We start from the raw sequence: 70093 nt of genomic DNA on the forward strand, positions 1-70093 counted from the left end.
ATCATTAATGATTATCGATGTTCAACCACTCCTGAAATTGTTGAAGTACTAGTTTGCACATGGAGTTGGATTCATGATGAAGATATCTCATGCGAAACGTAAGATGTTCATTGTTTAATGTTAAATTTTAATCATTCTTTTTGTTTTCCATGACATACTAACATCGTAGTTTGCTCGTGGTGATGTGTTTTTTGTAGTTTTGAAGATAAGGAGGAATCTTCTGGTGACGAATTAGCATGATTTATATTTCATTATGGTAAAATGTTATTAACATTTTACATTTTATAAAATTTCCTTGACACACATGCACACACAGGTTGATGTATGGTTAGTGCCTTATGCCTTAGAATTGGTCATTAAGAACTTTCAGGAAACTACTTAAATGGCCAAAAGTTTGATGAAGGTTTATCATTCCGATGCTTTGTTTTGCTTGATTGATGTTTTTTCATCCTCCTATCAGCCTGTCATGTTGTCCAATTAGGGATGATTCATATGTAAAGAAATATAAGTCAACATACAACTGAAATTAGCATACAAAAAACAACTGTCCACCGAAACTAAACTTAAGCATATATACAGTTCATGAAATGAAGGGAAAAACTATAACTGGTTTGTTGAGAATGAAGCCTATAGCCTACCTAGACAAGTTGATTATTTGATTTTAGAGTGTTGAAGTGTGATTTACAACTGTAACTAAAAAAACGAGGAATTAACATGTGATTCATGTTCTAATATATGCACAAGAATTGATGCTAAATGGCCAAAAGAAAATGAGGAAATGTTAATGGTTTCTTATGCCTATGATGCTGTGGGAAAGTTATATGAATCGTCTATCCTATTGTATGCATTCAATTAGGGTTAGTATCCAATTCTCACAGACTTATTGGTTATATTAAGCAACGTAGCGTTTTATATATGTAGGTTTTATTGAATTAATTTTTACTTGTGTTTCTTATTGTTGCTCTTGTAGGTGAAATTCAAGTTTGCCATTGAGCCATTGCAAGTGCAGGAGCAACTGCAATCATGGTGGACGTAGAGGGTTACTCAGATTAGGATGACTTATGTATCTTGTCGGCTTGGTCACTTGAAGTAATAGTGAGAACTTGCTTTCTTGTTATTTTTATGCATCTGTTAGCAAGAACATATGTGGATCTTTCTTAGTTGAAGCTTTTTATTTCTATTACTGCTTGTGAAATCACATTGAAGTATTGAACTGATGAATGATTTTATATCGCGGACTGAGGTGCCATTTTATATTGCTGATGTTTTCAACATATTCAGTTTTTATATAGCTTTCATTGGCTAAATGTAATTAATCCGTTGACATTGACACATTGTATCAGTCCAGAAACAGGTGTGGCCTGACCCAAAAAAGGCCGCCCAGCCCGCTTAAAAGCTCGGCCCAACCCACCCGGTCCGGCCCGCTTAAAAGCTCGGCACAGCCCTCCCGACCCGTTAATAACCGGGCTGGGCCGGGCCTCGGGCATAAGCTGAAGCCTGAGGCCTGATATCACATGGGCCCGGCCCAGCCCGTTTCTAATGTCGGGCTTTGCTTTTTACATTGTTATCCCGCCGAGCCGATGCTCAGCCCTAGTTTTGCAACTTCCATGGACCGATGCCTGTCAAAATTAATAATATTCTTAGAGGGATTGAAAATGAATGTAAAACATCTTTTCTTTCCCTTCTTTCCCCACATCCAAAACACATCTGTTTCCATTTCCTCATCCAAACAATATCATTTCTCTTTTTTCATTTCCTTTCAGGCTATAAGTATTTTCTTGGAGAGACATTATTTATCACTACTTAGATGGGGGTGGGGCAGGTAATTTGGTAGTATGAGATATGTAACCAGCGTGTCTGAGTTAGTTGCGGTTTTGAGATGAACCGAATAATTCTTCCCCTTTGTAACTTGTGATAGTTGAATTGCCATAATTTCAATTCCTGTGTGTTTGTGTGAAAGAAATAAATTGTTTATACGTGTTCTTTTTTTTAATTTTTTCTGTTTCCTTCTTAAATTGTAACTTGTGATAGTTGGATTGCCATAATTTCAATTCCTGTGTGTTTGTGTGAAAGAAATAAATTGCTTACACTTTCATGTTCTTTTTAAAATTTGTTCGGTTTCCTTCTTAAACATTTTCATTTCTGTTTATATTTAATTTAAAAAATTATTTTTCATTAACCCTATTCATAAATAATTCGGATTCCGATTCGATTCAGATTCCAATTTCAATAACATAGAATTTGATTGTATTTTGACAAAAGAAACTTTGGCAGTTTTCTACAAAATTTACTTCGAACCGCAAAAAAAAAAAATGTCAGCAGGGGAGGAGGTGAGGTGTGAATCTGTCAGTCCGTAAAAGCGCTGGAGAATAAAAGCCGCAGCGTTGCTTAACCAGGATTTTCGGCGGCGTGAAAGCCACGCTCTCGCTTGACGAGACGCCGGAACCAGTGTGGCCACGGTTTCCGCTCCGGAACTCAGACCGCCGGGCGGCAAGGCACCAATCTTGACCACCGGCGGCAAGACACTGAGCTCGGAAGTTGGGGCCACCGACCATCACTACAGAAGCTCTCCCCCTCCTTCCCTTTCCCTCTCTCCGTCACGTTCGGTCGCAGAGAGGGTCGAAGATTTCAAGGTGCTTGGGAGCAACGACTATTCTTCTCCTGCTCCACGTATTTCCCCACGAGGGAAGACGAAAAGCACAAGCGCAATGCCTGCAATTTTCGATATGTTCCGTCTTCACTTCATCTTCTCTTCGCTACTCTTCTTCTTCTTCTTCAGCAACGCGTCCGTTCACGAATACGCGGAGTCCGAATTGGTCCTGAAAGGCAACGCCTACGTCCTCCACGGCGGCAGCGAGGGGATTTACTCTTCTGTTTCCAACAAAAACGCGTCCGCGATTGCCAACGGAGAGTCATATATCAGGTGAGACGTCTTTGCATTTTCTGGTTTCTGTTTCGCTATCTTTTGCATTAAGGGAGGATATTTGTCTACGGAGCTCTTCGGTTTGCTATAATTGACGTGTTCTCTTGGGAAGAATAAGAGATGAATGGAACGCTGCTTCCTCGGTTTAAAGGGTCTTGCTACCGGCAATGAATTCCGCGGTCTATGATTTACTCGGAAAGCTGTGTCTCCTCTTGAATGGAACCTGTTGTGCATCTTAATTCGTTATTGTTCTTTGGTGGAAATTTTTATTTTTCCGGGGGACATTTTCGAGTATGAACTCGAAGCATGTGGCTATTTGGATGCTGTTGAGTAGATGGCGAAATATCGGATATTTATTTGATACATTTATTCCTTATGGTCGTGGGTCTTTATTTTATTTTATTTTTTGGTTGAAATCAATGCTTCCGTGTTCGAAAGAAATATGATCTGCTACAAACTTGCAAGTGCTACCGTCCGCTGGTTTTTCGGGCTTAGAGCCTTATGGTGTTTGGAGGTTTTTTTAGTTCTTTGCCGCGGATAGTGGTTGTAGATCTTCAATATCCTGTGTTTTGGAAGATTAAGCGGTCTGTTGCTTGTTTTTCACTCTTATAGATGGGCATAAGGTTCTGTTGTTTCTCATTTCTGGTGCCTATTTGATAGTATGGTTTTCAATCTTTCATTTTCTTTACACTTGCTGACTGCTCCTTTTATAAAAGGATTGCTTCGCTAAATATCTCATACTGTGCTTATGAGAAGTCAGCTGATTTTTAGGGGCCGGAGTTGTTTAGTTGGCCCTCTTATTTCATCTTGGTATATACTAACATTCTTCCTTTTTTGCTTGGGCTTCAACTTCTCCAGATATTTTTATCTGAAAATACTATAGTAATAAATTAATAATCAGCTGATAATTTCAGTTGGTGATCACTTTTTCTTTGCGGTTCACAAATTGGGATGGTTAAGGATAGGATCCAGGGTATAAGTTGTTGCAAGTAACGTACACATAGGCACCGTGGTAATAAAAAGTACTTACACGATTTAATTCCTTTTGCATCCTTCAGATGTTTCATTTCATAATCAGCTGATAGATTCCTCATCAGCTGATAGTTTTCATAGTGTTACAGTGGTGGCGATGGGGCAGTATGACATCTGTGGGCCAACACGTGGATGTGTGTCCTGCTTTGAAGGATGACTTCACTACATCCTTTTTGCTGTCATTCAATAAGTAATTGCTTCAATACCATTGCTTTCTTTTAAATTGCAGTGCAACATTTGTTGTAAGAAAAATGATGGTTAGTTGCAACCAGGAAAAGTGTTTCATAAACCATATTATCCGAGTCCCATCGGGATCGTTCAGTTACTGAGTCACAGGTTAGGTCCCAAGGGATCCACACCAAAACTCAGCTAGGACTCAGTTGACCCGACTGACTCGGTTAGGAATTTGCTGAGTCAAGCACAATATGAGTTTTGGTGATATAAGACTATATTCATGATAAAAACTGATTTTGATCCAGTTTTGTTTTCTCGAATTGGTATGGAGAAACCAAAAAAAGGGAGGGAGAGGCTGAACTAGTTGGTGTTCTCTCTCTCTCTCTCTCTCTCTCTTTGACACCCGGAAGGGGATCAGTCGGGCCATCGGTGATCCCCAATCTGTTGGGGGGTCACCAGAGAGAGATCACAGTCTTTTTTTTTTTTAATACATTTCAATGATTTCATAAGTCTTTAACCATTTAGTAGTTAATTAGATCATTTGGGGAAAAATTAGAAAGAAAGAGAGAGCTACAGTCTGGTAACTCGGTTGCATGTTGATAGTTTGGTTCTTAGTACCTGTCCTGATCAAGTTACTCAGTCAACCCACTAACCCGCTGACCCGGTTGACTGCCTATCCCAGTCCGATTCCCAAGTTTGCCAACTATGTTATAAACCATACTGTATCGTATGACATATTATGATATGTAACATTTTCAGGATATGTGTTATGGTACACCTTTATCTTCCCGAGTTTGCCAACTTTGTTATAAACCATACTATATCATATGACATATTATGAAATGTAACATTTTCAGGATATGTTATCGTACACCTTTATCTATGGAAATTTCGGAAGACCTGAACCCCTTTATTTTGATTGTAGGTTTAAACCCATTCATACAACTTAATACTCTTAGGAGTTATTTTAGAGGGATCTCTTGCCATTTGAAGAGGAAAATCTCCACTTAAGGCTAGATTGGTGTGTGAAAGGTTGATTTTGCATTGAAGTGTGATGGCCTTGCAGTTTAAAGTTTTAAATCATATTGAAATTATAACCCTTTTTTTTTTCTTTTTGATAGAATTGCAGACGCTCCATGTCCAAAGGGGCATCTATAGACAAATAATAGAAGCAGGACCAACAGATTTTTGAAAAACCCTTTTTCATATTGTTCTTTCCATACTCGAAAAGCTATCTGACCTTCCTTCCCTTCGTCACCTCCTCCAAAACAGAAAGTGGTTGGGGTAGTTAGAGATAGTGGGAAAAAGCTAATAGCAAGGTCATGAATGAGATTAGTACTAGCAAAATAGTTACATAGATAGAAAAACACCCAATGGTGGGCATGATGGATTGCGATCAACCATTTGTGTCATCATGAGACACCAGTGCTGCCCTCAGTGTTACCCTTCACACTTCTTGTTGAGGAGGAGTGGAAGTGTGGGCCATGTTTAACGAGTCGCTCCCAGTCATTGCCAGGACCTAGTAGTGGCAAAGAGAGGTAGGAAATGGAAAGGATCAATAGTAGAAAGACATGACTAAAAGACAATGGAAGGAAGGAGGGAAGGCAGCATTGGCTGGTAAGTATGAGTAGGATGATCTAAGTCACATGGGTACTTCAATAAGATCCACGTACCTGTGTTGGGATACCCATACCCAAAGTGGGTATTTTGACATACTTGGTTACTTTGTAGATTCGAACTGATGCAAAATGTTTAATTTTACGTGATTTAATTTTTTCGAACTCGGTTTTCACTTTTCATTCTAGTTTTAGGGTTATTGTTCATTAACATGTAATGTTTTTATTTAAAATCATTTGTCTATTTAAATATTGCTTTCATTTTGATTTTTTTATGTTCTTTTGCATATATACATATATATATCCCGCCGTACCCCTGTACCCACATTTTCTAAAGTTGTTGCGTCCGTACATGTATCTCCATAGTCCATACCCGTACTTAAACCATACCTGTACCCGCGTGACTTAGTTTGGAACACAAAAGAATGGTTCAAGCTCGAGTGTGTTGATCATAGCCTACATGATCAACATTGTGCCTCTCTATCTCCATGGCTGGACCTATGTCTGGCATGTTGACAGGGTGTGTCACCCCAAATCAGGTGTCTGTGTGACATAACAATGTATATATAGATGATATGCTTACATTTCCTTTGTAGCGAACATCACCCATACAACACACACAAACCATTAAGAAAGTATAACCCTAACATCGTGCTATACACTATGGGCTGGGAAGTGGGAGGGTGCGGGTGGTAAGTGCTGTGGTAGCTTTCTTCACAATGTGCATTCTGGTATTTGAGTGTATGTAGCATTCTAGCACCTATTGCATTCTTTCCTTAGCTAGCTAGCTTGCTTGGTGGTGGCTAGTTTGGTATACGACCAAAAAGTTGGTATAACAACCTGTTTCCTGGTTCCCCCTTTATGGAGACTTTCACCACCCCAAGGGCATAGTCATGGTTTGTTCACTCTGCCTATGCATCTGATATGAGTATGATTTGATATTAAGTCAAGTAGCCAATGCAATGACATCAACTCCTTAGCTTATAAAATTTGCATTCTTCCAGCCCAGTTTCCACATTGGAACCACAATTATAAACCAATCTGGAAATCATCGAATTTCCGAGCATATTTCACATTCTCCACCCAAGCATTTGCTTGCTACCTTTGTTTGTACCAAAGGGTCTTTTAAGTTCATGTTGAGATCTGATTAGAAATGTGATTACTTCTGAATGTACTTCACCGTGATAGGCCAGCTTTGCATGTTTAGATATTGAGTGTTTGATACAATCATACCAACTAATTGAGTACTCTTTTTGCCAATGCATTTAAATGAGTTTGGTCGTGTTCAACCTTATGATCTAAAATTTAGTTACACAAACTTTCAAAGGATCACAGTTCATGAATGCGAGAGCTAGTACTTTAAGTGGTCTAACAAATTAAATCATGTCATGCACAAACTTAACACATGAAAACATTTTTATAAACAATTTATTAGTAATCAAACATTAAAATTTCTTTTTGAAGATGAATTTGTAAGTATCAAAGTCAGCATGGTGGTGGTGGGGTGTGTGTGTTGGACTTTTTATTGAAGTGCTGCAAGTAGGAGGCAATGTTGGGTTAACCCAATGAGGAAAACAGGCAATGTCCTTGCTGTCATGACCAGAACAACTAGATTATGCTACACTTGAGTTCACTAAATAAAAAAGAGCATAAGTGTCAAAAAAACAGAGCAATGAAAATCGCCGCATGTCAAAACTAGACCAGCTATTTCTGAACCCCAAATCTCAAAATATTAACATGAATCAAAAACTTGTAAAGGGAGAAAGAGGGAGGGCAGGTCAAAATGGGAGAGATCCTGTTGTTTCCAAAATGACCATTTTGTGTGTGAGATAAGGAAGAGTAAATAAGTAAATGAATATATATATATATATATATATAGAGAGAGAGAGAGAGAGAGAGAGAGAGAATGGTTAGAGAACGTGGAATTAATGGCAGCAAGAAGATGTGTTGACAAAAATGGGGGGACATTGTGCTTGTGGGAAGGAGATGGTAAGTCGATTAAAAAAACATATATTTTGGAGCAAATGGGATGGAAAAACAATGAGCCTTAATGGGATTTGCGTCTTTCTTTAGGCCCCAAGAGTTCCTCTCCTACTGTCAAGGAGAAATTAGTGCTGATGTTGCTACTGCTCCTCCTTTTCTCTCCTTTCAAAGGGCTTGAGAGAAAAAAGCCAATGCAGGCCATCAGCAAGAGAGAGAAAAAGAGAGAAGGAAGGGGTTGGGGGGTGGGGGGTGGGGGGTGGGTTGGGGTTTATACCTGTATGGGAAGGAAATGCCATGCTGCTGTGGCTCTGTATCTCTCTTGTAATGCTGCAGCTGGGGTAAACATCAGGCATGATATGGCTGGCCGCTGGAGTCAAAATTAAGCGGGCTTTGGTGATGGAAGAGATAAGGAGCCCTAACAGGAAGAAAAAATGCCTGACATAAAAATCACACCTGTTTAGGGAGAATTTTAGTGCCGGACTAAAATGTCAGATCCAATCCAAAAGCCTTACATTTTATGCCATGTTTGTTGGGTTGTGGCATTTTTTTGCAAATTTGAACTTTAATTCCACTGCTACAATAGGATTTCTCCCATGCAAACACTACCTAGGTGAATTGTGAATCTTTGTTTGCTATATTTTTGTTAAATTGGTGTTTTATCTTTGTCACCTTTTATTTTTTATATATGACTCGTGCTTACAATTCATGTTTTTTCATAAGGAACATTTACCCTTGTCTGTTTTTTTAGATTTTTGCTTTTATTTTATTCTTTGATATTTAAGTTTCTTTTTTCCCTCTTATTGCATCTCACATCTAACTACTGACCCGACCATGACATGTTATGAAACACACGTTATGACATTGCTCAGGAAATTTGGATGCACCAACTGTTTCTTGAAAGGTCTAGATCCAATAAGCTTGATGCTTATGAAATTTATGGACTATCGCAGATTGGATGCAAGTTGTCATTTGGTTGGATTCTTCTGATATATTAGTCTAAATGAATCTGGAAGACCCACATTTTTGTATCATGTGCAATGATGTATCTGTAGGCTTAGGGTGCTATGTCACAGGGGTGTGCACCTAAGCAGCTGTCATACCCGTGTTGATGCTGGTACTAGTGCTTCTCTGACACAACACATTCGGTGTGGTAAGCCGAACCAGGCAAAATTAACTATTTTTTAAAATGTGTACTTGACTAAATAGCCCTAGTACAAAAAGTCTACAATAATTTAAATGTAAATATAGAGAAACCAATAGTTAATTTAATATATATGTATATATAATATATATATCCTCACCATGTCCGTGCCTAAATTTTTTTGAAAATTGTTGTATCCTTCTTCCAGCACCCGCACCCACACCCTGCACCCATGTGACATAGTTAGGGTGGCATATTTTGTCATCAATTACTATTAGAAATTTATATTTCTTTTTCTTATGAAGCTAATATCTTTTTAATAACTGTAACCTTGATGAGGAAAAAGGTTGTCCAGAGTCTGCTTTTGTCCATTTGGTAGTTCTTAGAGACGAATTTATCAAATGTTGATCAAGTATTCTATTCAACATATTAAAAAATTTTAATTTTGACAGCCTGAATTTTGTCATAATGGCTTGCACCTCTATGAAACACATAAAAATTATCAAGGAAATACACATATAATTTTTTTGTTATGTCCATATGATGAGAAATCGATTGCTTTCAGAATGGTTGTCAATCTGGTAAAATGTCATGTTCTTTGGGCAATGCATTTACTTTTGAAAGGTTCATGATAATCTCATGCAATTTCCAGAATATCTAATGTGTCGCATAGATAATATCTATTGTTAGCCATATATTAGTAGTTTTTATACTCAGGGAACTATATGTTGCTGCAGTCCTTTGACTTGCTTTGCATGTTCCAATGCAGTTTGTGATTGTGGTCGTTCTCATTCTCATTCTCGTTTCAAATAGGTTCGAAAAAATCACATTCAAAAGGACAAAAAATTCAGCTAAGCTTCATTCTAATACTGATGACAACACCGGCCTGGTCCAAGTTGTTGTTTTCGAGGTGGATGACCGAGAATCAATAGGTGGTTCTGTTTATGGTGGCCAAAGAGCTGTGTGCTGCACACCTGATCTTGGTAAGATTGGTGCATGTACTCAAGGTGAGATCATTCACCGCCCATCCATGAAGAATCCTGGCTGGCCAAAAGTGTTCCCTGTATACTTTCAGGGAGACAATATATATACAACCATGGAGTCAAAGTTGATAAAGATCACAAGCACTGGAATGTATAACCTATATTTCATTCAGTGTGATCCAGACCTCAAGGGACTACTTGTGGATGGCAAGACTATATGGAAAAATCCAACTGGTTATCTTCCTGGAAGAATGGCCCCACTTATGAACTTCTATGGTTTTATGTCTCTGGCATATGTGCTGCTTGGGATCATATGGTTTTCTTGGTATGCCAGATTCTGGAGAGAAGTCATGCCTCTCCAAAATTGTATTACATTAGTTATTGCATTGGGAATGTTTGAGATGGCGCTGTGGTACTTTGAATATGCTGCTTTCAACACAACTGGGATCAGACCATCTGGAATTACAATGTGGGCGGTAACATTTGGTAGCATTAAGAGATCAGTTTCACGTGTTCTACTGCTTGTAGTTTCTATGGGCTATGGAGTCGTGAGGCCAACACTTGGGGGTCTCACTTCAAAAGTTCTTCTGCTAGGAGGAACTTTCTTCTTGGCATCGGAAGTTCTTGAATTGGTAGAGAATGTTGGCTCAGTAAGCGATTTCTCTGGAAAGGAAAGATTATTTCTTGTCCTTCCAGTTGCCCTTCTTGATGCTTTCTTCATTGTCTGGATATTCACTTCTCTATCCAAAACCCTTAATAAGCTTCAGGTACATACAGTTGTAACGTCTATGCCTCTTTCTCCTCAATCTTTGGCTTTCTGATTCTTTTCTTCAGCTTTTTGCGCAAGGTCTTATTTGAGTCAAAGTCCGAAAGAATTTATATATTTTAATACTAGCATGTCTCTGACTTCCTTTGAGGAAATCTAGGGATCTTGAAGCAGTTTCCCTGATCTATGTTGAGCACTTTACACAGCTTTAAATTCTCTGAACTTGTCGCGTGACTGGCAAATGGACATTGGACATTTGGCTTCATTTTCTTATTTTGCCTGAAACTGAATTGCTATATCACTTGCTGAAGAATAGTGAGTCAAGTGCACATCTAGGAGCTGGAATTTCTAGAAAATTTAGTATGTAAGTTAGGAAATGAAGAATTAGTCCATTACTAACTTTTTTCTGGATATTCCTGCAGTTAAGAAGAATGACGGCCAAGCTGGACATCTACAGGAAATTCACCAATGCATTGCTGGTGTCTGTTCTTGTATCAATTGGCTGGATTTGTTATGAGGTACATAAAATTTGTTAGAACATGAAATTAAATGCATTTAGTTTCTCTTAGAGAAAACAGCATTCTGTGCCGTTCAGGACTTATTTGTTATAGTCAATGCTAAGATGCTTATGTAGATGGAATTGACTTCTTCTTATAAGGGGTATGTTGAGGAAGTGAATGAGTTAGACAATCATCTTTCTCCTAAATGATCTTTTTTATCAAAAAAGATTTTCAAGTTGAACCTCTTCCGGGGGAAATCTTCATTTGCCATTGTAGAAACAGTAAAAGCGAGAGAATGAGAAACGAGCACAGATGTAACGTGGAAAACCCCTCAACTAGAGGGAAAACAAAAAACCACGGGTGAGGAAGACTGGTGCCTACTAGCAACCAGACACTCTCTCTCATAAACTTTCATTCATACCTAAAAATTAGGGTTACAAAGATACAAGTAGAGCCTCAACAGGCCTAAACATGAGCACACACTGGACCGGGTCCATACCCAGACCCATACATTAAAACACGTCAACACTCCCCCTCAAGTTGGGCATACAGATCAAACATGCCCAACTTGGATACATTTCTCTCAAATGAAGTTGAAGACAAGGCTTTGGTCAGGACATAAGCAGTTTGGTCTTCAAATCTCATATAAGGAAGTACAAGTTCCTTAGCATCAATTCTCTCTCGAATGAAATGCCGGTCAATCTCAACATACTTTGTTCTATCATGAAGCACAGGGTTGTTGGCCAAGTTGATTGCTGACTTGTTATCACAATACATCTTTATTGGTTCTTCAACTTTTATACCAATATCAGTCAACAATACTTTCAGCCACAAAAGCTCAGAAACTCCCATAGCAACAACTCTGTATTCTGCTTTAGCACTAGAACGAGAACAAACGTCTTGCCTCTTACTCCTCCACACTATGAGATTCCCTCCCAACTAGATACAATAGCCAGAGGTAGACCTCCTAGTGTCAATACAGCCTGTCCAGTCTGCATCTGAATAACCTTCAATCCCAAGAGTGTCTTGCTTAACATACAGGAGACCTTTGCCAGGATTCCTCTTCAAGTAGCATAAGATCCTGTCGATAGCCTTCAAGTGAGCATCCGTGGGAGCATGCATGAACTGACTCATCACATTCACAGCGAATGTAATATCAGGTCTAGTGAGAGTAAGATAAATCAATTTCCCCACAAAACGTTGATATCTTCTCTTGGCCTCTTCACAGAGAGTAAGATAAATCAATTTCCCCACAAAACGTTGATATCTTCTCTTGGCCTCTTCACAGAGAGGCTCCCCATCTCTAAGACTCAGCTTATGGCCAGCATCTAGAGGAGTAGAAGCCGGTCTACACCCAAGTTTCCCGGTCTCCTTTAACAAATCTAGAGTGTACTTCCGTTGATTTAGCACAAGGCTAGTACCAGAGCTAGCAATTTCAATGCCAAGGAAATATTTCAACTTACCAAGGTCCTTGAGATCAAACTCGATCGCCAATAGTTTCTTTAACTTACTTATTTCATCTTCATCATCACCTGTGACAATCATATCATCAATATATACCAACAGAATAGTAACGTTTTGCTCATTCCTCTTCACAAAGATTGTATGATCTCCATTCCCTTGATGATATCCATATTGTCTCATTATAAGTCTAAGTCGTTCAAACCATGCTCGAGGAGATTGTTTGAGCCCATATAAAGCTTTCCTTAGCTTGCAACATTTTCCAAGTTCCTCATATCGTGGAGGCATACACATATATACTTCCTCTTCAAGGTCTCCATTGAGAAATGTGTTCTTGACATCAAGTTGTACATCTTTCACTTTTTTATCACAGCTAAGGGTATAATGACTCTAACAGTCTTCATCTTTGCAACGAGAGCAAAGGTCTCCAAGTAGTCGATTCCATATTTCTGACTGAACCTCTTGGCAACAAGTCGAGGATTATATTTGTCTATATTCCCATCTGGCTTATACTTAATGGCATAAACCCACTTGGATCCTACCAGATGAGCGGCTCCAGGAATCTTTACCACATCCCATGTCTTGTTTCTGTTCAAGGCTTCCATCTCTTCTTGCATTGCATAAGTCCACTTGGGATCCCTCTGAGCCTCAGCAACATTCCTATGAATCACAACCAAAGAAAGAGAAGATACAAAACATTTGTAGTCCTTGCTCAGTCTAGAATATGAAACAAAGTTACCAATAGGATGTTGAGTACATGACCTGACACCCTTTCGCAAGGTGATGGGAAGCTCTTCACTTGCAGCAACAGTCTGAATGTCTTCTTCAACTTGTTTCTCCCGAGCATGACTTGGATCATCTAGGGAAGGACTAACTGGATTGGGAGTAGAATTTTCACCACCTGTCACCTCATCTGTACAGACTCTTTGCCTAGAGTAATCTTGCCCAAAACGGTGACAATGTTCCTCCTCAGTCCCAGTAGAACCCCTTTCATCACTACGTTCCTCCTCAGTCCCAGTAGAACCCCTTTCATCAACTGCTTGACTCTCCTCCCGCCTATAGTCTAGGAAATCTGTGAACTGAATATCTTGACTCAGAGAATACTCTTTCCTTGACATAGACTTCTCCCCCTGAAGAGAATTCTCACCAAAATAGGAAGCATGTTCAAGGAAAGTGACATCTTTGGTAACATAGGCACGACCAGTGGAAGGGTCTCGACACTTGTACCCTTTTTGAGTGGGAGAATAACTTAGAAATATGCCCTTAATAGACCTGGGATCAAGCTTTTTAATATGAGGACTATGATTGTGAATAAAGCAGACACAACCAAAAACTCTGGGTGGAAGAGAAAAAGGTTCACGACTCCCTGGTAACATAGGATGAGGCGTCTGCCCATTCAACACCCGACTAGGCAGACAGTTGATAAGATACGCACTGGTCAACACAGCATCCCCCCAATACTTTTTTGGAACATGACGTTGAAAAAGAAGAGCCCGAGTCATATTCAATAACTGGCGATTCTTTCGTTCAGCAACTCCATTTTGAGGAGGAATATAACTACATGAAGTCTCATGAATAATTCCTTTTTTTCGAAAGAAGCTATCAACAGACTGACACGTATATTCACGAGCATTGTTAGACGGAAAGGACGTAACAGATGCTCCATATTGAGTTTCCATATAAGTAATGAAAGTTTCTATGACAATAAGAACTTCACTACGGTCTTTTAGCAAGTAAACAATGGTGTTCCGAGAACAATCATCTATAAATGTGATAAAATACTGAAAACCATGACAAGAAGGAATTCCCGAAGGCCCCCACACATCAGAATGAATCATGGCAAACACCTCATTAGAACAATGGATAGACACAGGATATGAAGCCTTAACATGTTTGGCTAGGTGACATACATCACAAGACACCATAGTCATATCTAACCTGGAACACAGATCAGGAAATAACTGTCTCAGAATTCCAAAAGAAAGGTGTCCCAGGCGCTCATGCCAACGCAGAATCGATTGAAGGGAGTCCTCTCTACTCTTCGCTGCTTTGCTGGCGGCTGTCATGAGGGCAGTAGCGGCACGCATAGGTAAACGATATAACCCTTCAGAAAACAAACCAATCTCAATCCTCTTCCCTGTCACCAAGTCCTGCAGAACACAGCGATCAACAGAAAAAATAAGTTCACAATTCAACTCTTTTGTAATCTTGCTAACCGACAAGAAGTTCAAGGGAAGATGAGGAACATGTAGAGCATTGTGGATTAAGAACTTGTTCAAAAGTGAGAGATTCCATTTTCCAGCCATAGAGATAGAGGAACCATCGGCAAGAGACACACGTTCCTTTCCTGACGAAAGCTTATACCCATGAAAGACCTTAGGATCGCCAGTCATGTGGTGAGTAGCACCACTATCAATAATCCACTCGCCCATACGAGAATCTACCATCACGAAAGCTCACTAAAATAGCAATAAAGGCTGAAAGCGTGAAACAAATGGTGGCCAACTGCTAGAAGGAAGAAGACCGCCCCACATAGAGCAAAAAACGACCAACACGAGCGACGGCAGCAGCGGCAATCGCAACACAGAGGCGATGAAGGCAACACTAGACCACCACTGAAACTTCACAGTGGCAGCGAACAGTCCTGGACTACCAACGGTAATAGGGAACAGCAGAAACACCACCAAAACTCACGGCAGCAGAGGATGAGCAACAACTAATGGGCAGAAATGCTGAAACACGGGAGGGAGACCCGTCAGACGCAAAGCAGACGACACAGGGTGAAGCAGACAGTATCACTGGCGGCGCTGCGCAGAATGAGAGAGGCTGCAGACGCTGGGGACGACAGCCAGACGACGTAGCTGATGATCCAAGGCGTGAGAGCACTGGGACCGTCGGGAGAAGTCCTCAGGCGCAACTCAGCTTCAGGCCTATCGGAGAGGGCTTCACTTGAAAATTTGTATAAAATCGTAGACACCTCCAAAAATTCTGAAATTTGGACCACAGCAAGAGCACGAGCCAAGGAGTGGACGCTCCAAATTTGGGGTGAATCCGAGCCGTCTACACTCAGGTCGTTGAGCCTTGAAGTCGCGGGTTGCCTATCGCCTGCTTTAGGAAGACACCGCCAATTTCCGCCAGATTCTGTCTGTCGCCTCCAGAAACGCCATCTGTGGTCCGATCGACGTCAAACTTGGTGGAGAGGATCATCTGGATGTTGGGAATCGAATGGCACCGGAATCATCAAAATCCAACGGTCCGATCGTCGGAAAAGTCACCGGAAACAGGGACTGATCGGCGGTAAAGCAGAACAGTGTCTGATCAAACTTCTTTAGCTCGAATCTCACTCAATACTGCACCGATTGACACGATTCCACTTCCCTTCGACAGATTGGTTTGTTGGGAAGCGATCAGAATCAAAACCCTCAAAAGTTACAACCGATTGAGCCCACGATTGAAGCTCGGACAGAAACAGGCTTAGTGAGGCCTGTTAAAACTGAGTATACAGAATATGGCACGATCGTCTTCAAACGGCCCTCAAATCGGTTCTCCTTCGATCAAATCTGTTGGTAGGTCATCCACAAGTTGATGGTGAAGGAGCTCACACAGCAAACCGGCAAGAGTCGACGGTGTCCACCGGAACTTCACGGCGGCAGACGATCACCACTCAAACGGTGATCCAATACGAGCACAAACAAGAAACTCAGAACCAACGTGGCTCTGATACCATGTAGAAACAGTAAAAGCGAGAGAACGAGAAACAAACACAGATGTAACGTGGAAAACCCCTCAACTAGAGGGAAAAAACCACAGGTGAGGAGGACTGGTGCCCACTAGCTACCAGACACTCTCTCTTATAAACTTTCATTCATACCCAAAACTTAGGGTTACAAAGATACAAGTAGAGCCTCAACAGGCCTAAACAGGAGCACACACTAGACCGGGTCCATACCCAGACCCGTACATTAAAACACATCAACAGCCATAAAAGAGGCCATGTTGGATTGGCATTGGGGATTGTATGCGTTTGGAGACGTAGGAGCTGCCAAGCCTTGATTTGGTTACTGCTACCTAGCTGTGTAATTGTTAAAGACGAATTTTTACAATAAATACAAGGACAAGATGGCCTTGGCCCAAGTTACTAGCCAGTCTCCTAACTGACCATCATCAACATGGTTTAAGTTGTTAAATCAGAAGTCAGACATGGTACATCAACATGGTCTAAGCTGTCAAAATCGAAAAGATCGGACACAGGTCAGTCAAGGCCCAAGAGGGTGCCTTGTAAGAACATTGTGTTCTTGGAATACATGTTGCGACAACACGTTTGAAGAACACAGTGTTCTCGTTTGAGAAAACATATCATGATCATGTCTAATGCTTGATTGGTGGATCCAAACTGCATCTATAATCATACCGTGTTGTAAAATAAGAACAGTATTACTGAATTGTATGATATAAGAACACAGTGTTCTTCTTATCAAATGGCCTCTAAAAGGACTAGTGGAGACTAGTCAGGCAGTCCAAGTTGGTTAAACTAAAATAAAAGGGATGTCTAGAAAAGATAAAAATTAATAAAAGATTTCCAATGTCATGATCAATCAAGTAAACCACGTAGTTAACCATTTTGTGTAACATTGCACAATGGTAAGCTGAAATTTAAATGCTGCTTACATATATAAAAAGTAATTAGATCTTGACAACTGGCTAATTAGACAACTCAAATGACCATCTCTAAACCAACTACTGGGACAGCTGACATGATTGTCTCCAACTCTCTCATTGTTAAATTCTCAACAGTGAGTATTCATGAGGAAGGAAATTGAGAGTTGTTTGAGTTCTCCCAATGAGTAGTTGTCAAAATTTAATTTCCACACAAATATACGAATATGTGCAGAAATGCATACCCGAAATGTATGTGCCCACATATAACGTATAAATATACAAGAGAGAGTCCATATCCATGAAAGCAAGGAAATGTACATGTCTGACTTTTATAATAGTTTTTCGACTTTATTAAAGTTAACTTTCCTTAAAAAAGAACCAAATGTAAATTGCATCAGCCCAAATCTCCAACTAGTTGGCCAGCAACTAGTGACTTCCATGCAAGAGGCATAGTTGCCCAAGCAATACCTTGTCTGATTACTCGACTGGTCAGTAGTTCGACAACCAAGAAGAAGGTTTGACCAAATTTCTGCTACGTCTAGAATCTCCACCAGTTGAGTGTAAATCAGGTAAACAGAGTTTTGCAGAACCTCTGATACAAGCCTCCTGGATGGCGTAGCCAGGGGTACGTTTGTGATGATGCAACCGGAGGTTGTCCAATCACCACTTCATCCATCCAACAGTTTGGAACTTAAGTACCTAGAACATAGAGTATGTGCAGCTGGAGTTAGTTGGGGTGGTGACCGATCGCCACTGCCAAATAGGTTGGATGTGGCTTATCAAATACAACTTAACTTGTTCTACACCAATCCTGATTTTCTTTTTAATTGTGATATTAATGGATTGTTGTGGTTCGATAGAAATCCATATTAATGTCTGCTAGACAGGGTACAACATTCTATTTGGTGTCCGTGCAGACTTCAATTTATTATGAAGAATGCTAGACTGAATCGAACTTTTCTAGTGTAAGGCATTTTATCATGTTTCTCTGTGCAATTTGAAATGGACATTGTGGCCTAGCTTAGTTCCCATGTTAAAATTTGTGTTATTTCAACGTCTGGATATTGAGAACCATGCAGATGCTTTTCCTGTTCAACCACTAAGTGTACCAGTTACCAATAAAGTTGTTTCTCTAACCAAAGTGTGCCTGAAGTTTAATATTATACTTGCAGCTTTACTTTAAGTCAACAGATAACTATAACCAACGGTGGCAGAACGCCTGGATCGTTCCAGCCGTTTGGCAAGTTCTTTCCTTTTTGCTTCTCTGTGTCATCTGCATGCTCTGGGCGCCCTCACAAAACTCTATGCGGTAATCTTCATCTTTGGAAAATCTACTAGTAATTCCTTTAACTGCCTGGTATTTTATGGTTTGAGATTGCCCCGCGTTTGAAATGCCAGCTATGCATACTCTGCGGAAGCGAGTGAAGACTTTGACAAAGAAGATACGTTGACTCTGATAAAGCCTGCACACACTCCTTCAAAGGATGAACGGAGTGTCGGACAAATGGAGACCAAACAGATGCATGTCAGTGGCAGTACTTTGCAATTTAATGGTGATATTGAAGAGGACAAGAGAGAATAGCCAGTTGTAAAAGCACAATCCACAGACTAGCGTCACCCCTTAAACAAAATGAAGCTCTGGAGAACTCGCTCAGAAAGATTGGCCAAGTTGTTGTATGATGCTCTGTAAATCTCACGCCAAAAGATTGGCTGCGGTGGTGGCAAGGGGTTTTCTTGTGAATTTTCAACGAGAACTACACGTGATCATAGAGCAGTTATTTGCTTGCATTCGTTTGAAGTTTTTGAACCTTAGCATTTTCTTTTATGTGCATAGTTCATCTTTTTGTGCAGGTTTTTATCTTGCGGATCATTATGCTAATACTTTTTTATCTGCCACATATAAAAGGATCTCTCTCTCTTTCTCCTTCCCTCTATCTTTAGATTTTTTTAAAACTTTTTTTTATGTCAATTTTTATATGCAGAACACATTTGCATTAAAAACTTGTATGAATTTATTGCTGAAAATTCAGTCCTAAAATGGCTGAGAAAAAGAGTTGCAAAGTTGCTTGCCGCATAGTGGTTGAGCATTTATGTGCGTACAAACTGATAAATCAACCAATGCTAGTATCCGAGCGAATACATTTACTAGAATTGCAGTCGAAATACGACGTCGAACATATACGCTAACGTTCTGACTGGGGGTTAGAGATTAATGTCTCGACAATGGCTGGCGGCAGCCTTGGGGGTTGCGATGGGGCATGGAGGGCAGGAGTCTGCCGAGGTGGACATGGTTTTTGCTGTTCCCGCCCGTGGCAAAGAAACATGGCATCTATTGTTCGGATGAAAATGAGCTCGATGGAGCAGGATGATAATGAGCATGACTGGTTGACGATATCCCTCCATTGGAGTGAACGGTAGCCTCTTCATTCCCAAAGAATCTGACTGAAAAATAACTCGGCCTTTTCAATTCTCTGCCATATCTACACTTGATGGGGAGTTAGGGAAAGGCAAGTTATAGTATGGGTTCATGTTCTCTTCTCTTAAACAGATGTGGCTGGGTTATCCCAAACATGAGATTCACATCAATGGAGAAAGGATTGTTCAACATCCGGGCATCATCAGAAGAAGATATCAAATTGATAGCCTCTTCGGGACGGTGGTTCTTGGTAGGTTGTCTCCTTATAGCTAACCTCTGATCACCTGGAATGCTTTTCAAAATAGAGGGAACCAATTGTGTACGCATCTGAGTTAGATTATTGGAGCTCCTGGCAGAGCTTCAATGCCCCAGAGCTCTCCAAGACTTGGCGGAAGCCATTGGTTCACTGAAGCCATAACTTGGGCTTTGTTCGTTGAAGTAGACACCTTCTAAAGCCATTACTCGCTATGTTTTTGGTTGTAACAAGATAGAAATCCCATTGGATTTTCAACTGGTATGAGAAGCTGATCAAGAAGTAGAAGAGCACATTCTCTCAAACTCTGTTGAATATGAAACAAAGGAGAAATATTGCCAAAAGCGTGGAGCCACAAGTCATTTTGATAATGCATGTATGGCAAGGCAATATAGAGTAATCAGGTGGACCTTCCAACCAATGCCTGAAGCATTGTTAAACCCTAAAGAGAAAGGTACAGATTAGCAACAAATCTGTGGGAAAGGACTACCAATAATGTTTGAATTCCTACAAAATGCGAACAATGTGGACGACCAGGATACAGGTTCCTCTTAGTGACTTTACACTCCAGCAGGACAAGGAGACTTCTGAATCATCAACAAGAAAAGTACAGAAAGTAATACACACTCCCATCATAACTAGGCTAGAAGAGATGACTGGGGGTTTGGATGATGATACAGATATGTGTGACAATGCGGAAAAGATGAGTTCTTCTCCCCTTCTTGGCTTCACTCCTAAAGATAATGAAAAGGAGAACTCTCAACATGCGGAAAGGACCAAAGTGCAGCAGGTGGTGTTTAGCTCGCTCATTAAAGATAGGGGAAAGAAAAAAGACTCCCTAAAGTGTATAAAGGTCAGTGCTTTTAAAAATAAAATCATCACCATTAAGCAGCTAAAGGATCTGTCAGTTTTTATAAAGGCCAGTGCTTTTAAAAATAAAATCATCACAATTAAGTAACTAAAGGACCTGTCAGTTTTTGGTATATCAGTCTTGACAGTCACCGCAATTCAGTCTTGCAGAAAATAAGGAAGAAGAAGACAAGAGGAGAGAAGGGAGATGACTTCGATAACTGCACGCAACCTCAACCCTAAAATTTTATGTTCTGAAGTTAGATAGGTCAAAATAATAAACCAAAGAGTACACCAAAACTACTTCGTATGCCATCAATGAAACATAAAGGCACGTTCCTATTTCTGATGGGTTTGGGTCTGGACCAAGATCCAAACCCGTCTGGTCATCCTTTAACATCCTCCCTCAAGTTGTGCTTGTTCCTTTTATCATGTACAACTTGCTCTTGAGAAATCAAAATCGATGACTAGTTAAACCATTTGTAAGCAAATCAACAACTTGATTATCAATGCGAATGTAACATGGCTCATTCTCCTTGTCCTCAACCTTTTGATGAATGAAGTTGATCAATCTCAATGTGCTTTGCCCTACCATAAAGAATATGATTAAAAACTATGATGATGGCACTTTGATTGTCACACAATAAGGAGGATCGAGTAATAGGCTCTCCTAATTCACCTGGTAAATTTCTCACCCATGTAGTTTCGATGGTCCCTGATGCCATAGACCTATATTCAGCTTCCATGCTAGATCGCGCTATGGCCTTTCGTTTTTTATTACTTCAAGTAACGAGATTTCTTCCAATAAAAACACAATAGCCTGAAACTGATCTTCCCTCATCTGGATTTCCTGTCCAGTCTACATCTGTATAAGTGATTAGCTTATGCATTTTACAAAAAGAATCACTTTTGCAATAGACAAGGCCATCTCTGATTGTGCCTTTCAAGTACCTGAAGATTCATTTAACAACCTTCATACGACTGTTTCTAGGAGCATGTATAAATTGTAACACTTGATTCACAAAATATACAATATATGACTAAGTGAAGGTAAGATATTGTAACATGCCAATAATATTGCGACACCTTGTAGGATCATGATATAGATTCCCTTTCTTTGAACCCAACTTTTGATTTAATACATTAGGAGTATTAATAGGTCTGGAAGACTGGAATCTGTCGTGCCTGTCTTGAACAAAAGATCTAAAGTATATTTCTGTTGTGTAAATGTTAAACTATCTTGTTGTCTGTCAACCTCCACACCAAGAAAATATCTTAACTCTCCTAAATCTTTCATTTTAAAACTCTCCATCAAAAAATTCTTTACTTCACAAATATGACTGTCGCAATTTCCAGTGATAACAATATTATCAACATGTATAAGAAGCCAAGTAGAGATGTTCTTGCTTTAAGAAATAAAGGGAGAATGGTCAAGAGTACTTCTATGGAAACCTCATTGTTGAATTTGTTGAGAAAAATTATCAAACCACAACTGAGAAGCTTGCTTTAAACCATAACGAGACTTGCGAAGCCTACATACCCAATTTGCAGTGTCTTTCTCTACATACCCTGGTGGTTGTTCTATGCATACCTCTTCTTTCAAGTCTCCATGAAAGAATGCATTTTTAACATCTAGTTAGCTAAGCTTCCAACCATGATCAACTGCTAACGAGATGGCAATGCAAACTGTGCCCATTTTCACCACTAGATTGAAGGTCTCATCATAGTCTAGTCCAAACTGTTGTGTAAAACCATTAGCTACCAACCTCGCTTTATATCTATCAATACTTCTACCTAGTTTGCATTTGACTTTATAAATCCACTTGAAGCCGACTGCATTCTTCCCTTGAAGCCTTGAAACAATTTCCCAAGTCCTACATTCATAGAGTACCTCCATCTCTTCATTCATAGCTTCTACCCATTAATGATTTTTAGAGGCTTGATTGTAAAAAACATGTTCTTCATGTTTAGTAGTTTGAGCCATGAACAACTAAAAATCCATAAAAAAAAAAATTATAACTGACCTAGCGATCAATAGGATACCGAATGCGCTCTATCTTCTTATAGACTCTCTGATTTCTTTATGACTTGTGTCATGATCTCTTCTATGATAGACAAAACCAGAATACCATTGAGGAGTAGCTTGTTCCACATAAGAACCATCATTTGGTTCGGGTATGTCTAAATTATAATCATCATTGGATTGAATTGTTTCTAACTGCGCATTTACAAGAGGGCAAGAAGATGTGCATGACTGATTTTTTCCTCCACAGGAGTTTTGAATTCAACCATGGGTTGTACATTTCCATTTGTAGCGAGACTGAATCAATGTGATCACATTTCTTATCAAACTCATACTCATCAAATACCATATTCCGTGAAGTTAGTATTTTCATGCTGCTAGGATCATAACATTTATATCCCTTATACTCATCGGCATATGTAATAAACTTGCAGTTCAAAGATTTATCCGAAAACTTATTTCTCAAAGAATAATGTATGTGAACATAACAAACACAGCCAAACACACGAAAGTCATTATACACATGATGTTAACCATAAAGAACATAATAAGAACACTTATTGATTTGTAATGTGGACAACAATAATTCTGTCCAAAGGCTAGTTGGCACATTGACATCATGCATCATGTTCAAAGTTGTCTCTACAATATGTCGGTGCTTTTGCTCGGCTATCACATTTTGTTGAGGAGTATGGGGGCAAGATATTTGTCTACTTATCCCATTGTTTAGAAATATTTAGTAAAAACTTGGGGGAGATATTCTTCTCCACCATCACACTAAAAATGCACAATGTTAGACGAATATTTGTCCGAATTAGGGCGTGAAAGTCTTGGAAAACTTTGAAGAATTGAAATTTATGCTTCATAAAATATATCCAAGTATAATGCGAGAAGGAATCGACAAAAATTACATAGTAGTGGCTGCCAGACAATGACGGAATTGGCGTAGGTACCTATTAAAATGAATATTCTCAAAAGCTTTAGATGTTCTCTTATTCAAAATATAGAATTGAAGAACACAACTCTTATAAAGTTGACAACTTGAACACTTGTTGACTTCTAAGACAAACTCTAAACTAGACATTGGAATAAGATTATGTACAACAAGTTTCTCAATAAAATTTTGACTACAACGACCCAAACGATTATGCCATAAATCAAACTTATTACATTGAAGCAAATTCAAGACATCTAGACTCTGAACTTGCAGTTCAGAAGATGAACTGAAGACTAGAGAAGGAACTATTTAGTCAATCGAAGAAGTGACTATGGCCGAGGATACCAGAGATTCCTTGAAAATTTACATATTCCCTTGTTGCTCCCCCCTTAACGAACGTCTTCTTCATTCGAAGGTCCTTGGCATACACAAAAGAGGCAGTGAATTCAATAGAAGAATATGTATCATCAACAAGTTTAGACACAGAATTAATGTTTTTCTTTATATTTGGGGAAAGCAAAGCATTGGACAAAGGTAATAACGAGGAATTTGACATAGGAATTTGTGCATTTCTAGTATGAGTAATGGAATGATACGATCCACCTCCTGTGACAATAGACCTCTTCCAAAATAAGGAAATAAGTTAGACAATTTTACTTGCATCTCCAGTGACGTGTGTAGCAGCCCCCTAGAGACTATGTACCATTGTCCTTGATCATTTTGTTTGAAATGCACCCTTGAAAGAGCTATCATAAGTATTTTTTGCACATCATTCGACACAAATTTAGGTTGACCTTGTGCTGTCTGCGTTCCTCCCTACTTGTTCTCATGTTTATATGTATTTTTTCCTGCTTGTTCTCTTGTTTGTATGTCTTTTCTTTATTTTGCAGATTGTACCAATAATTTGCCTTTACATGACCTTTCTTGTTCTATGAGAAATAGGTGAGAATTCTCCTATGGTTCTTAGTTCCTAGAGAGATATTAGAAGTTCGTAAAATTCCTCTACCACCCTGACCAAAACGACCACACCCTCGTCCTCCTTGGTAACCTCCACCTCCATGACCATATCCACATCTACTCTTAGTCACTAGCACATTGTGAGAACCTTCCTCACTAATCTCGAAGATTTGTTTTCTACTCAACTCATGCTGAAGAAATTTAGCCTTGAGTTCTTCAAAACAAGGAAGAGTAGGAAGAACTTCTAAAGCAATACAAAACATATCATATTATGGGCTGAGCCCACTCAGAATCTATTGAACTTTGTCACAATTTAAAACTGCATTCCCAATCACAGCATGCTGATCAGTGATCCCCTTCATTTGAGCCAAATAATCTATAACAAGTTTTGATCCTTTCTTGAGATTTTGAAATTCTCATTTTAATTGTAGAACTCGTGCCTCTAAAACTTGAGAATATGTGTATGCACATATGTCTCACAACTCGGCTGCACTGAGAACATTAGAAATACTAGCAAGCACTTCATCGGAAAGGGTGGAAGTGATATATGCTATGAGAGATTGGTCAATCCTCATCCACTTAACTTACTCTGGATTCCACTCTGTTGTAATAGATGACTCTCCTTTATCATTCTTCCCTTCCTGAATGATAAACTGCGGCAGAGCAAGGGAAGTTCCATCTAAATGCCCAAATAGATAATGGCTCCTTATAAAAGGAACTATTTGTCGTTTCCAGGTTAGATAATTGGTATGGGTAAGCTTTTGGAAGATAAGTTGGGTCAAGAAACTAGAAGAAATGTCATTGTTAGAAGTAGAATGCATGAATAAACGAGAAGGCAAACTTTCTTATGCCATCAAACAGAATGCCGCAAGAAAGACAATCGTTAGCCCCCTTTTTTTTCTTTTCATTTCTTTTCTTTTCTTTTTTAGAAAAGGGGGCTTATCGAGTCCCTGCTATGCACACAATAGAATCCCTGCTATGCAGAGAACTAAAACTGTGTGAAACAAAATATGAAGTTAACGGCACAATGGATATTTAATTCTGTTGAAAAACATGACATATAATTCTATAAGCAGATTGAAAATAAGGCAGAACATGCACATATTTGATTCTAATATAGGTTGAAGAAAAGATGGCAGAGAATAGAATGAATAAAAAAAAAAAACTTTCAACACTTCTTAGAGCATGTCTTAATTATTTCAACACAGCTCTATAGGAAGATTCAACTTTGTTTTAGGTTGAAGAAAAGGGGAGCAAAAAATAGGAGGAATAGAAAAGGACGTGCAGCACTCCTTTAAACATGATGATTCAACACTGTTCTATGCTTGACGAACTAATATGATGCAGAGAATAAACTAGATGGAGTAGAGAAAAACAGAGAGAGAAAGGACGTAGAGAGAGGGACAGAAGATAAAGAGTGAGAAGAATAGAAGAGATGGGGAATAAGATGTCTTTTCTGAAAAATCTCAGATCAGATTTGTCTGGGCAATCTTTCTAAAGAAGTCACCACCCATTCTCTGATACCATGTTAGTTTTTGGTATATCAGTCTTGACAATCACTGCAGTTCAGTCTTGTAGAAAATAAGGAAGAAAAGACAAGAGAGAATCGCTGCAGCCTCAACCCTAAAATTTTATATATTCAGGTTAGATGCAAGGTCAAAATAATAAACCAAAGAGTACACCAAAACTACTTCATATGCCATTAATGAAACATAAAGGCACGTGAGAAATAAAACACCTATTCCTGATGGGTTTGGGTCTGGACCAAGATCCAAACTCGTCTGTTCACCCTTACAAGACCCACCTAAGGAAATCACCCACTCTTTCATTTTATTGCCGCACCCGAGTTGCATCGAGTCGGGTGCGCACCAGACATGGGTGCGGCTCCGACTCACACTCGAGCCCAATTAGAATGTCATATTACTAAATTACTTATATACTATATGTTGTTCTGATATTTTCCTATGCAATACAATTATTCAAGTATGTTATATACATTAATAACTAAATTGTAATAATAATATATACATGCTTATTCTGTTATATATATAATAAATTAATAATAATAAAATACCCTTGCCGCATCGCCGCACCTAAATTTTTTGGGATGTACCGCTCCAGCACCCGCACCCAGCATTCTGTTGACATAGCTGATGGCTCTTGCATCGGCATAGATGACATGGTGTCAAAGGGCAGCCTTGGAGAGGAGCAGTTCATTAGTCCCGATTCGCCATGGGCAGCCTAGGAGAGGGGCAGATCATCAGTCCTAATATGCGAAATGCTGATATAGATCAGCGCAGGCAGAACCAAGGGAAAGATAATAGTTTGGACAATTCTCTGACACGTGTTGTCCAGCAAGATGAAACTATTATTATGGACCTCCTGTAAGTTGGCAACTAGCCCGACCATCAGGCGCCCTTAAGAATGCCTCATGGGAAGAAATGGAAGCTGCGGCAACCATTAACATAAAGTTCAAGGCTTTTCAGATGACCAATTTTCAGATGACCAAAATAGAAAGAGCAAGCATGGTAGAGTTAGAGAAAACTGCAATCTTGGTATGGTCCTGTGGAGGTAGACCTCTAATGTTAACCATGAAAATCGGATGTTGCTGAATTGAATCCACAGTTTTGAAGGATGGTTGCAAAGCTGTGAATTCATTAAACAGAATGGAAGATCAAGCTTGTAGCAGAAGCGTATGGCCGTTGCATGAACACAAATTTGAAGGTTACATCTATGCTGCAAATGAACAACACCAAAGTGTCAAAAGGCAGGCTGGCACCCGGGTTTAAACATTTGTATCTTTGGTTGTTTCTTATGAAGTTTGTAGGCTGTAGAAATTTGGGTGACCCTTATTTCTGGATGGAGTCCCTTTTGTAAACTTTTAAGTTCTTGAATGGGTCCTCTTGGATTCATTTTTTGTTGTACATACAATCCCATTTCTTTTTCATAGAGATCGAGAGCCTATCCCCCACGCAGACATTTATTCGGAAGATAGATAGCAGAACTCCAGTAAGAACACTGTAGTACATAGTCTGGCTAGCTGGCTTCAGCAGTCTGACATTTGATGGTTACATGAGGAACACAACTAGGCTGAAATGATGAGCAAAACTCGCTTAGTTGGGCAATGCAAGATAGCGTAAGAACGGTTCAACATTTGGGGCAACAGCAAGAAGCTGAGAAAATTTGGGGAGCTCAAAGTCTTCAAACTGAAAAGCAGGAGCACAGGTGCATCCGACCAGAGAGAAATGGAGGTCCGGGTCCCTGGATGGACCTATATCAACTGAACTTCCATCTGGAGCATAGTCAAGGACGTCTTTGGTTGGGAATGAACCAAACCAGACGTTAGGAGGCACCGTGTACTGAAGGTGCTGGCCTGCTTCAAGATCGGGACCCAAAACGGTCATCTTAGGGGTTCCATCTTCTCTCAACTCGAACACCTTAATGAGAAAAACAAATTGAAAGTCAAGAATCTATCAAGTAATTGATTATCCGATTTTCTTCATGGACCACTATGAAGAAAAAAAAAACACACCCGATTTAATGCCCAAAGTGATCAGTGTTTTTCTTATAATATCATGTCAGAAGATACATGCCCATGATTCTCCTCTACTTTTTATTTTCTTTTGTTTTCTTTCAAGGAGGTGGATTAACTAAATCTTGAAGCCAAAATAAGATTAACCGCTCGAATCCATTAAACTGAAAACTTGTGACTGGACTCAACCAAGTTAGAAAGTCTTGGGATACTTGGATGGTAGTCCAAAATCAGGTTCTGCTCAAAAATAAGGCAAAACCTCACACGGGTGGGCCAACTATGGTGGCACACTCGCACTGGTGCTGGTGCAGCCCGACACGACACCTGACCGTGCTACTGACCGCCCTGTTCTTCTTTTCTCTAGTTTTTCTTTTTTTATTTTTTTTTCTCTTATCTTTCCCTGTTCTCTCCCTCTCCCCCTCCCCTCCCCCTCCCCCTCCCCCCCTTATTTTATTGAATAAAACTTTAAATTTTGTATGTGATTAAGGTAACCTTAAAAAGAAAAGAGCATATATATATATATATATTATATATATATATATGCTCTTGCCTCACCCACCCCAAATTTTTTTTAACTTGCCGCATCTCGCACCGGCATGGGCACCAGCACCCTCACCCCGCACCCATGTGACATAGGGCAAAACTAGGTTTATGGTGTGTTTGGATGACATGAAAACTAGGTTGGCCAAAACCCATTTTTTACAAAAACTTAATTTTTAGAAAGGCTCCCAGGTTATCCACAAAAAGCGTTTTGGTTAGGTCCCACAATTCTTAATGTCAATAAATTCAAATAAAATCTGAATGGGAGGGACGCTTGGCCTAACAATATGGGGGAGCTGCTGCAAGTCGCAGCTTTTCTTCTCTTTGTTTCCTTCGAGTTGGTGGTTTACAGACCATCTCTAGTTTATGATAACAAGTATACCCTATGTATTAAATCCTTATATTGAAGGTAACCCTGATCCAACCCCCAGGTGGCCTAGGTTGCTTTGTCAGGTTCAAGGCATATGATACGCTGAAATCTCATCTAACCACTTGATCTCTCAATCTGAGGTTTTTCTCATTGAAGAATCTTAAACTGTTCTGAAATTGAAACACCGAAGATCAAAAATATGACAAATACTAGACATGAGGCACTCAGAGGCTAGATTTAGTATGAAATTCTCACATCAGCAATCCCTCCCACCTTAGGTATTAATATCATAGAACCAAGACATAATATGTTCCCCTATGGAGGAAAAGAGAATTGTCTTTACTATGATTTGCATTTGCACCTGCATGTATGTTTGGGCACATTTTGCCCAAGTTACAAGTCCACATCCAAAACATGAAATCATTTGGAGGCTTAGAATCCCTAACGTGTTTTATGGTTCTGAATTTTCTAGTAAAATTATGTTTTTCACTGACAATTATCAAATAAGAACCATATTATTCTCTAACTCATGCATCGTCTTTTCAAATTGAATTGCATGAGTCCACTTTCATGAGAAGGGGAGCAGCTTGCTATCTATCATTTCACTCGGCCTCACTGAGTGAAGGTCCACCTTCTGGTCGTAATCCTCAACGTGTCTCGTGTTTCTGAACTTTCTAATATGTTTTCTGCTGACAAAATAATGACCCTAGGTATGTATTGTTTTCTTAAATCAAATTGCGTGGACTCACTCTCAAGATAAAAGGAGAAAGCTTTTGAGCCTGGTCGAGTTGTTAACATGAGCTAGGGTACTAGGACAATTGACTTTCTTGGGACTCAGGAATAGCATCGACAAGAGTCATCACGGCAACAGTGGACAAGTGAACTCCATAACCGGATCTTTATTTGTATATGGTAATATATAGTTTTTAATGATCATATTACAGCATTGGAGAACGACATGAAAAGACCGAATAATCTGAGCCAACAGCAAAACTTGGTTGAATTTTGCTGACATCCTAATCTTTTACTACGTTGGGCGCTGATCCAACCCAATGTACGCAAGCTCCCAGTTTGACCCACTAAATTTGGTAAGAACAGCAAAGCATAGGCCTACATTTGATGGTTCTCAGGGCAGGTTGGGTCTGCATCAAGAACTTTAGAAACGGAAGTCCCATTCTGGAGTGTAGCCCAAAATGAGCGGCTCAATCAAAATTCTCCCTTCTAAACTGAAATCCGATAGAAACATGCAGAACTAGAATTAGATAATTGACAGCAGAAAATTTAGACCCAACGATGCGTTGTTTGTATGTCCTTAAGATGGCTTCTGAAAAAAGGATAATAATTAATATGTTCTCACCATATTTTGTGATGCAGGGAATCTAACGAGGGAAATGCATATGATACTCACAGTGAGTGGTTCTCCCATGTAGAAATGCCATGTTTCAGCACAAGGAATACGATGAAGATGTGATACACTCCCAGATGGTAGCAGAAAATATATACAGGTGCTTATTGGTCGGTCCACCTTGACTACAAATCCAGAAGAGGAAGAAATTTCAGAAAATACTCATCGCTTTGTGCTTGTTCATTATGTAATGCTCAGCATGGTATGCATAGCAATTAAAAATTAGATAATAGGTGGTCAGATAAGTTTAATCATCGGTAAGCTAGTGTATTCCCCAGTTTACTGTCTTATCTGCATTGCACATTTTACAAACAAATCACTCTCTCCCTCTTTTGTGCAGTTTAAATCATATCCATTATGAATTTGAATGTGCTACTCTAGTAGAGTTAATTTCTGGAACTTCTGAGAAATGATGGTTAGACAAAGATGGATCACTTTTTTTTATAAATAAAATGATAAAAAAGAGTTATTCAAAAAGGAGAAGTAGAACATAAATGTACGCAATTGCATTGTATGGGAAATACCTGATAATGTTGATGGTGAACAAGGACAACAACAGTTGAAAGTAGCTAAATGCAAATTTTATCAGAAGGGAAACCTGATTAGGTTATCAGGATATCAAGTAAACAAGTTTGTGGAACAAATTAACCGAACAATAACCAACATGGTTGGTATTTCTCTTCATCTAAATATCACAAGGATGATCACCCTTCACCATCTAAATAGATGAAATACGGGCCTCTAATGAGCTAAGTTGAAGAACTGTAGAAAAATTTATAAACTTTAATATAAATACTGGATCACAAACTATCAGACACGTTGATAGGTTGTAAGGAGTCCATCCCATGATAGTTTTTGGAAACTATAATATGCTGATGAGAGCCTTTTGATCAGACCCCCACACCACCCCACCCCCCCAACACACACACACAAAAACACATGCACACACATACACATACACAGACATCCTCCTTATGATTATTCATATGCTAGGTTTGGCTGGAAGTCACCAAAGTAGTAACTCGGTTATTCTCAATGGGTCCATCATAATGGTGATCTTACTGCATCTGATTATGGGCATTGACTATCTGCATGCAGCTTCCTTTAATAAAGACCTGAGAGATATTGTTATATCATTTGTCCCCGTTAATCAGTCATGAAGCACTCATTAGACAGTCTCAATGGAAGAAAACTAGCTATTATGTGATGACTCACCTACCTATACTTTTTTTTGAAACTCCAGGACAGTGGCGGATACATGTTTAGGTTTGCCACACCCGCCCACAAAAATTGCTGTATTTAGATATTGGTACGTCCATAAATTTTTACCTATTTACGTACGAGTGCCCCTTAAATTTAAAATTTGAGCTCCTAATGGCCAGAGCCAGAAATTTCCAGCTCCACCACTGCTCCAGGTTGATACTTTTTAAAAGGTGAGTCATCTGTCATCTTGCATGAACAACATAGTCAGTTGTTGGTCATACGAACATAGTCAGTTGTTTGTCATGCTGACCACTTAGTTCGGTTATGAGCATACCATCAAAGTGCTTTTTAATAGGTAAAGAACTAGGTTGGTCATTCTCTTAAATGATCATATTCCTTTCATCAGTACATGTGCAGAGTCTGCAGAGCAAAGTAAAACAGCGCATCTCATAAGACAGCCTTGACTTTACATCCAAATGTATGGTATTTCCTTTATTTTCTGGCAAACTAAATGCACGATGCTGAAATAATTTAATGAGCTAACAACCCAAATATGCATACAAAATTCCTCAAAAATAGCATGGCATTTTTATATGCCTAATTTATGACATCTCTCTCTCTCTCTCTGTGATAACGTATATTAACCTCTCATACACATAATTTATGACATGTCTCTCTCTCTCTCGCTTTACTCCATCGCTTTTCTCCAAAATTCTCAAAGATTGTATGTTGATGATATGGTTATTACTGGGAGTGATGATGAAAGAATTATAGAGGTAAAACATTTTCTTCATAAATGTTTTCAAATGACTGATTTGGGAAGACTAACATATTTTCTTGCAATTGAAGTTGCTTATAGCAAACAGGGTTATCTTCTTTCTCAAATGAAGTTTGCTAGTGAATTAATTGACAGAATAGGTATCTCAAATGACAAAGTTGTGGATACTCCAGAAACACTGGGAGTAAGAATGAAAATTGATGATGGAGAGATATTAGAGAATCTCACTCCTTTTCGACAAATAGTTGGTGCTCTCTCTTATCTCTCCATGACCAGACCTGACATTGCTCATGTCGTGCATGTTATAAGCCAATTTCAACAAAGACTCACCTCAGTGCACATGGGAGCAGCAATGCGGATTGCCCGTTATGTGAAAAATACTATCAACAAATGACTATTTCTGTCTTTCTCTTTTGTATTAGAATTAGTTGCTTATACAGATGCTGATTGGGGTGGAGATCCCAATAATAGGCACTCCACCACTGGTTTTTGTGTGTTTTTAGGTGATTTTTTGATTTCCTGGCGATGCAAGAAACAGAATAAAGTGTCACTATCATCAACAGAAGCTGGGTATCGTGCAATGGCAACTACAACAATGGAGATAGTGTGGCTCAAGAGTTTGTTGAAAGATATGGGAATTCATATCAACTCCTGTCAAGCTTTGTTGTGACAACAAAAGTGCAATTTATATTGCTAGCAATCACACATTTCACGAAAGAACGAAGCATATAGAGATAGACTGTCATTATGTTCGTGAAGAATTCCTTCAGAAGAATATTGATCTCTCCTATGTTTCATCTGAATATCAACTAGGCGACTTCTTCACAAAGGCTCTTGTGGCTGCCAGGTTTCAATTTCTCCTTGGCAAACTTTTGGTTATCACACCGTATATGTATCCCTTCTATACATATACATATATTAGTCATCTAATATGTATATTACATATATATATATATATGTTATAGGTTTGGATACTTAGGATATTTATGTAATTTTTCACCTTCTTTATGTCTTTTTCTTTTCTATATTTTTCCTCTTTTACCCCCGCCTCTTTCTGCTTTTATCCAAAGGGGACCCAAGGGGAGACTAGTCTCCAACAGCTAGCCTTCTCCTCTCTCTTGTTCTCTTCCTTATAAATAGTGTACATCCTCTAGTGTAAGGTTACGGCTTTTTAGCCACTTCTTGTAGTGTTTATTGGAATCAATATATGTTCTTTGTTTCTGTTGAGTGTGACCTCTTGAGTGTTACTTTGTTGTGTTGGAGGAAGCTTCAAGTGTGACGTTATTGAAGCATTAGTCTTGTTTGGGCCTGATTTACATTTATTTGTCTATGTTTTTTAAAAAATTTATGGAATAATTAAAGCTGTAATAGTTTTATTGGTCTATGTTTTTAAATCCTTTTATGAAGGTTACTTTAATCTCATTCAAAATTCAAAATTTTATTAAATAAAATAATGAAAGGATGAGGAGCGTAATTATCTTCAGTTAGCCGTCCTTCAGAAAGGATGAACAGGTCTATAACCTTCATTAAAAAAAAGTAAAACATAGACCAATAAAACTTGATGTTCTTTGCAAAAGACGTAAGATATTTTGTCCTTTGAAATACACGCTCTCCCTTAAAAAGAAGCAGAGAGTAAAAGAGGGAAAAAGTGAGGAAATAGAGAGAAGGGAGAAAAAAGAAGGAAAAGATGGAAGAAAAAAAAGACGAGAAAAAAAAAGCAAGTGCTGTCAGCAGCACCCGACTCGGCCAAATCAAGTTGGGTGCCACGTCGGGGTGCACCCCCTCCCTCACCTGCGTCCATGCGGGTGCAGTGCCATTTTTTGGTGTGTCCATGTGACTTAGCACAATAACCCTACATTTCCATCTTACTCTCTTTGAAGAAACCCTAAACCCATTAACGGAGTTAATTTCTTCAAACCCTCTTACCAGATCACTAATGACAGCAGAGAATGTTGTACCTCACCAGAGCATGGTTAACCAATTTTCTCTTCTTCTCCACCTCTCTCTAGCAGCACTACGCTTGCCCAAGCCCTCCTTGATCACCTTCAAGAACCATTTCTACTCTCAGCCAACACCACCAATGCTGGCAGCAAAGAAGACCTGACAATCACTGTTTATCTCATTCTACCAGGAAGAGCTCTTGCCTTAAGGCATGAATATTGTTTTTTCTTCTCCTTTTTCTTCGTTGTTTACATGTTGATTCTTAAACTTATCAGTGGAGTACAAGTCGATGCTTTACTTCATATCTTTCTTGTGTTTTCTTCCAACTATTGGCTTGCTCGATTTTTTTTTTTTTATTGTTGAACAAGATTTAGGTATTGTTTTCATTTTCCTTTTGACAAAGTTTTGATTCACAAATTGATTTTTATTCTTTTTATGGGAATTAAGGGTTTTGGATCTTTTAATTAGCCATCTAGTTTTGTGATGTTGACCTTTCCTTGAATACTATCGAATTTATGTATGACAGTTTATACCATAGCCACAAATATCGTTCTCGGGCTTTTATCGGCAAAGTTTTTCTTGGGTATTTGTTCGACAATTTTTTTTTTGGGAAATTATCGGGAAACGCTCAGAGTTTTTTAAAAAACAAAAGTCAAACATGTTACGTAAAAATACAAGAAACTAAAGTCTAATAAGAAGTCAGAAAAAAACATCTAGTTAGAATGATAAAAATGATAAAGTAATAAGCATTGTATTGCATTTAAGAGGTCATGTTAAATAAGTAAAACAAGAGAAAATAAAACAATGAAACAAGAGTTGAAAAACGGTAACAACAGAAAATGAAATAAAAATAAATGAAAAAAACGTGAAAAAAATCGCATTAAAATAGCCACAAATTGATTGTTAGCATTCTTTTTTCAAAAATATCGCAATATTTTCCCATTTTTTTGTTTTCTTCATATTTTTCGTTAATATCACAATATTTTCGAAAACATCATGATATTTGTGCCTATGGCTCATACTTAATATGACTAGGATAGCAATCTTTTTAGGGGTTCGCATCATAGATGCTTTTACACATCTCTTTCTCAGCTACATGGAGGTTCCTTGCTTTCTCTTGTGGTTCCTTCTTCCACCTCATGTGCTTAGTTTTTCTCTCCTTTTCTTTTTTAATATTTTAAGGTCAACTGGTACTTTAGGATATTCTTCATCCATTTATCACATTTTCCTAGGTAGAGGGTTTGGAGTGGAGTCAATGAGATACCTCTCTCTCTCTCTCTCTCTCTCTCTCTCTCTCCGTCTAGATCCTAGAATTTGCATTAGTTTTTTTAATACAGCAGAGCAGAATAAAGACAGACAGATAACTAAACCTAAACCAGAGTTTCAAGTAACATATAGTTTGTCTATCCAAAATCAAACATCTGAACCAAATAAAAAAGGTAACAGGTCCATAGAAAAAATCTCAAGTGGCTCCCTCTTGTCCAAGCACCCTCAAGCACTTGAAAAGCAGTAGAAGGGTGAGAACTTGGAAAACTCTCAATACAATAGTCAAGTATCCGAACCAGTTATCAAATATCAAACAAATCAAAAGTAATCATCCTATGCAACAGAATAAATATGATGGGCACATCTCCATTGTTCTAATTCTACAAAATTGAAGTTTTGAGATGCAGTTGTTGCTTAATATGAGACACCCCATATCAGATGGTAACTACATATTTTGAGGAACTGAAGAAGCAGTAGCAAGAACTCTTCCATAAAGGATTCATTCGCCTCAGTGTTTCACCAAAAGGTGCCCTAGTGTTATTTATTAAGAAGAAAAATGGTTTGATAAAGGTGTGCATTAACTATCAATGTGCTCAATCAAGTCACTGTCAAGAAAAAATACATCTTACCTCGAATCAGTGATTTGTAAGACCAACTAAACAGAGGTAAGCTGTTTTCCAAGATAGAATTGAGGTTCAAATATAATCAACTGTGAATTAAAGATTCAAATATTGCAAAGACAATATGTATGAATCATTAGAGTCACCATGAATTTCTTGTGATGCCATTCGAATTAACAAATTCCCCAATTATGTTCATAGATTTGATGCACACAATATGTTTCGTGATCATGTTCATAAATGATTTTTTGATCTATTCAGAGTATGCATTCAATCACAAAAAAGCATTTGCAAACATAAACTTTATGCAAACTTCTCTTAGTGTAAGTTTTGGCTGGTTAAGGTGAAATTTTCAGGCGAAAATCCGACATGCTATCCAAGAATGTGAAGGTAGTGTTAACTAGGGAACAGCTAAAATTTGTATCAGAAGTAAAGAGTTTTGGGGTGTACCAGAAGTAAAGAGTTTTTGGGTCTCTTGTAGCCTACTGCAGGATATTCATCCAGGATGTATTGCAAGGTCAGCGTTGCCAATGACAAAGTTTCCAGGTAAGAGAGTAAAGTGTGTTTACACCACCAAGTGTGAAGAATGCTTTGAGCAACTGAAAAGAACATTGACTTCAGCCACTGTATTGACCTTGTGCTATCTACACCGACCCTTCAATCATTGTATTTGGATGTGGGTTGATGCAAGGCAAGAAGGTAATTGTTTATGCAGCACAACAGTTGAAGATGTATGAGCAAAATTACCCTACAAATGACTTAGAGTCAGTTGTGATAGTGTTTACCCGCAAAATATGAAGACAATATTTGGATATAGAGAAGTTTTCAGTGTTCATTAATTATAAGAGTTTAAACATTAAAGTAGGTCTTCTATCATAAATATTTAAAAAAGCAACAGAAAAGAGACATGGAATTTTTAAAGGACAATGACTTCTTGATATCACCTAAGGAAGGCTAATGTTGTCACCAATGCATCAAACAGGAAGGTGTCAGCATTTAATGCTTGTATTTTAGCACAAAAGTGAAAGCATCTGAAAAATCTCATCTCGTCAGAACCTCTTGCAGTTAAGGAAAATGTGATTTGCTTTTCCCATTTGATGGTGAGACTTGAGATTTGGATCAAATTCGTGATTGCAGAAAAAAGACATTGAGTTTGAAAAGCTTGTCATGACCGTTCAGCAAGAAAACCCTGCCCATCATTTGGATAAGGATGGCAACCTATGGTGTGGTCAGCAAATTCAAGTGCCCAATATGATAGAATTGCAGGTGGAGTTGCTTAAGGAAGCACAAGTCTTGCTACAACACAATTCACTCTAGTAGTACAAAGGTGTACCAGGATTTAAAGCAAAACATGCTGGTAGAATGGGATGAAGCAAGATGTGGTAAATTGGTAATGTTTGTGGCTAAGTACTTCTCCATCAACAGTTGAAGATTGAACATCATCATCTCAGAAGTAGCATGCAAATCTGGAGATTTTCAGAGCAAAAGTGGACACATGTCATGATACATTTCGTGGATGGACTTCCCCAGCTCATAGACAATGTTGTTTAGAGAGGTAGAGAAGAAGGAGAAGAAGAGAACGTGAGGAAGAAAGAGAATAAGAAGCAGTCACTGTGTTACGGCCGCTCCCCTTCCTTTAGAATAAATAATGATTAGGGTTATGTTTAACCCTTTCCATAAAGAGTCCAACAAAAATTTAAAATTCAGAAAGCTACCTAATACTAAAATTCCAAAATACAGAAAACCTCAAACCCCAAACCAGTACATTTCCTCAACACTTCCCCTCAAGCTGGAGCATAGATGTCTATCATGCTCAACTTGCTACAACACTTCATGAAATCAAATATAGGGAGCGCTTTAGTAAATATATCTGCAGTTTGATCTTCTGAAGCAACATATTCCGTAGAAATAATTTTTGCTTGAACCAAGTCCCTAATATAATGACAAGCAACTTCGATATGTTTGGTCCGTTCGTGGAAAACTGGATTATTTGCTATATAAGTAGTCGCTTTATTATCACATTGCATTTTTATAGGCAATTCTATCTGAATTCCAAGACCTTCTAGCATGGCTCTCACCAAGTGACTTTAGTGGCAGTTTGGGTCATGGCTCGGTATTCCGACTCTGCACTAAACCGAGCAACAACAGCTTGCTTGTTACTTTTCCAAGAGACTAAGTTACCACCAACAAAGATATAAAATCTCATAGTGGATTTTCTGTCATCAATAGAGCCTGCATAATCTGCATCAGAATAAGCCTCTATTTGGAGTGAAGAACTTCTTCTAAATAATAGACCATTTTCAGGAGAACTTTTAGAAATTTCAATAATAGCATAGCTGCATCCCAATGGGCTTTTCTTGACTTATCCATAATCTGGCTTAGTTTTCCCACAGCAAATGATATACCAGGTCTAGTAATGGTTACATATATTAGCTTTCCAATCAGAGACTGATATGATTTGCTATCAACAGGTTCAGATTTATCATCATATAAGTGAATACAATAATTCATAGGAATAGATGTCGGTTTAATTCCAATCATACCTGTCTCTTGTAGCAAATCAAGAACATATTTTCTTTGGGAAAAGAGTAAACCTTCTTTGCTTCTTGCTACTTTCATCGCTAAGAAATAACATAGAGATCCAAGATCTTTAGTAACAAAGTGTTGTTGGAGATACTTCTTTGTGTCTTGTATTTCTTGTTCACTGTCACCAGTTAAAATAATGTCATCCACATATATCACCATAACAATCATACCTTTTGAGGTCCTTTTTATGAACAATGAATGATCTAAAGGAGATTTATGAAACTCAAACTTGGACACAACATCTCACAACTTCTGAAACCATGCTCTAGGACTCTGTTTCAAACTATATATAGCTTTCTTTAACAAACATACCTTGGTACACTCCCACTGTTTCTCAAAGTCCGACGGTTGCTACATATAAACTAATTCAGATAGATCCCTATACAGAAAGACATTTTTAACATCTAGTTGATACATATTTCATCCATAATGAACTGCAACAGATATAATGAGTCGTGTTGAAGTATGTTAGACGGGTCTCGGGACCGGGTCCGGATCCATACCCGATCCATCTTGTAGCCCTTGTTGGGCATTACTTAAGTCGTGTAACCCTAATCCTTATGAGTAATGAAATCTTAAGAGAGAGAGTCTGGCGGCTAGTGGGCAACCAGCTCCTCCTCACCCGTGGTTTTTTTCCTCTTGTTGAGGGTTTTTCCACGTTACATCATGTTCTTCGTATTCTTTTTCTCCGAGTTCGTGTTTCTACATGGTATCAGAGCCAACGAGCTTGAAATTTTTTTTTAGGGTTGTGAAGTTCCAACCCTAAACCACTTGCTGCTGCTGCCGCCACTGCTCCTGCTGTTGCTGCTGCTGCCGCCGCCGCCGTAAAGTTCTGGCATCTCACTGGCGTCTCTCTCTATTTCCGCTGCTGTTGTCCTTCTGCCTGACACCAGGGCTGCCGCCGGACATAACTGCTGCACTATACTGTTACTGCCGGAGACTGCCGCTGTGGTATCCTGCTCTACCGTCGCCAGTTCTGCTCAGTTCTGCCTGCCAACGCTCTTCTCTCTGCCGCACGGTTCTACTCGTTACTCGCCCGACGCCTCTCTTGCTTCCTACTGTCGCCCGACGCCCCTCTGTCTCTGCACCGCCCGACGGTTCCTGTTCATTCGGTTCAGTGTTGCCCTTTCCGTCTAGCGCTGCCTCTACTCCCTGCGTCATTGTTCTCCTGCGGGATCTGCTGTAGAGTTCCAGCACCTTTGCTCACGCCAATTGCAGCGTGCTCCCAATTGTCGCGGCTGCCCTTTGTCACTGCAGGAGAAATTTGGTTGTTCTATCGACGTGATGGCGGATTCCTGTATGGGAGAGTGGATCATCGACAGTGGCGCTACTCACCACATGACCGGCGATCCTAAAGTCTTTCATGGGTATAAGCTTTCGTCAGGAAAGGATCGTGTTTCTCATGCTGATGGTTCCTCTATCTCTGTGGCTGGGAAAGGGAGTCTCCCACTTTTGAACAAGTTCTTAGTCCACAATGCTCTACATGTTCCCCATCTTCCCTTGAACCTCTTGTCGGTTAGCAAGATCACAAAGGAGTTGAATTGCGAACTTATCTTTTCTGTTGATCGCTGTGTTATGCAGGACTTGGTGACAGAGAAGAGGATTGGGATTGGTCTGACTTCTGACGGGCTATATCGTTTACTTATACGTACTGCTCAGGCTCTCATGACGGCAGTCAGTCAAGCAACAAAGAACAGAGAGGACTCCTTTCAATTGATTCTACGTTGGCATGAGCACCTTGGACACCTGCCTTTTGGACTTCTTAGACAGTTGTTTCCTGATTTATGTTCCAGGTTAGATATGACTATGGTGTCCTGTGATGTCTGTCACCTGACCAAACATGTTAGGGCTTCATACCCTTTGTCTAGCCATCGGTCTAATGAGGTATTTGCCATGATTCATTCTGATGTGTGGGGGCCTTCAGGGATTCCTTCTTGTCATGGTTTTCAGTATTTCATCACATTTATAGATGATTGTTCTCGTAACACTATTGTCTACTTGTTGAAAGACCGCAGTGAAGTTCCTACTGTCATAGAGACTTTTATTGCTTATGTGGAAACTCAATATGGAGCATCTGTTAAGACCTTTCGATCTGACAATGCTCGTGAGTATATGTGTCAGTCTGTTGATAGCTTCTTTCGGAAAAAGGGAATTGTTCATGAGACTTCTTGTAGTTATACTCCTCCTCAAAATGGAGTTGCTGAACGAAAGAATCGTCAGTTATTGAATATGACTCGAGCTCTTCTTTTTCAACGTCATGTTCCAAAAAGGTATTGGGGGGATGCTGTGTTGACCAGTGCGTATCTTATAAACCGTTTGCCTAGTCGTGTGTTGAATGGGCAGACGCCTCACTCTATGTTACCGGGGAGTCGTGAACCTTTCTCTCTTCCACCAAGAGTCTTTGGCTGTGTTTGCTTTATTCACAATCATAGTCCTCACATTAAAAAGCTTGATCCAAGGTCTATTAAGGGCATATTTCTAGGTTATTCTCCCACCCAAAAAGGGTATAAGTGTCGGGACCCTTCCACTGGTCGTGCCTATGTTACCAAAGATGTCACTTTCCTTGAACATGCTTCCTATTTTGGTGAGAATCCTCTTCAGGGGCAGAATTCTATGTCAAAGGAAGAGTAGTCTTCGAGTCAGGAAATTCTGTTTACAGATTTTTTAGACTACAGGCGTGAATCCGTTGGTCCTTCTATTGAGGTGCGTGAACAAGAGAAAAATGGAGAGTGTTCTACTGGGGCAGGAAAGGAATGCAATCGTCTGTTTGGGCAAGTTTACTCTAGGCGAAGAGTCTGTACTGATGAGATTGGTCCTTCTATTGAGGTGCATGAACAAGAGAAAAATGGAGAGTGTTCTACTGGGGCAGGAGAGGAATGCAATCGTCTGTTTGGGCAAGCTTACTCTAGGCGAAGAGTCTGTACTGATGAGATGACAGGTGGTGAGAATTTTACTCCCAATCCAGTTAGTCCTTCCCTGGATGACCCAAGTCATGCTCAGAAGCAACCTGTTGAAGAAAAAATTCAGACTGTTATTGCTAGTGAAGAGCTTCCCATCACCTTGCGAAAGGGTGTCAGGTCATGTACTCAACATCCTATTGGTAACTTTGTTTCATATTCTAGACTGAGCAATGACTACAAATGCTTTGTATCTTCTCTTTCTTTGGCTATGATTCCCAGGAATGTTGCTGAGGCTCAAAGTGATCTCAAGTGGACTTATGCAATGCAAGAAGAAATGGAAGCCTTGAGAAGAAACATGACATGGGAAGTTGTGAAGATTCCTGAGGCGGCTCACTTGGTTGGATCCAAGTGGGTGTATACTATCAAATACAAACCAGATGGAAGTGTTGAAAGATACAAAGCTCGTCTTGTGGCCAAGGGGTTTAGCCAAAAATATGGGATTGATTACTTGGAGACCTTTGCTCCCATTGCAAAAATGAAGACAGGTAGAGTTGTTATATCCCTAACTGTGATGAAGGAGTGGAAGATGTACCAACTTGACGTTAAGAATGTCTTCCTCAATGGTGATCTCGAAGAAGAAGTGTATATGGGTATGCCTCCTGGATATGAAGAACCAGAGAAATGTTGTAAGCTGAAAAAGGCCTTATATGGTCTCAAGCAGTCGCCCAGAGCATGGTTCGAATGACTAAGATGTGTGATGCAACATCATGGGTACAATCAATGGAATGCAGACCACACTCTGTTTGTGAAGAAAAAAGAGGGCAGGGTCACTCTTTTACTTGTCTATGTGGATGACATGATTATCACAGGTAGTGATGAGGAGGAGATCATCAAGTTAAAAGGGTTACTGGCTACGGAATTTGATCTCAAGGATCTTGGCAAGCTGAGGTACTTTCTTGGTATTGAGATTGCTAGATCTAGTACCAGCCTTGTGCTAAACCAAAGGAAATACACATTAGATCTGTTGGAAGAGACTGGTAAATTGGGGTGTAGACCTGCTTCTACCCCACTTGACACCGGACACAAGTTGAGTCTTAGAGATGGAGAGCTGCTCTGTGAAGAAGCTAAGGGAAGATATCAACGTCTGATTGGGAAGTTGATTTATCTTACCCTCACGGGACCAGATATCACTTTTGCGGTGAATGTATTGAGTCAATTCATGCATGCACCTACTGATGCACATCTGAAGGCTGTGGATAGAGTATTATGATACTTGAAGAGAAATCCTGGCAAGGGACTCTTGTACGTGAAACAAGAGACTGTAGAGATCGAGGGGTATTCAGATGCAGACTGGGCAGGTTGTGCTGATACCAGACGGTCGGTCTACTACAGGGTATTGTGTCTACTTGGGAGGAAACCTTGTCGTATGGAGGAGCAAGAGACAGGATGTATGTTCTTGATCTAGTGCAGAGGCAGAATATAGAGCCGTTGCTATGGGAGTGTCAGAGTTACTATGGTTGAAAATATTGCTGACTGATATTGGAATAAAGATTGAAGGACCTATGAAGATGTACTGTGATAACAAGTCTGCAATCAATTTAGCCAACAACCCTGTTCTACACGACAGAACAAAGCATGTTGAGATTGACCGTCACTTCATTCGTGAAATGATTGATGCTAAGGAATTAATCCTACCTTACATGAAGTCTGAAGACCAAACCGCCGATGTTCTGACGAAGGCTCTATCCTTGACTTTGTTCGAGAGGAATGTATCCAAGTTGGGCATGTTTGATATGTATGCCCAACTTGAGGGGGAGTGTTGAAGTATGTTAGACGGGTCTCGGGACCGGGTCTGGATCCATACTCGATCCATCTTGTAGCCCTTGTTGGGCATTACTTAAATCGTGTAACCTTAATCCTTATGAGTAATGAAATCTTAAGAGAGAGAGAGTCTGGCGGCTAGTGGGCAACCAGCTCCTCCTCACCCGTGGTTTTTTTCCTCTTGTTGAGGGTTTTTCCACGTTACATCGTGTTCTTCGTATTCTTTTTCTCCGTGTTCGTGTTTCTGCAAGTCATATAGTACCCAGACATGCCACATGAGAGAAAGTTTCAAAGAAGTCAATATAATATGTCTGTGTGTAACCTTTTGCTACCAATCGTGCCTTGTACCGCTCAACTGTAACATCTGAGTTATAATTGATAGTAAATACCCATTTCGAGCCGACAATATTTGCCCCAGAAGAAGGTTCAACAAGATGCCAAGTGTGGCGAGATATTAAAAAATTCATCTCCTCCTTCATTGTTTGGTACTACTTAGAGTTTGTTCATGTGAAATACTGAAATAGCTGACAAGACATCAATAAATTTGCACATATGATCTCCCAAATTAGATGTACTAACAAATTTAAAAAGATGATGAATTGTGCATTATCTGATCCCTTTACGCAATGCAATTGATAGTTCATCGAGATGAGAAGCATCAAGAGAACACTCAGGCATGTCATGTAATTCAGAACTACTTACCTCCCGAAAGCAAGACGGTGCAGGGTCATTAAATGATGGATTCCTTCTTGAATATATAAGAGGAGGGTCTTTAAACTGTGGAATAGAGGGATTGGGACAGGTGGGTGATGATAAAAAAGGAAGGGACTCAAGTGGAATAGGAGGAATTGGAAGTGGAACAACAAGGGGCATCTCAAACTGTGGATATGAAGGTTTGCAGGAAAGAATGGAGAAGACTCGAGGAAGGTTACATCGGCACTGACAAACTCTCGATTAGATATAGGATCTAGGCATCGATACCCTTTTTTATTTCTAGGGTATCCCACAAATACACATTTACTTGCTTGCGCAGCTAGTTTATCTCGATTAGGTCCAAGTTTATGTACAAAGCATGTGCATCCAAATATACGTGGAGGTAAAGATAACAAGGCCCTGTTTGGGTAGAAAATTTGAATTGGAATCTTGTTGTCTAAGGAAGAGGATGACATTCTATTTATTAGGTAACATGCGGTTAAGATTGCATATCCCTAAAATTTGGAAGACATATGAGAATGAATCATGATCATGCGAGCTACATCCAACAAATGGCGATGTTTTCTTTCAACTACATTATTTTGTTGAGATGTGTGAAGGCAGGTAAAATGTGGCACAACACAATGACATTTATAGAATTCAAGTAGAAAAGTAGATTTGAACTCGAGAGCATTGTCCGTGCGAACAACCTTGACACAAGAACCAAATTGAGTTTTTATTTCCAATATGAAAATTTCAAGATACACGGAGCTTCGGTTCTATCTTTCATCAAAAAACCCAAGTGACATGCAAGGAAGTCGTTCTAGAGTTTGAAACTCGCAGGCAGGGACATGGAGAGGTATTCTTCCTACACCAAACATAAATGCACAAGCAAATGCACCAAGAAGAATGCCCACTTGTTTTTATTGCAACAAGGAAGATCATGTAAAGTCAGAATGTTGGCATAACCCTCAAAACCAAAGAAAGCAGGTTATGCGTGAAAATAAGGTAAGAGACTTCCATGGCTACAGCCCTATATTCAGCCTCAGCACTAGAGCGGGAGCATACATCTTGTCTCTTACTTCTCCACATTACAAGATTTCCTCCTACGTAAATACAGTAACCTGAGGTGGATCTCCTAGTATCTCTACATTATGCCCAGTCAGCATCTGAGTAACCTTCAATATCAAAGGAATCTTGTTTAACATACAACAGACCCTTACCAGGACTCCTCTTTAAGCAACATAAAATCCTGTCAATTGCTTTTAAGTGAACATGAGTGGGGGATAAACTGGCTCATCACATTCACTGCAAAGGTAATATCAAGTCTAGTAAGAGTAAGATAAATCAATTTTCCAACAAGATGTTGATATCTTCCCTTTGCTTTTTCACCAAAGGGCTCCCCATCTCTGAGGCTAAGCTTATTTCCAGCATCTATGGGAGTAGGAGCAGGTCTACTCCCAAGTTTTTCAGTTTCTTTTAATAAATCTAGAGTATACTGTCTCTTATTTAACATAAGAATTATGCCTAACCTAGCATTTTCAATGCCAAAAAAATATTTTAACTTGTCAAGATCCTTGAGGTCATATTCGGTAGCCAACATTTCTTCAATTTCATAATTTCATTTTCACCATGACCTGTGACAATCATGTCATCAACGTCTACTAGCAAAAGAGATACCTTGTACTCCTTTCTCTTTACAAAAAGAGTGTGATCTCCATTATCTTGATGATATCCATGTTGTCTCATCACAAATTTGAGTCGTTCAAACCACGCCCGAGGAGATTGCTCGAACCCATATAGGGCCTTCTTCAACCTGCAGCATTTTTCAAGTTCCTCATATCCTGGAGGCATGCATATATACACCTTCACCTCAAGGTCTCCATTTAAAAATGCGTTCTTAACTTCTAGTTGATACATCTTCCACTCTTTTATTACTGCTAAGGAGAGAACAACCTTGACAGTCTTCATCTTTGCAACAAGAGCAAACGTGTCTAAGTAGTCAATCTCATACTTTTGACTGAACCTCTTGGCAACCAAGAGAGCTTTGTACCTATCCACATTTTCATCTGGCTCATACTTAATAGTATAGACCCGCTTGGATCCTAGAAGATGGGCCGCTTCAGGGATATTTACCACCTTCCATGTCCTATTTTTGTTCAATGCTTCCGTTTTTTTCTTGCATCACATGAATCCACTTGGAGTTACTCTGAGTTCAAGAACAGTCTTGGGAAGCACAACCAAGGAAAGAGAAGATATAAAACACTTGTAGTTCTCGCTCAATTTAGAATATGATATAAAATTACCAATAGGGTGTTGAGTACATGACCTGGTACCCTTTTTAAAAAGAATGGGCAACTCTTTATTTCCAGCTTCTGTTGACTACCTCTAATTGCCATCTCACAAGCACGACTTGGGTCATCTAGGGAAAGTGTAGGATTAGGATTGAGATCACCGTCACTAGTCAACTCACCAGCTAACTATGTTGCAGCCGATCTTCTCCTAGAATAAACCTGCCCAAACAAGCGGTCACGTCCCTCCTCATTTCCGGTCAAGGAATCATCATCCTTTTTGCACTCCAGAAAGTTTGTAAATTGAATCTTTTGATTAGGGGAATACTCTTCCTTTCTTGACATCCCCTCCTGAAGAGAATTCTACCAAAATAGGAAGCATGTTCCAGAAAGGAGACATCTTTGGTTACATAAACACTGCCAATAGAAGGGGGCCTAGACACTTATATCCTTTTTGAGTAGGAGAATAACCAAGGAAAACACCCTTAATCGACCTGGGGTCAAGTATTTTGATATTGGAACTGTGATTGTGGATAAAACCAATGTTGTAAAAGGTGTAGCGTAATGCGTATTGGTCGGACCAACCTATATGTCGTATTGTAACGTATCGCAAACGTAGCGTAACATATCGTAAAATTAATTTTTAATTTAAAAAAATAAAAAAATCAGAAAAAATAAACAAAAAATCAGAAATCAAGAAAAATGTATTCAAATATAAAAAAGATCATCATACATAAGGAACATTCATGTGTGTCAACAACACATTCAAAAATAACAAATCAGAGATTCAAAATAACATAATAAGCATCCATGACAATTTTAAACTTGAAAATTTTATAGAATATTAGGACTTAGAGTCTTAGGACTTGGAGTCTTAGCACTTAGATTACATCACAATTTCATAAGTTCAAAACATATAATTATCATCTTTCATGATTCAATGATAATATCTCCCGAATCGAAGAATCCTCAATTATTTTTTATGAAAATGGGCAAAATCTCTCCCTCCAACGTCTCTTGGAGCCTTTGAACACAAAAAGAGAGAGAGGGAGGAGTGTTTAAACTTTAAAACATAAAGAATTTTATGTTTTTCCCCGTATCGTATGATACGGGGGTGTATCACCCGCATCATATGATACAGATGATACGCTTATGATACACGAGCGTATCGTGTATTGTAAGCATACCGTATAGATTTTTTAAACATATATGATACGTATCGTAAGATATGCATGTGTATCGTACGATACGGATAACATTGGATAAAACAGATGCAACCAAAAACCCAAGGTGAAAGAAGAAAAGGTTCACGACTACCTGCTAACATAGAATGTGGCATACGCCCATTCAATACACGACTAGGCATACGGTTAATCAAACACGCACTAGTTAGCACAGCATCCCCTCAATATTTCTTGGGAAGTTGTCATTGGAACAAAAGAGCCCTGGTGGCATTTAACAACTGACAATTCTTTCATTCAGCAACCCCATTTTGATCAGGAGTATAACTACGAGATGTCTCATGAGCAATCCCCCTTTGCTGAAAGAAATTATCGAGAGTGACATGTATACTCACGTGCATTGTCAGAGCGGAAAGTCTGAACAAAAACTCGAAACTGAGTTTCCACAAAGATGATAAAGGTCTCAATGACATTGGGCACTTCACTACGGTCCTTTAGCAAGTATACAAAAATGTTATGAGAGCAATCATTTAGAAATATAGTAAAGTAGTAAAAACCATGAACAGAAGAAATTCCTGAAGGCCCCCACACATCCGAATGGATCAAAGCAAATAGTTTATTGGAATGACTTGTAAAAACAGGGTACAAAGCCCTAACATATTTAGTCAGATGACAGATATCACATGATAACATGGTCATATCAAGACTGTAAAATAAATCAAGGAACAACTGGATAAGCACCCCGAATGGAAGATGTCCAACTCTCTCATGCCACTGAAAAGCAAGCTGAAGGAAATCCTCTCGACTCTTCTTTGCCTTGTTAACCGCCGTCAAGAGAGTTATAGCAACAAACATAGGTAATTGATAAAGACCCTCAGAAGCCAAACCAATCTCAATCCTCTTTCCCATCACCAAGCCTTGTAGTACACAACGATTAGCATAAAAAATGAGTTCGCATTTCAATTCTTTCATAATCTTGCTAATAGACAAGAGGTTCAAGGGAAGATGAGGAGCATGCAGGCCATTATGAACCAAGAACTTGTTTAACAGTGAGAGACTCCCTTTTCCGGCTACGGAGATAGATGAATCATTGGCAAGAGAGACCCATTCCTTCCCAGAAGAGAGCTTACATTCATGAAAAACCTTAGGATCATGTGGTGCGCAACACCACTATCAACAATCCACTCTCCCACACAAGAATTACTTTTTTCGCCAAAAATCGTAAGGGCACGATTGACCTTCACATCATTTGATGACTCAGCATGACTAATATAAATGCGGCTCAGATGTGCATGAAGCTCACGAATTCAATCGGCAAAAATTGTTGATTTGCCCCCAGTTGGATCTACAACATCAGAGATAGACTTCTTCCCACTATTATTTTTCTTTTCAGGATAAAGATCCCAACAAAAATCAATGGTGTGACCAGATTTCTTCTAGTGAGTACACTTTCAAGAGGGTCGAGGAGACCCCATGGGACCGCTAACAAGGGCAGGCTGCTCACTGCATGGGAAACGAGTCCCCTCTTTCATTGTCATAACAAGACGTCGCTGCTCTTCAGCCTCAATGCAAGAGCAGACATCTTCAATGCTAACCATATCTTCCAAATTAAGAATTTGACTTCTAATGCCTTCACAATCATCATTCAACCCATCCAAGAATACAAACACATGCTCTTCCAATCTTTTGCCGAATACAACGTCTGGTCTTGGGGACAAATCCAAGTATCATCAAAGTAGCAGTCAAGTTTCTCCCATGTAGACTTTAATGACGCATAAAAATCAACAACAGAAAGCTCTCCTTGCCGTAGAGCACATACATCTTTCATCAGCTGATACACATAGACATCCTTTTTCTTCTGACTGTACATCTGTTCTAGGATAACCCACATATCTCGGTGTGTAATAGTGCCTAAATGTGGGAGATAGATATCACCGCTGCCCAATGCAAGGGATAGCTTACCATCAGCCAGTCTAACATGTTGTGGTGTAGAGAATCTGATTAATGATGAAAAAATTTGTGGTTGATTACAACAGTGCCTGGAGGCACCAGAATCTATCATCCACATCATATCTGGGTCATCGGTAGGAGCACCAACAGAGAAGGCAGAGTCTATTACAGTAGTGTTGGCATATGAGAAGGAATTTCCAGGCATCTTGAAGTCATTGGAACCCTTGGACACATTACCATCACTCATAGTAAAATTCCAATTTTACGCACAATATGTATGCATAAGGTGGAGCAGTCAATTTCAATCAAGAAATGTATCTCTACGGATCATAGAAATCTTAAAAAAAATATAATAAGTAGCTTCCTAAGGTTTCAGTCGATGAATGTTGCAGCCCCAATTGCATTTGACCCACATGTGACTGCACACACACCCAGTAGTCCACAATTCTGCTCCACCTGAATAGTAGATGGCAGCTGCAACACCAGTCTTAGTAATCCTGCACAAGACTATGAATAGTCGATGACTGCTGCAACACTAGAGTTAGTAACCCTGCACACAACTGCACATATGACTAGCAGTCAACCATTCTGCTCCACATGAACTACGTGATAGTCTGATCACGTCTTAATACCACCCATGTATGGCAGATCAACTCTGCTACAATGCTTTAAACATCATCCAGACTAGTAGATTCTGATCACTCACGACTGCACCATTCACGTGACATATAATCAGCATATCACCATCCACATCAAGAACACCTCTAAAACAGCAGGTCAAATCTGCTCCGTGTATGCTTGCCCAACTGGCAGGCATCACATAAGAAGGACTCTGATGCAGGAATATCTGGAAACATGCGACGAAGTTTTGGTACTGAAGGATGACCCAGTCTGAGATGCCATTGGAAGGGAGAAGGCTTGGAAGGGACTGAAGATGCAACAACATCAACTGGGATTGACAAAAAATAAAGGCCCTCACGCTCATGGCCGCCACCAATCATCTTCCCAGTTGGTAAGTCCTGAAAAGAACAAGAGTCAGATTCAAAAATGACTTTACATTGTAAGTCGATAGCTAGCTGTTTCACAGATATCAAATTAACAGGAAACTGAGGAGCATATAGCACATGTGTAATAGTGCCTAAACGTGGAAGGTAAATATCACCGCTACCCAAAACAGGGGACAACTTGCCATCAGCCAGCTTAACATGCTGTGGTGTAGAAAATCTGACAAATGATGAAAAAATTTGTGGTTGATTACAACAATGTCTAGAAGCGCCCGAGTCTATCATCTATGTCATACCTGGATCAGCAGTAGGAGCACCAACAGAGAATGTTGAATCTACAACAGCGGCATTGGTAGATGTAGAGGTAGATGTAGAGGCAGACCTCTGAGCAAGAACACAATCATATTCATCCTTACTTAGGTTAAGAGAATATGACATAGATATAGAAGGATCAGTAGAAGACTCAACCATAGATATTGTTGCCTTTGAATGAGTTGCTTGGGATGAAGAAGGACCTCTGCTTGTGGTGATTCTACCTCCACCACGTCCAGATGAAACATTAGACCTGAGGTGAGGATGTTTGTCCCAACAACGATCCTCTAGATGACCAATTTTGCCACAATAAGAGCACTGAAATCTGCCACGTCCAGCACCACGGCCTGTACCACGTCCCCTAGTGCCTCCAAAAGAACTAGGGCCCCGTCCTCCTGATATCACAAGTGCAGAGACTGGTGTGTCATGCGTAGTCTGAGAAAGAGTGGCTGCAAAACGACTCAGCCTATTATACATGTCTGCTAAATCTGGAAGTTCACTGCCTGTTAGAATTTGAGACTTTGCCACAGAGTATTCTGAAGATAGGCCAGATAAAAACTTCGCCACCATACCAGTCTCAACGTGTGATGCATAACAATGCTGGCAAGGTGGACGAAGAGCCTTTAACCGTTCATATGCAGCAGTCAAAGTAGCAAAATATTGGGATAGGTCCTGATCCCCTTGTCGAATGTTACATAACTCCTCTTCTAGTTGTAGGATTTTGATTACATTAGTGGCATGCGAGTATATCTTTCTCAAGAAAGACCACATATCCTTGGCCTTGGTATAATATGCAATAGTTGGGGCTATATGAGACTCCACACTATTCATAATCCAAGACATAACAATATAATTATCTTCATCCCACGCAGCATATATTCCTTTTTTCTCAATAGGTTCATCCTCCTCAAGAATATATTTCTTCCTATGACCAGCCACCGACATTATGAATACCCTAGACCATATTTCATAATTTGAGCCATTAAGTTTTATCGTGGTTCCATAAGAGAATGAATTCCCAACCATCTTGTAGTCAGTAGACCCTTCAGATTTACTGTTTTCAGCCATAGTAAATAAAGAAGACCAGATTGACGCAACTGTTTAAAGAAAGAGGGCTAGGAAATTACTGTCACTTCAGATCTGGTTCAGCCGATGACAAAAAAAAACAAGAATGAACTCCCAACGACTGAAGACTGCTGCCACTTATAACAGCAGCTAGTTCTCATAAAACTTCCTGTCCACGTGTCAAAGAAATCCACAAAATCAAACAAAAACTTGTACTAAGGATCAGCAGCAGTCCTCACGCAGCCTTACTTTACTGAATTTGTATCCACGATCTATAGAAAAATTCTGATCATATTCAAAAAACTGAATTTATAAGCAGCATATAGACTCCACAAAGCATCCACAACACCTCACGCAGCCTGACTTTCCCGAAATTGTATTTACGATCATCACAAACCACAGCGTCACACGTCACGCTACATCCACAATAGTCTGCTTCATACGACCAATATGAGGACCTGATCACGCCTTCCACATAGGCGTGATCAGGTCCTCCTTCACACGGCACGCCCAACCCCTATTCCCTCACTGTCTCCTTATTGGGTGATAAGAGGGAATAAGGAGTAGCGATGACAAGAGAGAGGACGAAAAAGAAAGGAACTCACTTGGCTGTTCGCCGGAAAGATTGTCGCCGGAGAAGATGGTCGCCGGAGAAGGTCACCGGAAAGCGCACCCTGCCGTCGACGCCCACACCCGCTCTGATACCATGTTGCGAGAGAGAGAGAGAGAGAGGCGGCAAAAAGTTAAAGTTCATTACGTGACCCTAATCTCTATTAAGAGATTAGGGTTAGGGAAAAATTACAAGAGAAGTCCACTAAAAATAACAAAACATTTAAAGAGATCCTCCCTAACTTCCTAATATTTCAGAAAACCCCTTTTTGTATCTTTAACAGCAATCATATTCTGAAAATTTAAATAGTTCTCTATTTTTCAGTCCTACCGAGGTCGCCTTCTCATGGTTTGCTTTACACAATTTGTTTATTAGGCTTGTTTCTTCTTTGCATCATACTGTAGCTTTATTTAGATAGTAGATTACAATGAAAAGGCAGAAGTTATGATCTATATCAAGGCAATGAAGAGTAGTATGACAAGCCAAATGTGCAGGCTCTGCTGAAAAAGACTTTTGTTTCTTAGTTGTAAAGAAAGAATATTTTTCTGCTCATGTTCACTAGTTTCATTAGTTCATAAAGATGTTTTATTTGACGGAAGGAATTATACGAGGAAGATGTCAACGATGCTGTAGCTATTGAAAATGGTCCAGCTGATCGACCTAATCTTCCAGCACGTTCTTCTTCATTTATGATGTCCTGTGTTGGAATATAAAGTAATGGAAATAAATGGCAAAGGTAACTGCTATAGCCATTTTGCATCTTGTCAGAATATCATATAGCTTGCCTTTGTATGTCTGTCTGTCTGTCCATGTATGTACGTGCATATAAAACATGTTAGGGATGCACAGATAATGTTCCTGGACGACCCTAGTTCGGAGTGGTTCGTTGAGGCTTTGGGATCAGTGGCGCATCACACTGTAAATTGTAAGCCGCCACTGAACTTTATCCCTGCCTGCTACTAAAACGTTCAAGAACACCACCTATAGCAAACATTGAAGGAAGCCTACTGTGACTGCTCCTTGCATTTTCAGGAACAGCCAAAATGATTTTTCGAAAAGGTTTTTGGCTGTTCTAAAAGGTTGCATATGTACTTTTGTGTATAGGCTCCTAACTATTCGTAGGGCCCCAGGTTAAGCCCTTTCAAAAAACATGGTAGAAAAAATCATAGTGTATTTTGTTTAAACTAAACAAAACCAATCAATCTGTTTTTCATGATTTATTTTCTCAGAAACATGCACCCAAATACATTTATCTTTCATGGTTTATTTTCTCAGGGACATGCATTCAAGCACATCTTATGCATTAGAAATATTCATTGCCAAGGTCTATAAATTTCAGCTCTTGTTTCCCTCCTCTTCAAGAAGCATATACTGGCAGGAAATGCTCAAACTAATGCATGTCCTCAAACAAATAATTATGATAAAACTATTAATGGTCTGAATCGATAAAAAAAAGTCACCCACTAATGTTTTCTCGTAAGTCGTTCATCAAAACAGAAAAGTGTTCAGCTCTTAAAGCATTACTAAAAGTACACAATAATTTCTAGTCGAACGAAGGGTTGTGCAGGATCTTTCAACTTAATTGTCATATAAAAGATTCCAAACACTAAAAGATGCCGTGGCGGCTTGGTGGAAAAGAAAAGTTAGTACTTGTTGTCACACTCTATTCCAATTCTACCGTTCAGCCTCAAACTACGCAACCAACAAAGAATCAGAGAGAATTGGTTCATCCCCATCAACAGGATTACCAACAAAGCAAGAATCGACCACACCCACGTCCAACAAATCAGAAAGGAGCAATGGATGTGCGTGCGAGTGTGTTTGCGAGAGAGAGAGAGAGAGAGAGCTCTCACATTCTGGTGGAAGGCTGGAGGTCTGGAGGCGAATAGAAGAATCTCTGAACGTCTCGGCAAAGTAGCCACCTTCTGGGTGTGGCTGCAAGTGCAACAGAGACACAATCTCGGAAGCCCTCCTTGATCCCATTCTCTCTCTCTCTCCCTCCCTCTCTCTTTCCTGCTGCGTCGACAGGGGGCTTGGTATTTATCTACACTTTCTGATTTAGGCTGTTCACATGGTGGCACTTGGCAGCCAGATCCTCAATTTTGCTTTCACGAATTTCACTGTACGGCACCAGTGACTTTCCGCATCAAACCCTGCCGTGCCAAGCACCTGTCCGGACGCCGCTACAGATGGAGCGAGGACGACGCCATCTTTTTTGGCGAAGAACTGAACAGCGAGTTTCGCTACCTCGGACCTTACTTTCCTTCAAAAAAAAGGGCTCGTATTTAGCAAGACTTTTTAACGTCTTTAGGACTTGCGCAATAGAGAGAAATGCTTATATCACAGCGGGGGTTTGGGAACAGGAATGTTCCACTTTTTGGAACACACTGTTCTTGTATTGTTTTCTTTCTAACTCATTCATGGCAGAATCATCCTAAAGAACGTGACATTTTTTAACGTAATATTTTTGTCACTGAACACTTTTCTACAAGCCTGTGCATGCTACACGAGCCGGCTCGAACTCACTCGAGCTTGAGTCGAACTCCAATTTATTAGCTCGAGCTCAACTCATCTCGAGCCTAAGATTGGTTGGAGCTCGGATCTGGCTTATTTCCTTTCAAGTTGGTGCAGACAACCAGGATTCAACATGATTTGTTTACATGCCGCTATTCCTTAATGATTTATAAATTCGTTGCATCTAAATTTAGAATTTACTTTAACGCCCTATTTGGTTGGAGGGAAATGGTGTGATTGAGCAATTCCTCCTTTGTTTGGTTGACTAATTAGAAGGGAGGAAAAGTGAGTGATTGAGCAATTCCTCATTTGTTTGGTTGACAAATTAGAAAGGAAGAAAAGAGAGGGAAATGGAGAAAGTTTGTTTGGCTGTGAGAGAAGGGAAAGAAAAGGAGAGTGTAGCGTAAATCCAATCCCTCTTAAAATTGAATGGATTGAAAACGAAAGAAAAGAAAAGGAAGGGATTAAAAGGAAAATGTAGTGTAAATTCAATTCCTCTAAAATTGGAGGGATTAAGAATGAAAGAAAAGGAAATGGAGCATTGAACATTTCATTCTGTTTCTAAACCTAAAGAATATACATCTAAAGAATATACATTTCTGCTCTACGTTTTATGGTGACATGGCAGAATAATCTCCTGTACATAATACAGAGTTTGTTGGAAAATATGTTTCAGCACTACGGTTTGGAAGACATGGGGATTTAGGAATCTGTACTCTCACAAGGAATTTTGCAAATATGTTGACGATGCCAAACCCGGAAGTTTGGTGGGCATGTGCTGAAAATATTATGAAACATGATTGGAAAGATCAGATGCTTAAAGGTATCCAGCTTTGGTTGTTGAGAGGAGTGTTTAGTCCCTTATAGCAAAGTCCTAGTTTGGAAGGATGTGTCATTGAGATAAGTCTCCGAAAACTTCAGCAGGCTACTTTTGTGCAGGCGTTCTTTGGTATAATGAAGACATATCTCCAAGCAAGCTCTTCCTGATAGCCGGTTTGGTGGATATGTTGAAACTCACATTTGGTTAAATTTTCTGCAGCACATACTTGATTGTAATATCAGAGTATGGATCAAATTTTAATAATGTGCGATGGAAGTCATGGCTTCATGGGCTTAAAGAGTCAACTCTGTTGAATGGTTTTTACCATGATGGCAACATTCCCGGCAACAAGATGATGATCTATAAACAAAGTTTATCTTGTCATGTAATTACCTTGCTCTCTGAGCAAAGGTAGTTAGACATTTTGGTCTCGAATTGCATTGTACATATTATTCTTTATTCTTTCTCCAATGTAAGGAAACCACCTCAGCCCACTTTCGTCGGAACCAGGGTTGAAGTATGAGCCTCTCCTCTAAAAGGCCGTCCCACTCAAGCTACCTTTCTTGTGTCAATATACTGCCACGCCTTTTGTAATTGCAATGTTCATGAGTTCAAGAGTTTTAATCAAGCTTAATTGACCCGACCCTGGCTAGCTCAGGCTCGACTCATTTTCATGGATGAGTTTGTTTTTATACTGGAACTGAACTCATTTATAAATAAGCTGAGCTTAAGACAAAGTTAACTTGCCGAGTTTGATTTGAGCCCGAGTCGGCTCGATCCATTGAACATCCTTATCTGCAGCCCACACTCTCTCCCCACATTTGTGTGGTTCATCCACTTGGCACTTAGCACTTGGCAGCCCTCAATCTTCTCTTTGCTAGTATATGTGGAGCCTGAGGATGAAAATGCGCTAGTATCTGGGTCTGGCCTACTACCACTTAATCCAAGCATAATCGAAGCCATTGTGCTTTAATCAATCGGCTATCATCAGTCTCACCCAAGCTGCTTAAAGCCCACATAAATAGGTTACAGTTCCGTAGGCAGAGCGAGAATTTTTGCCTTTGACAGGCAGAACTGATGAGAACTGAGATACTGTTTTCACTAACAGAAGATGATCCTTGATTTACATTTTGTGTAAAATTTTTACGGTTTCAACGTAATCCTCTTGAGCTGTAAACTATTTTTTGTACAAAGGGAAAGAGAATAAATGTTATTTCTAAGCTTGAAATAAATGTTTAACGAGTATTTCCTTTATGTGGGGACATTTCAAACAGGGAAGTAATTTTTTTTTTTTTACAATGCCCAGCTATTATTAACTGAGTGGGGCCATCATGCACAAGCATCTACTAGTCATACATACAACCACATGCTTGCCTGAAGGTTGATAATGGATTTGTACATAGCATCACGAAACTTAATCTCCATAATGTAATTTAATTAGTTCATTCTACATTACTTGAGATCAATCTAAATTGGAGTCCTAACCAGTTGAAAATTTTTGGAAAACTATCATGATTGGACGAGCAAATGAATATTCATCTTGGTGTCACCCATGTAGTTTTATTTGAAAACAAGACTTCTTTTTAATGTTTACTTAAGGGAAACTTTTTTTTTGGCATAAAAACCTTAAGGTCATATCTAGAGATGTCGATAGATCGGACTCAAATAGGATATCCCTTTAACCATATTCACTTTTTCCTATATTCATATATTTGGATTTAAATTCGAATTTGAATAATAAAAAAAAATTCATATCTGAATCTAGTTCGAAATCTGATTCCACATTCCGAATCTCCATAATGCATGCGCATACCCTCATACAATCGCTAACCAATATAATAGTGCTTTTCTTTAATGCCTTTTTTCATTTATGGTTTGATATTCTAGTGCCCTGAGCATAGGAAAACCACACCAATTCATCCCAGATCTACCTGAAATGACATTTGATGTGATCCTAGATATGTTTTATTTGAACAGTTCCTTCATGTTGATGTTAACTAAGTGTTTTAATGTTCACCTTGGAAAAAAATCGATATTGGTGCAAGATGACCCAATATAAGGAATCAGTGAACCTGTGCCTCCAAGAAGGTTCTGGCTTCACTTTTTTGTCACCTCAGTTCCAAAAAACAGTCCGTCCACTTTTGGCAGGCCATCTATATTTAACAAAATCCTTCTAAACAGGTAATGTGAATTTTTAATAAATATTTTCAACGGACAAAAGATTATCAATTAATTCACAAGGCCTATTGGTACCAGGCACAACCGATTGCCAAAGCTTCATTTGGTTAGTATCATATTAAACGGTGAAGGAAATAGCAATATCAACAACAAACGAGCAAATGAAAATCATGTCAAAAATAGAATAAAAATATCAACAGCATAATCATAACAACCTGGGTGAAAGAGAATCGACAAGAGAGCCTAATGATAAAAGACATACATCAACAATGATAATGGAAGGCTTATATCAACAATGATAACTAGATGCAGTGGTTAGAATTCTTCACTCTAGTTGTTGTAAAAGTGCAAATCAAACAAAGAACGTAAAACATATGAAAAGAAAGCAAGGGAAAGGAAACCATAAATTGACAAGGAAATTAGAGTAAATTTCAATTGATCAATCTTCACTAATCTCAAAACGAACCACACGTGCCTTTATTTAGGCTTTCTAAATACTTTGGATCTTTTGGATCCAAGATAGAAACTAAATAAGAATCCAAACCAACACCAATTAATTAAATGAAAACAATTAAAATGGAATTAAATGGATCTATGCAAGATTCGCTGTACTTTAACCAGCTCTCCATGATAGCTTATGGAATACATTATGGTTTAGACATAAAAAAATGAACATATCTAGCTTTTTCTAGTTCTAATCCTATGTTCAGGTATAGAAAAGTCAAAGACCTAGTTTTGATGAATTTTAAGCCAAATTTGTGGTTTTTTAGTGTTTCATGCATTGGGGCAAATCAAGAGAAGATTTGGATATTGACCTGCTTGAAATAATAATTATTAGACTTTGGACCAAATCTAAACCCACATCAAAGCCTCAAATCCCCAATTCAAGGTCCAACTTAGGTGTTTAAGTAGGCTTGGGCATTTGGGCATTGAGCCGGGCTGGGACAGGCCGGCCCGATAATTTTACTCTGGTATGTACCCTGGTCTGGACCGAGCTGGCCCGCTACCCGGCAGGTACCGGGCCACAACAAGGCTATCCGAGCCCCCCATGCTCGACCTATTTTTGTTTTGCTTCAGAGTTTGCCGTCGCCATCGCCGCCACCTACAGCCTTGCCCACGTCATCGCTGTCGCCGTCGCCTGCCGCCCTGTGCAGCCTTGCCCTGCCTTACCTCGCCGTTGATGCTGCACGCAGGCCCTGCCTCACCGTCGATGTCGCTCGGAGGGCCTGCCTCGATGTCGCCGGCCGTTGCTGTTGCCGTGATTGCCGTGCTGTTGCCGTGATTGCCGTGCTGCTTCGTAACCTCCTTCCACCATAAGTCATCGTCGCCATCGTCGTCGTCGCTGTCATCGTCGTCGCGGTTCTCTGCCTTACTTCTGCAGGCCGTCACCGTCGCCGTCTGTCACCGCGCCTCCTGCGGCTCCATGCTGCCTCCACCTCGTCATCGGCAGATTCGGCGCACAGGAATTTTCGATTTTGAAAGTTCAAAACTTCAAAGCCCTAACTCAATTCAGGCTTATCGGGCCCCTGGTCGGCCTGCCTGGTGCTGCGATACCCGGCCCAACTCAACTGATTATCGGGCTGGGCCCGGATCGTGCAAGCCGATTGGCTTGTTTTGGTACCCGGGCCTGAGTTGGGCTGGCTATTAGGTACCGGGCGGTAGCCCAGCCTGGTACCCAGGCTTACCTTTAAGATGGCGTCTAGAGTATTTGTGAAAATGGTGCTAGTTCATTAATCACTTTAAGAAATAGGAAAAATTATTCTTTTCTTGATTTCTACCTCCCTATTATTGTTCTTGCTCCACCCTTTTCTCTTTCGTCGTGTGTTTATTCTCCAACATTCATGCAGCTCACTGGAGATTCCTACAACATGTTGGAGGATGTTAGAGGCAGTTGCAGAACCATGTGCGGGCCCCTTAATTTTGTTTATTTTTAAAGGGCATCTTAAATATTTACCTTTATATATATACATATATAGATCTGTGTGTGTGCATGCCTCCACATATGAGTATTTCTAAACTAGTAACCCTCGAGCCAATTTTTCTATCTCTGCAAGATCTGCTTGTGTGTGTGCATGCCTCTATTTATGAGCATTTCTAAACGAGTAACCCTCCAGCCAATTTTTCTAGCTCAGGCACTAGGTAGAGAGTGCCACTTAAAGTTATCATGCTCTACCTCTCCCCAAACTCATGGAGTTATCCTTGAGGAAGATCTTCTCACCCTTCCTTATAATGCATCGAGTCTAGGGTCTAAACTCGATTAGTTACTATTTTTCTTTCATCGATTAGTAGAATTTATTTTAATTAATGCTACCATATTTTAATTTCTTGCTGCTTGAGAATTTGTTTCTCAGTGTAGGTTAGAAGTAGGAGATCAGTCACATAGGTGCCAATCTAGAGGCTTGCATTGCTTTGGGTGTTTCTTCAGGCCATGGTAAAATAGTTTGATTTCCTTTTGTTGTACAATTTAAAGCTGTTTTAGATTTTGCTTTTAGAAGCTTACATGTTGGATTGATAGTGTTGAATGTTATGTTGTTTTGAGAACATATAGAGGCAGCATAGAAGATGTAATTTCTATTAAATTTCTATTTTATCATACATAGAGAACCCATTACAATATAGATGAACTTTGTCACCATTTTCTTTTGTTCTCTTCTAGCATTGCTTTGGATTAGGCCCATGCAAGTTGCATGTTTGATTATTATTAGTTCATCTGTATTATGCACTGTGTTAAAAATCAGTTAGACTCTTGTGTCGAGGTAGACTTCAACCTTGTTTATTTTCCGTTTTCTAGCAGCTATACTATAGTCCACCTTAGAGTCTCTACAAAAAAACCTAGGCATTACCAAGATGAAACAAAGACACATCGGTAATGGTTTTATCGACATTTTGTGATATCGTTGGTGGAGTGAGTGTCTGTAAAAATCATCACCGGCACACTGGACCGGCTTGTTAGTGTAGGATATCATCGGTGCAATCTACATGTAGGTAAATATTGACTATTCCTTTTACAAGGACTTTTGCATGATGTTGCTAGAATAAACATATGGAACTGTTAAATTCTCAACACATTACAAAATATGTCTTTCTCATTCTTGTTCATGTTATAACATGTTGGAGGAAGTACCCACTTATTTGAATTTGAATGTTGTCGTGCATAAAGCGACTCTCATATGTTCATTTCCTTCAAGTCCATTCTAGCATTCAAACGATCTTTTGATTTGTAGCATGTATTTAATAATATACTAATGATGTTGGCTCAAACATTTTTTCTATATGCATAAAACCTAAATTGTGACACAATATGTTATGCAATGAAGAAAATACTCTTTTTCTTTCAATTATATCCGAGTCATGTTATGCAATGAAGAAAATACTATGCAATGAAGAAAATACTCTTTTTCTTTCAATTATATCTGAGTCGTCTTCCATACCTTTGTTCAACATCATGTCGTGCAACAATTCTGACTCTACAATTATGTGTCGGGGAGTTGATTTTAATTACATTGTGCCATCAAGCATGTGTTTGTTTTTTTGATATTTATGACTTAATGAAAGCCAATGACAGTGACCCATATAGGACATCTTTTTACTATGCTTTAGTTGCAATTATATGTATCTTTATAACTGACGAGACAAGCTAGCTTACCTTTCATACTCTAACTTGATATATATGCATATCCCAAAAAATCATGCATGGTCCACAAGAAAGCTGCAGACATTTGAAAATGTTGTCGTCTATAAAAGTCAAATATATGTGCTCCTTCAGCCCACAACAAATTCAATTCATCGACCAATGTTTGTAAATATACATCCATAACATGTGTTTGGACTTTTTGGTCCTAAGATGACTGATGACAACAAATATATATGATTAAGGTGGCAAGTTTTATATCACCAGCACCACAGGCTATATATTGTAGGTTGAACTTAAATTTTCAAATGGGTTAAATCCATCACTAGCCAAATACAAGCATACATTTTGAGCTTCAAATGCAAATGATGGATGCATCTCGTCAAAATTCTTCCATGTTGAACCATATAGTAAGTGTCTAAAGACTTCATCTTTTACATGTTGGTCATTGTGTCATGTCATATGTTTTGCAATTTCAGTCATTGTAAACATTCTCTTCAATCGTGCAGTTAAGGAGTAAACATTCTCTTCAATCGTGCAGTTAAGGAAAAATATCGTAGAATCTTTATTGATGTCCTTTGATGTGTACTGGCCTTTGTCCTTCTCTATTTATCATCATTTTCCTTCTATTGTGAAGTATCACATTTATCATATGTATCTTCTGTTGCTTCTTTATTCCTGAATAACATATAATTGTTAAGACACATCGATTTTTGGCAATCCCACCTCAACTTTTCAGTGATCTTCTTGCCCTCATAAACTGACTTCAGTAGTTCTACCCCTATAGGAAATGCTTCAATTAATATCTCAAGCAACAAGCCAAAGCTTTTGTCAGTCTACCCACATAAATTTTTTATATGAAATAACTGTATTAAAAAAAAACTCATCTTTGTTTGCACCCTAGATATAGTGAATGTTCAAGTCAATCTTTCATAATAATCATTGATTTCACAATCTTCCATGCTATATGCTATATGAGAAGATGATGCATCTGGTTGTACATGGAATACGTTCGATAGCAACCCTTAAATGTTTTCTACAACTGTTTATGATGCACATTCATGTGAAATTCTTCTCTCCTCATGATATTCCTAATAAAGATATATTTGTACAGAACTATTACATAATGTGATCAATGACATCTTTAGCAACTTGAGTGAGGACATTATTGCATCTTACACAAGGACATTTCATTCTTTCATTCACTATCACATTATGTGTGATAACATAGTCAAAATGTTTTACACCAGTTACATATTCCAAACTGTCTCTTCTTTTCGTAATCCAAGTTCGATTATTCATCTTTTAATGAGCATGTATAACCAACTTTAATGTAATCAAATCTGCATATTGTCAATGCTAAATTTTAACCAATTGATTTTTGATCTATGCAAATGAATGTTTGTTGTGTAGCTCATTATGCAATCTTTCAAACAAGTACCTAAACATTTTTTTTTGGATAATCATATATCTTTCAAATAATGTCAAAAAGATATGTCTTTAATATATATGTAATATAAATATCATCTTATCTGTAACTCAAATATCATTAACAAAAGATTTATTGCACCATACAGTGATGTAACATGCTACATAATCCTAAATGATGTTACAATCCAAGTGATTCAAAAAAATATATAATTTTTCAGTCATTTAAACAATTCGTCAAACACTATGACTAAAAAGGATAGAGACCTGAAACATTTAATCATCCAAAAAAACATTCAAATAACAACCAATCAAACTAATATTCTACAAATGAGTATGTGTACTTGTCACACCCCAACCTTTTTAACCTCAAATAGTTTTTTTTTTTTTAAACCATAAAGCATTGAGGTGTGATAACACAACAATTCAAAAAAGCGGGAATAATGCCATTCGAAACAATGAGACAAACTTTCATTTATATAACAATTTTAATTCATACAAAATCACATCTATGTGTATGGCAAAAATGTTCCAAACCATATAATTAATGTCTAATAAAAACAAGACATCAATATAACCAAACAAGACACGCCGACTCTACAAAAAACCCAAAACCTCCCCAATAGGATGTGAGTTCAACCATCTGATCAACCTGTTATCCCGGGTCCGCCAAAACTTAAAAAATAAAACAACATAATGCTTAGCCTTCGCAGTATGGCAACAAACCAGGAAAATCCCAAACCCTCTTAGGTAGGGCTCAAATATGAGATAATCACAATCATAAAAACAAATTATCATCATGTCGTGTAATGACATAGTCACATCATTTTTCAAGAAGGCCCCTCACATATACCACAACATGTAAAGGTCATTCAATGACCACGATATCACAATTCCAATTCACATGCAAAACATGGATAAAGTATCATTTTCATTCCTTTCATTCACATACTTTCATTTTCATTAGCTTCAGTGAATTGGTCGTTCCTGTGGGTGCAAACACAGACACATGCATACTTCGGGCGGCCTACAGCCGGGAGACAATCCCCGTAGTGGCCCGAAACAGTATGGATTCATTCCTGCTGCAGTGGTAGAGCACTCATCCATGGATGTGTGAGTTCCAATGAGAGATACTCAGCCTTCCCTAAGACACCCAGGTTGGGAAGGCAGAAGCCCAATGCTCCAAACACATCACACAACAGTACCCTAGGGCCTTGCACCGCCTACGCTCTGAACAAGCGAGACCAGTGGCGAAGGCGGGACAACTCCCAAACACAATGCCACAACCCACTGGCCTCTCATCTCTTATTCTTTCATTATTATCATTATAATTGCACAATTCACAAAATGACTGGCTAGCTCATGAGGTTGGTTTACTTCACGAGTGCACTCATACCTCCAATTACCTCCATACGAGGGCTACACATATCATTAGCATTCTTAGCTAGCCGGCATAACAATACGGGTACAACTACCCTTCAATTTCATTCATTTACATTATTGCTCACGACAATGCACATGCTACACATCACAGTATTTATTTTGATCAAACACATCAATCACATCTTTCAAAACTTAACCAAAGCACAGAGAGTAGTCTTGATCCGTGATTGACTTGTAGCTGTCCTATGCAATTATCAATCTAGGATGTTTTCTAATGCATAATCGGGGTCGAGAAGATACTCGACTTGATACTCCACATCATCTGTCCTAAGCAGTTATCAATCTAGCATGCACATGCAATTGCATAGAAATTTTTAAACAAAACTAATCACATAAGCATTAAACTCTCATACATACATTCATTCAACCACTTTACAATCATTCAATCACATCTAGGATCCAGCGATCCTAGGAACACACATTCACAAATAGGCCCCAGGTAGGGATTTGCCTGGAATGCCGCCATACCTATCACACGTTCACAAAACACCCAAAACGCCTCGAGCTTCGAATTTAGTCACTCAAGTTCTGCGGGACGTGCCCGGTGTACCTGCAAACATAAGCAAAAGATAAGATTTCTACTTGTTTCACTTTACAATCCATACAAGTGTAAAATATAATCATTGAGGCATGTCATCGCCTCAAGAAGGTGTCGACGGGTAGTATCGACACATAAAACCCTCCAATAGGTACATTTCCAACTCTTTGAGGTTGTGACCAAACATCTAAACTTAAAGCTTCGATGAATCTATCACTAACACACTTCTCATTAGCTTTCTTTAGTTGAGGTGTCTACCCAATAGTTACCTTCAACTTACATATTCTTGTCCAACAAACACTGTAATACGCCCATCGACAAAAGTATGTGCCACAAGTTTGCAATAACGGTCCTATATCTTCTCCACGACATCCAATCTCTATCATGTTTCTAAATAGCTTTGAAAATCAACACATCATGTTAAAGAAATAGATATACACATGGGTTCTTGTTCTTCTCAAATTAATCATAAACTTCTCCCAAAATAGCAACGTCGCTAAAATGCAATCCAAATCATCAAATCATGAGTCTAGCATGCTCAAATAATAATTATACATGCTCTAATAGATAATATTCAATAATCTGGGCTCGATTAGGCCTTGCTCACCCCAAATTTAGAGTCTTAGCTGCTGCAGTCCTCTCGACAGCCACCTCACAAGTTCGAGTGATCCTCAAGTGGCTAAAATCCTTCAATGCCGCTACCACCAACACATTCTAGTCACTGTTAAGAGGAGGAGAAAGCATCCTCAAATTGCAATCCAATCCACAACAATAAATAGGGTAAGATTTAGCAAAAGAGATGCCAAAAGAAGGGTTTGTCGCTAGAAGAAACCCACGGTAGTAGTGTGGGAGGCTGAAAACGAGTGAGTGAAGGGGGAAATAAGGGTTCGGGTGAGGGAGACAGGTTTGGCATAAGAGAGCAAGAGAGAGCGTAGGGAGTGTTCGATTGAGGAGAGGGGTCGAGCAGGGAGAGCGGGGGTAGAAGAAGCACTAACAGAGAGAGAGAGAGAGAGACTGATAGAAGAGAAAGATCGAGAGAGACGAGAGGGCAAGAGAGAATGCAGAGAAAGAGAGTGTGCAGAGAGAAAGGGCGAGCAGGGAGGGTTCAAAAAGATGGGAGAGGCAGATAGAGAGGGAGAGAGAGCATGAGAGTGGCGGAAAGGGGGAAACAGTATGGGAGAGAGACGAAATGGTGCGGTGAAGGGCGAGCAAGAAAAAGAAGAAAGAAAGGACAGGGAAGGACCGGCGTTTCTCACCTGTGCACCGCCGCCGTCGTTAACCTCCGTCGCCACTGCTCAATCCTCTACCTTCTTCTTCTCTATGTTGTGGTCATAGCGAAAGGGAAAGACGAAGAGGGGAAACGAGGGAAAAGAGGGAAAGACGAGGGAGGAGAGGGCGACGTCGGGACCCTCTTGCATGATGGGTTTGGGTCTGGGTCCTGATCTGACCCGACCTACCCAAAAACAAATAGCGTTACAATACTTGAATTGGACATGGTTCAAATTTGACGTCAATGTTGCGTAGAGAGGTAGAGAGGAGGGACAAGAGAAGAACATGAGGAAGGAGGATAGAATAGGTAGCAGTCATCAATCTATCGACTGCTCCTTTTCCATTAGACTAAATAAGGATTAGGGTTATGTTTAACCCTTTACATAAAAAGTCCAATAAAATTTTAAAAATTCAGAAAGCTACCTAATATTAAATACCAAAATACATAACACTTTAAATACCAAAATAACATGTTTCCTCAACACTCCCCCTCAAGCTAGAGCATAAATGTCTATCATGCTCAGCTTGCTACAACACTTCATGAAATTGGATATTGAAAGAGCTTTGGTAAATATATCTGCAGGTTGGTCTTCGGAAGCAACATACTCAGTAGAGATAATCCCTGCTTGGACCAAGTCTCTAATATAATGGCAATCAACTTCAATATGCTTGGTCCGTTCGTGGAAGACTGGATTATTTGCTATGTAAGTAGCCGCTTTATTATCACATTGCATTTTTATCGGCAATTCTACCTGAATTCCAAGACCTTCTAGCATGCCTCTCACCCACGTGATTTCAGTGGCTGTTTGGGCCATGGCTCGATATTCTGACTCTGCACTCGATCGAGCAACAACAGCTTACTTTTTGCTTCTCCAAGAAACTAAGTTGCCACCAACAAAGATACAAAATCCCGCAGTGGACTTTCTGTCATCAATTGAGCCTGCATAATCTGCATCAGAATAAGCTTCTATCTGAAATGATGTGCTTCTTCTAAATAATAGACCCTTTTCAGGAGGAGCCTTTTAGAAATTTCAATAATAACATAGCTGCATCCCAATGGGCTTTCCTTGGCTTATTCATAAATTGGCTTAGTTTCCCAACAATAAAGGATATATTAGGTCTAGTAATTGTTACATATAGTAGCTTTTCAATGAGAGACCGATATGATTTGCTACCAACAGGTTCAGATTTGTCATCATATAAATGAGTGCGAGAATTCATAGGAATAGAAGCTGGTTTAGTTCCAGTTATACCTGTTTCATGTAGCAAATCAAGAACATATTTTCTTTGAGAAATGACTAGACCTTCTTTACTTCTTGCCGCTTCTATCCGCAAGAAGTAACGTAGAGAGCCAAAATCTTTAGTAACAAAATGCTGTTATAAATACTTCTTTGTGTCTTGTATTTCTTGTTCATTGTCACTAGTTAAAATAATATCATCCACATACATCACCATAACAACTATACCTCTTAAAGTCTTTTTTATGAACAATGAATAATCTAAAGGCGATCTCTGAAACTCAAACTTAGACACAACGTCACACAACTTCTGAAACCATGCTCTAGGACTCTGTTTCAAACCATATATAGCATTCTTTAACAAACATACCTTGGTACACTCCCCCTGTTTCTCAAAGTCGGGTGGTTGCTGCATATAAACCACTTCAGTTAAATCCCCATACAGAAATGCATTTTTAACATCGAGTTGGTACATGTTCCAACCATAATGAACTGCAACAGATATAATAAGTTGTATAGTGTTCAAGCGTGCCACAGGAGAGCCACAGGAGAGAAAGTTTCAAAGAAGTCGACACCATATGTCTGTGTGTACCCTTTTGGTCACAATGCACTGTAATGTGGCGATGATAATGAGCATCTTAGACATATACTATAACAACCCGTCCCACTCCTGGGCTCGGGCCCCTGGTTCGACGGATCCCAACCCGCCTCCTAGCAGTTTCTGTTCCAATCCTAAAAAGGCTAGAAACCAGGACAATCATCTCATTAAAGCCTCCCTTTATAAGCCCTTGAAGATCTCTCACAATCTTCGATACAGGACTAAACTTCTGGGGTGTTACAATCCACCCCCTTAAGGCACACGCATCCGCGCGTGTGAAACCTCAGGTCCGAGTGTTGAACCGGCTCTGAATACCATTATAACAACCCGACCCACTCCTGAGCTCGGGCCCTTGGTTCGACGGATCCCAACCCGCCTCCTAGCAGTTTCGGTTCCAATCCTAAAAAGGCTAGGAACCAGGACAATCATCTCATTAAAGCCTCCCTTTATAAGTCCTTGAAGATCTCTCACAATCTTCGATACAGGACTAAACTTCTGGGGTGTTATATATACTCATGTGCACTATTCGAAGGTTGCCTGCTCTATAAGAAAAGAGCAACTCTCCACATGGTTTGACATAATAAGATGCTCATATGTCTAGTATTCATGTAGAATCATCATCCTCAATTGTGAGACAATCACTTTCTTAAGAAAGGAGAAGTACAATGCCTTCATTTGAAATAATTGCAATAAATTTTTTTGCATTTCTACTCTCTTCATTCTTCTTTTCCTGCTCTTTTTTTTTTCTATTTTCTATAGTCAACCTATTTGTGGCTAGTGAAAGCATTTGTCTATCATTTAGGCCTAGATTTAAATCTAGACTTTGATCTATCACTCCCCTAATCATGATTCTTTTGCATGCTCTCATCTCCTATAGCCAAAACTTATGAGCTAGGGGTACCAAGAGATTTTCTCATTGTCTCTTCATTTAGTAGACTGTTAGCGATATGTTTCATGGCCAGCACACCATCTAGAGCTGAATTATTCGAGGAAACACCAAGGTATTCCCAGTTATATGGTAAAGAATTGAGCAATAATAGGGCTTGCATCTCATCATCCAATGACATTTTCATTGCCAACAGTTGATTGATGACATTTTGCACATCATCCAAGATAAATCTAAAGTTGAAGGAATGATGTGCAAAGTGTCATCAATCAACTGTCTAGTTAGGAAGCCTTATTGGCTATTGTTTTCATTTTGTAAAGATCTTGTAGCTTCAACCATAAAGAGTTTGCAGTCTTCTTTGCCGACACCAGTGAAAAATGCTATCATCTAACTACTATAGAATTGTACCCACTACTTTCTAATCCAATAACTCTAGTTTTCCATTTGTCATGCCCTTTTGCCTACTCCTATTGCCCTCAATAGTTACACAAAAATCTTTACAGTAAAGAAAATATTCCATTTTTTCTTTTCAAATTATCCAATTGTTCCCATTCAAAGAAATCATCTTACTAGTAGTCGACTCCATCTCTAACAAACAAGCACTACAACCAAGGGTCTGATACCACTTGTTGTTGATGCAATCACTCTGATACCACTTGTTGTCGATGCAATCACTCCGATACCACTTTTTGATATGCGTCGCTCTGATACCATTGTTTTGTTGATGGAGCCTTCCATTTCTTGTACAGTAAACACCACATGTTGTGCAAGAAACCAAATGCACAATACATACCTTAAGCTGAAATATG

The 70093-nt window shown here is 39.3% G+C and overlaps 2 protein-coding genes across 5 annotated transcripts; one reads left to right on the plus strand and one right to left on the minus strand.

Annotated features, from left to right (window-relative positions):
• Positions 1 to 2571: 2571 nt before the first annotated feature.
• On the plus strand, positions 2572 to 19166 carry LOC116257724 (uncharacterized). Its single transcript, XM_031634687.2, has 5 exons — positions 2572 to 2923; positions 9683 to 10619; positions 11041 to 11136; positions 18411 to 18547; positions 18637 to 19166. The coding sequence occupies exons 1-5, from the start codon at positions 2709 to 2711 to the stop codon at positions 18818 to 18820; spliced, it is 1569 nt and encodes a 522-aa protein (XP_031490547.1). The 5' UTR covers positions 2572 to 2708; the 3' UTR covers positions 18821 to 19166.
• Positions 19167 to 27629: 8463 nt separating this feature from the next.
• On the minus strand, positions 27630 to 55033 carry LOC116257582 (uncharacterized). 4 transcript variants are annotated; one of them, XR_007573835.1, is made up of 6 exons: positions 54595 to 54730; positions 51051 to 52829; positions 48542 to 50769; positions 36779 to 36927; positions 30524 to 30645; positions 29995 to 30341 (listed from the first exon to the last, which is right to left on the minus strand). XR_007573835.1 is itself a non-coding variant. In XM_031634478.2 (3 exons), the coding sequence occupies exons 1-3, from the start codon at positions 54722 to 54724 to the stop codon at positions 27787 to 27789; spliced, it is 576 nt and encodes a 191-aa protein (XP_031490338.1). In that variant the 5' UTR covers positions 54725 to 55033; the 3' UTR covers positions 27630 to 27786. The 4 variants fall into 4 exon arrangements, 2 of the variants coding, with proteins under 2 accessions (XP_031490338.1, XP_049934694.1); XR_007573836.1 differs by lacking the exon at positions 48542 to 50769 and having other exon boundaries at positions 36779 to 37076; XM_031634478.2 differs by lacking the exons at positions 29995 to 30341; positions 36779 to 36927; positions 48542 to 50769; positions 51051 to 52829 and adding an exon at positions 27630 to 28110 and having other exon boundaries at positions 54595 to 55033.
• Positions 55034 to 70093: the final 15060 nt, after the last annotated feature.

This window comes from Nymphaea colorata, chromosome 7 (genome assembly GCF_008831285.2).
Source record: "Nymphaea colorata isolate Beijing-Zhang1983 chromosome 7, ASM883128v2, whole genome shotgun sequence".
NCBI classification, from domain to species: domain Eukaryota; kingdom Viridiplantae; phylum Streptophyta; class Magnoliopsida; order Nymphaeales; family Nymphaeaceae; genus Nymphaea; species Nymphaea colorata.

Coding starts and splice junctions, on each gene's coding strand:
- LOC116257724 (XM_031634687.2), top strand. CDS start 2,709: ATGCCTGCAATTTTCGATATGTTCCGTCTTCACTTCATCTTCTCTTCG. Junction 2,924..9,682: donor AACGGAGAGTCATATATCAG/GTGAGACGTCTT, acceptor CGTTTCAAATAG/GTTCGAAAAAATCACATTCA. Junction 11,137..18,410: donor TTGGCTGGATTTGTTATGAG/GTACATAAAATT, acceptor TTATACTTGCAG/CTTTACTTTAAGTCAACAGA.
- LOC116257582 (XM_050078737.1), bottom strand. CDS start 52,134: ATGGCTGAAAACAGTAAATCTGAAGGGTCTACTGACTACAAGATGGTT. Junction 50,770..51,050: donor TGCTCCTACTGCTGATCCAG/GTATGACATAGA, acceptor TGTTCTTTTCAG/GACTTACCAACTGGGAAGAT.